General features: G+C 35.3%; 1 protein-coding gene across 7 annotated transcripts; it reads right to left on the bottom strand.

Annotated features, from left to right (window-relative positions):
• Positions 1-29,997: 29,997 nt before the first annotated feature.
• LOC131047874 (uncharacterized) lies at positions 29,998-70,607 on the bottom strand. 7 transcript variants are annotated; one of them, XM_057981672.2, is made up of 11 exons: positions 70,433-70,604; positions 69,560-70,332; positions 68,823-69,394; positions 68,562-68,654; positions 68,160-68,264; positions 67,809-68,006; positions 67,595-67,693; positions 67,279-67,407; positions 32,561-32,740; positions 30,660-30,776; positions 29,998-30,409 (listed from the first exon to the last, which is right to left on the bottom strand). In XM_057981672.2, the coding sequence occupies exons 2-11, from the start codon at positions 69,615-69,617 to the stop codon at positions 30,245-30,247; spliced, it is 1,716 nt and encodes a 571-aa protein (XP_057837655.1). In that variant the 5' UTR covers positions 69,618-70,332; positions 70,433-70,604; the 3' UTR covers positions 29,998-30,244. The 7 variants fall into 7 exon arrangements, with proteins under 7 accessions (XP_057837655.1, XP_057837656.1, XP_057837654.1 ...); XM_057981673.2 differs by having other exon boundaries at positions 69,560-70,137; XM_057981671.2 differs by having other exon boundaries at positions 69,560-70,052.
• Positions 70,608-72,089: the final 1,482 nt, after the last annotated feature.

The following is a 72,089-nucleotide window of genomic DNA, read 5'->3' as shown; positions in this document are numbered from 1 at the left end:
ATGGGTCCTAATTGAGAGGACTGGAGCATTGGGTGCCTAGGTCCTAACAATCAGGACTCAGACTTAGAGGGGAGGCAAGGAAGAAGGTGAAAATGCAAGATTGTAGGTGGTGTGAGTAGCATCAAAACATGCATTGGGCATTGAAAGTCAAAGCACCAAGTGAGGTCTAGGCGAGGATGAAATTGTATGCGGATACAATTTACAATGCTACATTTAGCCCCCACTTTAGTGGGAGTATGCAACTAAGCATACTGGTGGTAAAGTACAAAGTCGCATTGAAAAAACTTCATCAAGATATCAAAGAGACAAGATGCACTGAGCCCCTAGGGACTTTAGGATCTTAATACTCTAATATCAAGATAAAAGGGACAACACATGAAAGGGAAAGTGAGATCAATCATGATTATACTGGCCTAGTAATATTTGCTTACTATAAGTCATGAAAAAGAAAAATACCAAATTACAGAGAAAAAGGCTTAGTTTGCAAAGTAACTTGAGTATCAAAACATGTCATGGTGTGTGCGTAAAGTGTAACATTGAGCAGAGTGTATGCCCCCCACATTAAAGCAATTGCATACGCCTTATCGGGAGCAATTTCTTTAAGGTACCATGCATCCAAAAGACAAGTACATTACCACAATGAGATGCCCACAAGAAAGGACAAATCAAAGGATAATGCTCACAAAAAATATTAAAAAAATCACATAAGGGATATAAAAACTCCGGGGTCAGTATGCTCTTATGATAAATAATTTATATCAAGAATTTTTTATTGAATTGACCTCATCCCCCAAAGGTAGTGGAACTATGAACAAAATGGACGAAGAGAACAAGAGATAATAAACAAGTGCCTTTTTGAGTCAATGCAGAAGAGACCAAAAAGATATCTCAAAAGTTTGCATCGTCCCCAAGTAGACAACACAAGGTACATTTACGAACAATATCACATGCATCACATAACATAAATACGACATATAGAAGTAATGAGATACAAATAGAAGTATGCCACAACGAATTCGACCTCTTGATTACCCTACACCAACAGAGTAACAAGGGTCATCCAAAGAGAACCAAACATAACACAAAAACATGTCAAGCAACACATCACAGGGGGAGCACATTACAAACAACCAAACACATAAAATAGAATCTATGGCACAAATGAAGCTAGTCAAGAAAATCATCTGCTTCCCAATATTTCTTAACATCATCTAAGGATTGTTGACAAGATGCAAGAGGAGCCACTTTGAGCACATTAGATGGAGCTACTACAAGTTCCAAACAAGGACCATGCTCTAAAGATGAATCACTTTGTTTGTCAATAGGAGTTAGGGTTAATGCTTTTGAAAAATGTGAAGGTAACTCATGATAAATTTGAACAAGTTCATATATATCATAAAAATCATTAGAATCATCATTGTTAGCATGAACAACATTATCATCATTCATATCATCATCTAGATTAATAAAAATAGGATCTTTAACACGAAAAGAAGGCAAACCATCATTTTTCTTAAGCATTTTCAATTTAGGTGATTTGAGTTGAACTTCCTCCCTAGGGTTAGGCAAAGGTTGGACAAATGGGACCAAGTCAAAATTTGGTGTCTTCGGGGAGGAAATGGTTTGGGAAACAAGGTCGTGAGCCTTAACACAATGTCTTTGTTGGTGTTCTCTCACACAACGATAGTTTTTAGTTTTAGTGAAGACTCAAAGGTTAAGGATCAATCAGCATAGGATTATTTTCTTCCCTTATAGGGGGGAAGAATGGAAGAAACCCCAATAGGTTGAGAGAGACTTGATGCCAAGCACTTTCCTTTGTAGGACGTAGGAGGCGAGAAAGAGGCATATATAGGAGGAATAGAAGGAGTAGGAAGAATACCAGGTCCATTATGAGGAGGACGAATATCCATGGGTGTAGAGTCTCTAGGTTTACTCAAGTCCATTATAATCTCGTTTTTCCATTTTTGATAAGATAAGACAAGGATTCCATTTCAAGGCTTAAGAGGTTCAGGTTGTTTAGGCAAAAAGTAATCAAGACTAAAATTTCTACACTTCGCAGTGGGTTGGTAAAGGCTATGATTAATTTCTATAATAGTTCCATTATGAGGGAATTTCAAACATTTATGAATTGTAGAAGGGATAACTTTCATGGAAGAGAGCCAAGGGTGTCCCAACTTCACACAAAATTGATCTAATGTAGGAATAATTAAAAAGGTGACATCTAAGCACTTAGTACCAACCTTGACGGGAAGGGTGATAGAGCCAATAGTAGGGAAAGAGAAACCATCATACACCTTAACCATTACATAAAATTTATAATATCTTATTTGACGCAATTGTTGAATATAAAGATGTTCTTCAATAATCACACCATACACACTGGATCAATGAGAACCCCTCGTGAGTGTTTTTCTTTGATCTTTGTAGTGATATATAATGGGCCATTAGGTGCAACAATAGTCTTAGTAGGATCAAAAGTAATACATAAGTCTTTTGAAGGTGTAGGTTTGTCAACAAGGTTCACAACATTATTAGATTCCATGTCAAGGTCATTAGGAAAAAAATCAAGAGACTCAGACTCAACAACATTGGTAGAATGAGAAGGCAACAGATTGGTAAAAATTTGGAGGTTTTGATTAGGAGGAGCTACGGATTTATTCTCTTTGTCATTGAAAACAACTACAGATATAGTATTGTTATCAATATAGTATTGGATCTTATTTCTCAACTTGTAACACTTCTCAGTATCATGGCCAGGTTGATGGTGATATTGACAAAAAGATTTAGGATCATGGTAAGCTGACAATGGTTTATAATTATTAGTTGGTTTGATGGGAGGATGTTGCAACACATTATCATTCATCAACCTCAACATTATACTATGCAAAGACTCAAAAAGAGGAGTTAATTATGTTCTAAAGTATTTGGATAAAGGGGCCACACCTAATGTTGTGACTACCACTTGAGTATTGATGTTGTCATTTATCTTCATAAAACCTTCGTTGGGTTTGAACTTCATAAACAATTTTTAAATACTCATTCTTATCAACCGGGGCCATTGAAGTGGCCATTGTAAATTGACTCACTTGAAGTTGATAATTATGAAGCACTACACAATTGCAGAAAAAAAGTAAACTAAAAAAATAGAAGCTTATCTCTAATGTCTTTTTGTAAATTAGTAATAAAAATTCTTTTTACATCATGATCAGACACACGATAAGCAATTTGTGAATACAAATGTTTATATCTACCAATAAAATCAGTCACTTTTTCTTTAACTCCTTACTTACAATGAATCAAATCAGTCAAATTAATCTTAGGACCAATATTATTTTGAAATTGTTGAATGAAAAAATTGGCCAATTGTGGAAAAGAAGTAATAGAATAAAGAGGCAAAGAACAATACCATTGCAAGGCTTTACTTCTAAAGGTTCTAGTAAACAATTTAGCCATAAGTCTTTGGTGATGAGAAAAATAACTACACAATTTAAAATGTCTTCACATGAGTCAAGGCGTCACCTTTTCCATTGTACAACTCCAATTAAGGAACTTCCATATGCCTAGGGGGAACCACATAGACAATGTCAACAGATAGTGGGCTTGCTACATCAAATGTGGGAACATTCAACTTGGATTGAGTTATGGAAGCCAATTGATGTTGTAAATGTAATAGTTTGGGCTAGGTTCTTAATGGTTGCTTCAAATTGGAATATCGGATTGGGATGAAGGAGTAACATTGTTGTAAGTAGGTGGAGGTTGAGAATAAGTAGGGGGAACATTGTGGTATGCTTGTATGGAAGATGGTTGTGACACAAATGGAAGACTCATGGAAAGTGGTACGCGAGAATATTGATTAATAGGATTGCTCCCATGACTAACATGTGTAGGTTTAACATTTTGTGTGGAAGTAGTCATGATAGAATATGTAAATGTAGGCACATCAGGCAAGGATGTAGGCATGAGAATGGAATGGTTAACTTGGCTATTGGGTTGAAACTAACCAAGGAATTTGACACAACTTTTGATTGGCATAATATTATTATCAACAATATGAGAAAGACAACACAACAAATGCACACCTATTTTATCATTTTGCACCATTATTTTTAATCCTTCAATCAAGGGGATTGCCTCACTGTACATGTATTGTCGACTCATGCATTGTCGAAGATTATCAAATTAATTATCAATCTTCTCCAATTGGTCAATATTAACCTTAGTCGGTGATTCATCCACATTATGAGAACTATGAGGAGAATGAGGATAAGTGATGTCATTTGTTGGATTAGAGGAAGCACCAACATTCACATGGAATAAGTTATCCAATTGAGGCTCCATATCCTTAGTATTTATACCTTGGGAAGCCTTAATTATACAACTTCTTCTCACTATAATATTGTATGTAGGACCAATGGTAACAAAAATCATGCACAAAGGAAGGAAAATTGGATGCTAAAATTGGAAACTATGATTAATCAATGCAATTCTTTGTAAAAATTATTGATTAATCAATTAAATATACAATGTGAATTATGATATTGGATATTAGATGCATCTAAATTTAAACATAGAATATCATTATAATCAGATATGTAAACACAACTGAAAAATTATGCAACCCACAAGTCAATTTTAGAATAATAAATTAGGGTTTTTATGAAATTAACCACTAAATTTATGTAATTCAATTGCAAATTATATTTATGAGTGCAAAATTTAATGATAAAGTGCATACAAATCAGATCCGAGACAATAAACCAGAACAAGCATGAAAGAAGTTGGGTTCACCAAAATGTATTGTTTGGAAAATTAGATCAGGGTTTCACAAGTTATGCTTTGTAAACAAGGAAATAACCTAAATTTCACCTTCATTACATTAAAAGGAGGATAAATACATTAGATCCAACCTCAATTCTATTAGGAAGAGTGTTGAATGTTGATTGTAGTCCTTATTCTCCTTTTGTTTGAGTTGAAAAGGTAATTGGAATTAAAGCAAACTGATGAAAATTAATTGAATTACTGTAGTAGGCCAACATGGGATCAAATTTTCTCAAACAAAAGGAGAATAAGGACTCAAACATGGGATCGAATTTCTCGCTTACCTGAGATCATCAGATATTGCTTAGGTTTCAAATGAGAGGGGTAGACCTCCTTTTATACTCCACTTCCCCAAAATTAATTGAATTTCCGGAGTAGGCCAACATGGGATCAAATTTATCACTTATCTGAGATGATTGTTATGAGGACCAAAAATGGGTCTCAATTGAGAGGACCAGGGTGTCAAGCACCCTAGTCCTAGCAACTAGGACTCAGACTTGAAGGGAAGGTGGAGAAGAAGGTGGAAATGCAAGATTGCAGGTGGTGTGAGAAACATAAAAATAGACATTGGGCATCGAAAGATGATTTACCAAGGTGAGGTCTAGGCAAGGAAAAAATTATATGTGGATACAATTTTCAATGCTACAATACCCAAGTACAGTTTTCTATGCATGGGAAAAGTTATGTTGATTCCTTGCTACATGATTAAGCCTTTTCAAGAAATTCTATGGTGTAGTCAAATCCAATCTATGATTTATTGATATGGTTTAAACTTTTGGAAATCAAATGATCTTTAATGGTACGTATCCTAAAACGATAGAGACGTTGAACGACTAAAGTCAGTTCATAATGCACAATGGTGTAACATATGACCTAATTGTTATATCGTGCTAACCATACATGTGATTAATGTTTCATTTGGTTGATATCTTATAATTATTATGGTCTCTTCAAGTTAGTCTAATGATGGAGAATATGTATTCTTGAAAGAGATCACAAGTTCAAATATTCAATTGCTCTAATGGGGAATTGACTATGCAGTCATATCAATCCCCATCCTTATGGGGAACTGGTTATACAACCATATAAGAGGCGCATACCCCAGTGCGTTTATTTATAGATGTATGACTGACGATTTATATGGTTGCATAGCCACTTCCATCTAATTACGGAGAGCTTATATTCTTGAAAGAGAGGTCACTAATTCAAATTTTGTAGGGGGTAGGGTATGTATATCTCAAATTTGAAGCACATCTAAGTATGTCTTGCATTCTAAGAGTAAGTCTCATATACTATAATTCATATAGAGACCCAAAATATATCATCTATTATCATCATATACTATAAGCCATATGTAGACCCAAAAAAATATCATCAGATATTGTGTACTATAAAACAAAATTAATTAATTATGTCTATTTCTTGATACTTTAATTGTTTTCTTTAGTATTGTTTACTAAATAGTAGAATAAAATAACTTTTAATCTCTATGAGGTTAAAAACATCTTATGTGACAATGATCCCTATCATATTTGATTTTTGCCTTTTATTTCTTCTCTTGTTCATAGTGATAACGAGTTTTCCTATTATCTCAAGTATTCCCTCATAAATAAACTCTAGTAGTGCTCTTTGTAGTCATCAGATTGTTTTTTTTTTAATTCCACTTCCTAAGTTGTGCAAAAGTTACGTATTCTTTCTTCCCATGCCTCTTTTGGCCCTTTTCACCTTCTAGTTTTACACCAAAGTTAATGTAAATTAACTCAAGTAGTTGTGCAATTAAAATCTTTTTGTTGACGATTACATGTGGAGTTAAATTACTTAAGCTAATTTTTCTTCTTACTCCTCAAAATTTTTCCCCACATATCATTGCAAGATTTATCTACAACAAATTTGTCTTGATTTCTTTGTTGTCACTAGGGCAATCATTCAATTAAATATTTTACTTGTTCGTCCATGACTTCTTTCTTTCGCTTAGGACCTTAATGAAGACAACCTTAGACCATTTGCTTGCTCCTATTTGATCAATTATTTTGAGATATCTTATGAAACATACCATTACAATAAATTCAATAAGAACAACCCTAGTTTCAACAACCAAAATTTCATGTGGGGATACTACTAAGCATGTGCTTTTGAACTATCTCTATTTGCTTCCACTTTTTTTCTAACACGCTCCTAGCTCAAAGCTCACACCCATAAAGCACCACCAAAATTACTAATAGCCTAGGAAGAGTTTGAGTAATTTTCAATCTCATAACTTTGCCTCTTTGTGCTTTTTTTGGAGAGTATACAATGCTTTCCAACCTCTCAAAGTTCTCGTCTTTCTACAAGTCTCCCAACTAAAGTTGTTAAAGTCAATCCTGAAATATTTGTACTCATTTACCCCTTCAAGAGTACTTCCCTCAAAGTAGACCTTATGCTAGATCTTTTAACTTTAATTGGAGAAAATCAAAATTTTGGTCTTGTCAATATTGAATTGCATAACAATTGCTCTACAAATCTACTCAAGGTCATATAAGTGCTCTTGTTGAATATTTTCACAATGAGAATTCCAACCCCTCATATAAGCTATTTTGCTTGAAGTTTGACTCAGTCCTTTGCTTTACTTGCACCCAATTTCTTAATACAACCTTTACTTATTGCAAGGTGAAAATCTTCATTATTGTCTTGATCAAGGAAGGAGGCTTAATCTTTGTTTCTTTCTCATATGACTACTTTACATAATTAAACTTTTGAGTAGCTATGATGTTATTTTCTATCTATCTTTTTTCTTGGTTGAAGATCCCTCTGAAATAATTTTGGGTTAATTTTTCCTAGGTATATTAGCTCTTCATGCCTTACGTTCATGAACTTGACATTTTTTTTTTCTTTTATGATCTCCCTGTACCATTTATTGCTCATCTTCTCTTTTCTTTTCTCTTTTAAATTTCTCCTTGCAATTTGTCGATCGTTGTCAAACCAAACATTTATTGGGAAAATTTTCTTCTAATTTTTTTAATTTTTCACCTTTTTCTCTTCTCAAGTATTCCTTGAATTATATTGGTTTGCTCATGATGGTTGAGGCCTTGTGAATTAGATTTCCCTTTCTTAATTAGTTTCTCTAAAGCTTCCTTGAAGATATCAAAATTTCTTAGATTAAAAGAATTTTTCCTTTTGAACTTGGTTGTCCATGGTTATTCTTTTATTGTTTGCTATCTTTTTTCCAGTCATGTTTTCCTTAAGTAGATTGGCTATGGTCCAATTTTAAATCCTAGAGATGGTCCCCAATCACAACCTCTTCTATCTTTTCAATCAAGATTTTGGAGTAAATTGTATAATCAACAACACTTGACTCATTATAAGTGTTACATTTATGATTTCTAGTTTTCTTCCATATATCTATACCATTATATATGATTAAAACAAAGGTGCCACAAAGAGAAGATAGTGTTGTCCCATAATGATTAGCATGAACCCATTATCTTTTGAACATCTCGACCATGATGGTTCTCTTATTTGGTGACTTGAATAGGGTTATTATGTCCCTTAATAAATAAAACACTAGCTTGAACATCTATTGTCTAGCATTGAGATCTCCTAGTAGAAGAGCTTCTCCTTATTGAGAACAAATGGAAAATAATTTTTTATAGCTATAAATGGGGCCTTACTACCCAATCCACCTCTTTTTTAAGTTTTTTCAGATCTAGGGAGAAAAATAACATGTTGTAATTCTAATGATACTCCTTTTTTATATTTGACTTGAGTGTAAATTATTTATTTGTGTATTCTTTTTCCAATCAAATTGTGTGCTTTCCACCTCTTTTACTTAGACTTTTATTCTACCATATCCTTGTCATTGCCCATTGCTCTATTTCAAACCACAAACTTCATGTAATGTTTAAAGATAGGGATCTTTCTCCCTTCTTATTCATGAGTTTTTATGAGAAAAATTATGTTTCTTCTTTTAGTAATAGACCCTAACCTAGATCCCCTCCTCTAATGGTATCCTTTAAAATTACAACTTACTAAATTTATATTCACCTATGGGGCCCTAATTGTTATTTATTTTGTTGTAGAAGATTCAAAGTTGAGTCCTCAATCTTGTTTATACCCAATCATTGTACTATATTGCAAGTGCTAGCTTTACCATTATACAACCATGCCCTTTTACTATCAGCCCTTGTTGTCATTATTTTAGCCTTTATTCCCTTGTTTCCTCTAGTTGTTTTAATATTAAATTATTGTTTATTGTAGACACCTAAAACTGGCACAACTAATTAAATGGATTTTATTCATTTAATCGTCATTAAATCGCCTATTAATTAAATTAAGATTTAATTAATATCCATATTCTTCTGATTGACCTTTTTAATTAAATTATGATTTAATTAATATACCCTTCTTCTATCTAAGCCATTTAATTAAATTCACATTTAATTAAATACCCCCATTCTAGCCATTTTAATTAAATTCATATTTAATTAAAAATATCAATTTATTCCCTTTCCCATTTTAATTAAATCTACATTTTATTAAAATTCCCTTTGCATCTAAATAAATCAAAATTTATTTGTAAATCCCCCCCACTTGCAAAATCCTACAAATGCAAGTTGCATCCCTTTTGGCTAAATTAAATTATTTTAATTTAACTAAAAATTATATTTTCCCTCACCCACTTGCAAAATCCTACATATCCTACTTGCCTCCTAATCATCCTTCTAGAACCTATCTAATCCCTCCATTATCCTAATTAATCCATTTTGTTTCTTCCTAGGTTACTCGATCACACATGTGTGAGCACATATCCCCTTCTCCCAAGGTGGGACCACATTGACTTTTCATCACACTCCCCTTTGTGACACTTGTCACAAGGCTAAGCTTACAAATTTGGGACCACATTGAACCTCACCCTCTCCACTTTGTGACATTTTTCACAAGGCTAAGCCTTTCAACTTGGGACCACATTCCTCCTTCAATCTTGACCCTTGATTGATAATCAATCTTGGTCATCCATTCCTAAGCCTTCAACTCTATAAAATGAGCCCTTGTCTCATATCAAAGGGTCCATGATTATTGATCCAAAATCCACTTTGTATGCATCCTTATTATAGTTGTTTTGCAGGTTATCAAGGAGTTCTCATTGTGCCTCTCTCAAGCTTTAGGCCATCTTAATTGCATCATATCTAGATTCTATCATATGCTAGATTAATCATTTAGATTAATTGCACATCATTTCATAACATTATCATCTTCATCTTAGCTTTAATTAGATCACTTACTTCTTCAATTTGGAAACACAACTCCATCTTTCATGTCATTTTCATATCAATAGTTCATATCATTTGATTATCTCACTAAGATCTTAGTTGCATTCCATTTAGATCTTATAATCATACATATCTCTCCTTCTTTAGGTAGTCATCATAGAGATCAAATGCTCTTCCAAGTTGAGAGCCACCTTGATTTGAAGGATCCTTGGAGATAGAGGAACATGAGACGCACTTGGGGTTTTTTATTTTGAAGCTAGTTTAGTTTCTATTTTAGATTTCTAACTCTAACATAATGTTTCATGTGTGTGCTTGTTGGTTGTTTTCTCCTCTTGCAGGTTAATACCACATTTTAGGCATACATTTTAAATAAGCAAGATCCCCTCAAAATCCTTTTTTTTTTTTTTAAGAGTTGATGCTTTTCTTCCCTACTTACCTTGATCACTTTAACAAGTCTATAATTTTCTTCACATACCTTTTCAAACCTCCTTGTTTAGCATGTGTTTCCTTTCTATTGCAACTCTCTCTCAAGAAATCACTTGCAATATTGAAAGTGCTTTCATTTTTTTTGTAATCTCTTTCTGCTATGATGATAACTTTGTTCACCCTTTCATGTATTTCTTGCATGCTAGAGGTAATTGTATTTTCCTCCTCTTCCATACCTACTAATCCTGTAACCTCTTGTTTCCATGTTTTGATCCTATTTGATATGTATTCCTAATTGATTTCATTTATCTTATGTCTTTGAATGTTTTCCTATTTATATGCTTGTGTTTTGGTTCATGTTGTTTTTTCTATGTCTTTAATTTTATGCTAAGTTGACTTTATATTGTGTCACTCATGGTTCCCTATTTTTAGCATTTCTTTTAATATTGTCACCTGTTCCATTAATTATTTTTTTTCCTTTTGCTAAAGATCAATTTAGTTAAGTAACCTCATTGAGCTCGAGTTCCTATCTTGCTCCCTAGTCTCCATATCCACTATCCTAGTTTGGCATTCAATTCACACACAAAGAAATTTGATGATCAGGTGAGAGGAATGGATGTGGGGATATAATTTTATGTTTCTTCCCCCCCACTACTACATCTAGTGTATCTTAGGCCAGATTCTTATGATACTTTCTTGTTTAACTACACTTTTGACCTTTGCTTTTGTGTGCAAATTTTCTTTTCTTTTTAGGACTATTTTCACCTTGCTCTACATTTCAAGATTTACCAAAAAAAAATTCAATTTACGCATATCCATGTCTTTCTTTTACTAGTTGATGCAATTTTTACTTGCCTTGAATGGTTTGTTTCAACAATATCAATAGCTTCAACTCCATCTTCCATGTTTATGGACTATATTTAACAACAATTGATAATTAGAAGTTTTGAAAGATCAAAGAATAGGCTCATAGAATGTGGGTATTATATTTGACCCCTTAGGGTTCCACCTCTAGTATTTTGACTACTTTAATTAGACCGACAAAGACCTTTTGAGGATGTAGAAAAAACCAATGAAAAATTTGAAACAAAGTATTTGTTCCTCACACTTGTTCCATGGCCCATTGGTATTAATTGTTCATATATTTTTTTGTAGTATGTTCTAGATTGAAAATGTATGAACAACTAGTGAGAATGAAAAAAAGAATATACAAGAACCAAGGAGTTGATCTATTTGGAAAACATGAAAAGTATATATATGTCACTGGTAAGAATACACAAAAAAATTCTATGAATGTGAAAAAAAAAGCACTCCTTACAATCATTGCCAATGAAGAGTTCTTGATAAAAGATATCATATACATGATTTTTAAAAATGTATTAAATGAAGCTTGTGACCTAGACAACCTTCAAGTAGGGAGCTAAATTATTAGTACCTCAAATAAATTGAAAAATTAAATGAGGTCATTCAAAATGGTTTCTTGATACAATGGGCAACTAGTTTAACCATACATTTGTTCAAAAGTGGTGATGTAAAAAATTGCTCAAATTTTGAAACTATTATGGTTAACCCTCTCTCTGCAAAGATTTTTATGAGTATGGTAGAGAACATAATTGACTTTTGGGTATAGAAGAAAAAAAAAGAGAAAATAGGTAAGGAGGTTATAGAGCCAAACCTCAACCATAGATCATTGTGTCACACTAAAAAATTTAGTTGAAAATGTTCGAGATATAGAAGAAGATACATATGTTATTACTTAGTGGACTTTAAAAAACCTTTTGAAAAAATTCCTAGGAGCAAATTACTGAGTAGAATGAAGGATCTAGGAGTGAAAAATATTATAGAGTTGTAATTCATAGATCAAGTATGAGCATGTTAAAGTTAAAACCAAAATGCTAGTGGGGTTTTTCAAAATTTTGGGAATGATATATGTGTCAAACAATGTTTCCTTGTACCTTATAGTTTATTTGAGCTACACAATGATAAGTTAGAAGATTGGATTGTAATACCCCTCTAATCCTCACACGATAAGGCAAGTATTATGATACTAAACCTACTCTTAATAGAGATGAAGCAAAAAATTAAATGGGAATGAATGTAGATTAGATGGAAAGGGATGATATCACATCATTGGAGAATGCATGTGATGTTAAAATCCCCCTCCAATGAGTTTAATATTTGGTTGCCTAATGTATATGAGGTTGCCTAATGCATAAACATCTTGATTGTGCTAATTACAAGGTGGCTCGTTATGATACTCTTTTAATGTTATAATGAGTAGTTGACAAGTAGATCTTCTAATCATGTTTTCTTTGTGATCTCTTTTGGGAAATGTAATATGTTCTATAGTAACCCCTTCAATGTTCGTTCTTCCCTATGATCTTTTGGAGTCATGTTGAATTTAGTTGCATGTTGTCTATTAGGGGTGGACATACTCAGTTGATTTAATGGTGGTTGCTTATGTATAATGTATCTATGTTTTAGGACATGACTATGGGGTGACGATTTATAGGATCTTTTGGCAGTATTAGGGTATGATGCTTTTGGTCACTTGAAGATTAGATGTGAGATGAAGTATTATAGTGATGATGTTTTATGCTCATGAGAAGTTATGATGATTTAAGGGTTTTATGTTATAACCCCTTAATGACTATATGTTAGATAATTTTTGATATCTAATGATGATGATATTACTATAATGTGTTGCAATATGTTAACCCATGTTTTAGGTGCTGATATAGGAGAAGGATAATGAGTACTAATGTTATTTGATGTTATTAGATTATATTATTGTTATCAGGTTTATCCATCTGTTTAGGTGTGAAAGGGATGATATTGCATCACTCATTCATGAGTATCTATGATGTCTTGATTCCCCTTCACCGTTTATATGTATATGTATGTGGTACACCTAAATTGTATTGTGTAGGATGTAGGTACCATACATCGACTCCACTTGATTTCAAAGCTCTAAGTGTGCCTACCAATCCCCGATGGTGGTAATGGAGATAGCATAAAGACCCAAATTGACGAAGCTCTAACCATTGACCCATATTAGGGCAATCATCCTTGGTCATGTATTTTCCTATTCAAATAGCCATAAGGCAATATTTGAATCCCTATGTTATCAGACCTGAGTATGTGATGTATGGTGTTTTCTAGGTTATGTCTTGTGTTTTCTTGTGTGGTATTTTATTTATGTTTTGAGTTGATAGTATTATTTAATGAGAGTTCTTATTTTTATTAATATTGTTATTAAAATCACCATATAACTATATGCTATAATTCACTTATGTTACTATTAAAAATGAGATTATTGTTATGTGAGTTTTATATGATAATGGTTAAATAAATATATGTGTTGCTTTATTTATGTTATCTCTTTCGTATGGAGATGGTATTTATATTTTGATTATGATATTTTATTGCGTATTATTTGGTGGAAATTTGCTTATCCATTTTATGCAACCTTTTTTAATTATAAGCTATTTTAATGTGTTTATTTTGTTCTGATGGTTGGCCTTTCATTTGATGGATTTTAAGAGGGAAGTCTATTGGTTTATTTTGCTTTTTTAGAAGATGTTGGCTTTTCATTTTGGGGATTGAATGGCATCTTTGTGAGAAGGTTTTTTGGGAAAAGGAATTGTGGATTGTTTTTGCAAATTGTAAGGAGATTGTTTTAGAGAATGTTTGGGATGTGTGGTTGAGGATTTTTCTGGACTTTGAATGATATTTATACCTTGATAGCTGATTGAAAATCTTGTTGGAAAATTTGGGGGTTTTTCGAGAAGATTGGTGGGAGAAATCTTGATCGAATTGTGTAGAGATTTTGAGTTCAATTTGAAGAGAAATTTTGGTATCGATTCGGCTTTGATTTCAAGAGAATTTTTTTCATGGATTATTGTGGTTTTCGCTACTGTTAAAGTGGATTTTGGTTGGAGGTTCCATTTCAATTTTCTTTTCCTTCTTCTTCTTTCATTGTTCTTCATATTCGAGGTAAGGTTTCTTCGTCATACTTTTGTTTTTGTTTTTCTTCGTGTTGTTTTCAAACATAGTGTGCGGATTTATTGTTGTGTTGGGTCTTATTAATATGTTTCAGATTTATGTTGTTTTTCTTATGGTTTTAATTATATTTATATGCTATTATTTCCATTTGTAATTCAAACAAAATCAATTTGTGGTGTTTTAGGTGAATTGGGTGGTGTAGTTTTATCACAGTTTTGTGGGTTTTTAGTAGAGATTTTGGAAATAAAAGTTATATCATTTTTTACTGTGGTAAATTAGGTTTAAGACCTGATATTTGTTTTTTGAATATTAGAAATTACATTTCCATGGTGTTTTATAAGTTTGCATTCAATTTGGTGTTTCTTTGTGCAAGACTAGTTGTCTAGTTTTGATGTTTTACTATAGATTTGACAAGTTTATTTGTGAATTCATTTTCAGATCTGAAATAAATCATTAATATAATGTTGAGGGAATAATAAGATCATAAATAAATCCTTAATATTCTTTTGGGGATATTTTAGTTTGCGATCGTACTTGTTGTTAGTCCAATTGACTCCTAGTCAGTTACCAGAGGCTTGTCATGTGATTGTTCTTTGTTGTCTCAGTTTTGGGGGTCTTTTGGGTTTGATTTGTGTTGGTTCCATGATTTCTCATTATTTTTTTATGATTCACTGAGTGGATGTTCATTTCTTTTTCTTATTGAAGGACTTTCATGGATGTATATGATTGGAAGGATAAGATGGTCTTTAGTATGATTTTGTTTCAGTTTCACACTTTGGATACATGGAAGGTCTAGTTGGAATTTTTTATTTTTGGATGGTTATTATTCCATTGTTATGTGTTACTTTGATAGGGTTTCTAAGTGCAAGTTAGGGGGAGTGGCTCTCAATGGGGGTTGAGGCCCAAAGTGGCTGCCAGGGTAAATCATTGAGAGTTTGGTAATCAAGTGATAACACTAAATAAAATTAATTCAAGGGGAAGGGTAGATTCTCACATTAAAAAGATAATTATAGTGCCCAACTCATGGCCTAAATTTCTTTTACAGACTCGGGATGAGATTAGGAAGGCTTGGATGGCATGATCAAACTTCCTTGTCTTCACAAAAGGATTTGCTTGATTTTGCATGAGTCCTCAATGGGGGCTAGGGTCTAGAGTCCATAGAGGGGTCAGACTGCTAGGGTAACTCATGTGAGGTTGTGTGATGACACTCCTCTCTAATTATACCTTAGAACTCTAGTCTTGTGAATCCTTTGGTATTTATTGTCGTGTCCCTTTATGGCAACTCTTGTGATGTGTCTGTATGTGTAAGTGGTCCTTTGTGTCTCCTTGGATGTTGTCCTTGCTAGCCTTGTTTTCTTGTGTGGTGTGGTGCCTTGTGTCTATCTCCTAGCATGGGGGGTGGGCCTTTGGGTTCCACATGGTCGGGTGGTTGTTGCATTACCTTCATTGGGGACTCTTTTTCGTGAGCATTAGTGGATCTTGTATCTGCTTTCCAAATTCTCTCATTCCTTGTTGTAGATAATTCAATGATGTTTGGCAGATGTTATGTAACTTGGATATCATTGTAATTGTAACATTATCATTTTATATTGGATACTCCTTAGAGATATTGATTTAATAATAGTTAATGTATTGGAAAGTTATGTAACCTTGAATGTTGTTTAAGTAATGTGATGTTGGTATTGACTAGTCTCTCATAGATGAATGCTTGTTCATATTCTATGTCAAAGTTTATCATAGGAACACTTCATTTCGTGTTTTAAAATGAACCTAGTAGTAGATGTGAATGTGTTCTTACTTTTCATAATTTTATCATTAATGTAATATGGTTTTGTTTCATGCTTGAAATCATAAATGTTGAAATAGGAAATAAGGACAATCACATAATCCTTAACTATTAAAGCAAATTCAAACATAAATCAATGAAATAAGATGCATGAATGAAAGAATTAAACAATTAACATAATTGAAAACCCCCTCAATGGCATTGTAGCTTCCATTGCTCTTCTCCATAATTGTGTGGTTGATTGGCTCACAGGTGTTGCACTGGGATTCCTGCATAGATTAGACACAACAATTTTGAAGATTGTAATTATTAAAATTGAGAAATTGATCTTGTATTTATAGATTTTCAGATGAGATGGGGGGATAAATTGAACTGAAGTGTTGATTCATAGTTCAACTGATTTTGATTGATCAATTAAGTGAGTTGATTGATCTATTAATAGGATAGATTGATTTGTTAACAAGGTTGATTGGATAGTTGACCTAATTGATTGACTAGATGACTGAATTGATTAGGAAGATTATTTAATTGATTAGCCAATTGACTAGATTGATTGAGGAGAAGACTGAATTGATGGATTAGTTAGAAAAGGTGATTTGGAGTAAAAAGGGGGGATTGGAGAGTTAACTGAGTTAACTAATTAGTTATCTAATTTGATGAACCAATCCTGATTTTCAACATGTGTAGTAGGAGATTAATTTGAAATTCATTTTCATTTTGATTTGAATTTGAATTTGGATTTTCGAATGCCGAAATTCAAATGAGATTTACTGAAATTCATTAAAATTCATATTTGATGAAATGTGAATTTGATGAAATGAAATTAGTTGAAATTATTTGAAATCTGAATTTGGGGAATTGGAGGAATAGATTAATTACTTAAATAATTTAAATGAAATTATTCAATCATTTGAAATAAGATTAATTAAATAATAAAGATTATTTAATCAAGGGAATTTATCGTAATTAATTAAATAATTAATATTTTCCAAAGGGGTTTGATGAAGAATTGATTAAAGGATATAAATTGATTAATTAATAATGTAGAAAGTGGTGATTTGAATTAGTGCATAAGAATAATTAGCTTAATTAAATAATTAAAGAATTACTTAACTAAATAGGACGAATAATTAGTGTGTGATTAATGAGACATTTTTAGTTGTCTAGATTGACCCCTCTTTGAGACAATGTCGAAACGACGTTGTTTCAAAGAAAAGAAAAGAAATTCTCCCCCAATATGCCCCAGTGACACTTAGGGTATAATGCCCCTCTGAGATATTGTTTGTGCATATGAATAATCTCTCGATAGAAGAAGAATGTTAGATGAAAGATGGAAGAATAGCTAGTTGATGACATGAATGGGTTTGATTAGAGAAAATAAATTGTTGGAGTGATTTGTAGAGAAGATTGAATGATAAGATTGATTTGATTGATAGGATCGATTTGATTGATAGGATTGATATGATTTATTTGATTGATAAGATAAAGATCAAGTATGGTTTCAGGAAGGAGACAACCTCTATAAGACAAAGATTATCAAAACGTTTGGTTTCAGGAAGGATACATCCTGTATAAGACAAAGATAGATGATCACAACGTCTTTTTTCAGGAAGGATACATCTCGTATAAGACAAATGATTGATGAAAGTTGGATGAGAGATAAAATATGATGAAAGTGAAGAGTGGTTAGTAAGAAGTGAAGAATGTTAGGGAATAGAATTGATTTATGGATAGAATATTTAATGTGAGGAAATAATTTGAGATAGAATTAGAAAGATGTGAGAAGAAATTGAAATGAAATGATTGAAAGTAAAATATATTAGATGAGAAAATGATCTTTGAGATAGAATCAACATGATGAGATGAGAAAATGAAATGATAGGATTGATGATTAATGATCTTTTGTGTCTTTATTCATAGTGAAACACATATTCATCGCTGAGCCTTATTATGTAACAATGAAGCTACGCACATCAGGGTATAAGGAACCAAGATGTAAAGATATATCATTGCAAAGAACAAACACGTAGAAGACAAGGAGTGAACCCTCCATTCTGGGAATAGAACCAGGGGTCGGGGTATGTATGGCGTTTACAAGTTGAACGCTCTTATCACAGACACCCATTGGAACTATTGCCCCAAAACTTCATCCGTATATACCACAAACAAAAAACAAAGAAAAGGATCATGCCCATCACAGTTGCTCTATTCACTTGTGGACATCCTTGAGTAGCATAGAAACATGATTTTCGTCAATTGATAAAAGATAAAAACCGAATTAGACAAAACTCAACAACAAAACTGATTGTGCCTTTGCTTTGATTTGTTTGATGTGATGGTTGATAATGTCTGGTTTCAAAAAGTTGCAGGCCTCGTTTAAGACTGACCTGTTCGGTTTTGAGTGTATCCTCTTTTGTTTAAGACAAGATAATGATCACTTTGATATGGATGATTTGACGATTGATAAGACTTGCCCAGCTTGGTTGCAGATGTTTGATAAGATAGTTATATCCTTTGTTTAACTTCATGTAAAGTGTTTGTTGGATATCTGCTAGGGTGTTTGTTTCTTGCGAGACATTTTATTGCAAGTTTTTTATGTTGTTTTTTATTTTTAGTTTGTTTTTTAGTTTTGCGATGTTTTGGGGTTTTTTAATGATCGTATATGAATGTTTTTGGTTGAGTTTTGGATTTTTCGATTTTTTTTTGGGGTATTTGTTCAGGATCTTTTTATGTTTTTTAGGATATTTTGCTTTTTGAATTTTTAGGATTTTTGTGCTTTATACGATTTTTAAGATATTTTTCAAGATCATTTTCTAATTTTTAGGATTTTTTTAGGATCATTTTTTATTTTAAGGATTTTTTCAACTATGCCCCCAGCATGCAGACCTATGATGACATGATGATCTGTAGCATGTACATGGAGGCAATGAATTCTTGGCATGACCTATAGTAATGCAATATGCAAGATGAAGATGTGGTTCCTATTTGAACAAGGATGATTGTGTCTTTCATTCCGAAATGCACTAATTAAATTAAAGATGTGAAACATTTAAGAAATAGGAGTTCAATTCGTTCTCATAAAACCTTAGACCATCCAATTTAACACACTATGTAACCAAGATTAACTATTACAAGAATAATTTTTGGTAGTGTATGTTAATCTCAAATTTTTTGCTTTAGATAAGGATTATCATAAGGTAATTAAAGTATTTCATAAATCAACAAACCATGTCAAAACATGATTTTTGTGGAGAAACTTGAAGAATATTCTACTTAATAAAGACATGAAAAGTATATGTTAATCTTCAAATATGAGGCGCATCCATATACTAACACTCTTTTCAATTTAAGAACACTCCAATAACACCTCTGTACCTATAAAAGAATCTCATAAAACTACTATCTCATGTCTCCAATTTACAGAGAAATAGGAAAGGAATACCACAAACAATTTTATAAAATAATCTACCATCAAACCATGGTAAAATACGAAAAAATCCCATGTATAAAATGAAAAGGATCTTCTAGTAATAATTGTGAGAGGAAAAGTTAGTTATTTAATAAAATCCATAAATCCCACATTAATGAAGGTACAAAAATAAAGCATAAACAAGGAAATAAGATAAGCAAACGCAGACCATCCTTCATATGCTCAAAATGATCCCCTCAATTAACCTTCTTTCTTCTCTAATCAAATGGTATGTGGCTCTCAAACTCCAAATTGCAGAAAGAAAAGGCAAGAAGATTTGAAGATTTGAAGTTAATTTGGCAACATATAGTTACTCCAAATGTGGATGAAAATCATTGATAAAGGAGCTCAATTTATAGAAAATTGACCATCAAAATGGCATGAGAGAATCAAGGAAATTGAAAAATGTTAATTGATTCAAAAATGGAAAATTGAATGACATAATTTATGACAAATTGAAGAGAGATTTATGCTTCATGATTTATGACAAATTGAGCACAAAAATAGCTTATTGATTTGAGCAAAAGGTGGAGACAAATTAGTGGAGAAATTGTGGGAGAAATTATAGGAAATGGGAAGCATGAAATTAGGGATGACAAATTATGACAAAATTAGGAGAAAATTAAGTGAGAGAAATGTGGGAATAAGTAATAATTTTTTATTTATTAATTAGCCCACAAAAGGGGAATTAACCAATTAAATAAAATATTTAATTATGACACAATACATAGGGTAAATGAATAAAATTCATTTATCCTAAGGAGGATGTTGGAAAGGATTAATAATTAAAGAATTATTAAACCCTAGAAAAGAGAAAAGGAATGAAGTAGGTCAAAACAATGTCATGACGCAATTAATTTAATAAATGAATGATGACGATCATGATCAAGAAGATAATTGACAAAGACCAAAATTTTATTAAATTAGTAATGATATAGACCAATGACAAATTGATCAAAATTGACAAGAATGATTTGATAAAGGATGATTGATAAATGATTGGTGACAAATTGATCGTGATTGACAAGGATTGATGATAAATCGATAAAGATTGATAAAAATTGATAATGATTCAAAATGATAAATGATGTCTAATCAACATTAAAAGTCGACCATGATCATGAAACGATAATTGACAACGACATTGATAAGACCTAAATTGAAACAACTGAATAAGATCGAATAGGAAGAGAAAGCATAAGAATGACACAATATTGACAAATGATAAAGACCAAATGTGCAACATAGAGGAAGTATTAGTAAAATGTGAAAACCTAAAAGAAGGTAACACATACATGTTAAAGTATGACACCGCAAGCATTGACCATTTTTTGGTGCCTACATTTTTCCCCTCTTTGAGACAATGCGATTTTGAGCGTTGTTTCAAATAATAGTAAAGAAAAATCACATAAAACATTGCCCTAATGGTGGGCTACAAGGGTGCCCCCTCGAGAAATTGGTGAAAAATTTAGAAAAGACCTGCCAATTTATCGAAAAATATTGCCAAGATTATACCAAGATGATTTCAAGGACTCACAGAAGGAATGTTAGTAAGAAGCAGAAATTAGACAAAGAAAAGATGAAGAAAGGTTGCTTTCACAAATGCACAATGTAGGTGAGAGCCTTTATTTGATATGGAAAAATGGATACGGTGCACCATGGAAATGAAGGCAAACGCGATAATGCAATCCCTTTGCGTAAAACACACACGTTGCAGACAAGGAATGGTTCAACCATCCTAAGACATTACGTATGTCAAAGGTTGAGGTATGTGTGACAACCACAATATGGATGTGCCAACACAGACACCCAAGACAGACTTGCCCTAGAATGTTACGAAACACTTCGCAAACAAAAACCAAAAAATGAAAGAGACCATGAACCATCCCGACCACTCTAAATCACTTAGTGACATCATCGAGTAGCATAGGAACATGATCAAAGATAAAGAAATGAAAGATAAGATGCACAAATCCAAACAAGTCAAACATCCATTCTGATCTTCATTGTCAAAAGTGGTAATGTTGGAATAATAGGACAATCACATTGTCTAGTTTCAAGGGCCTCGTCTAAGATAGGACACAGTCTGGTTTCGAGTATACTATACCCTATATAAGACCCATGGCATTGTTGACAAAGGACCGACAATGTTGTTGTTGATTGATTGATAAGACAAGTGGATCAATTTGAAAGCTTGGTTGATTGAACAGTTCATTTGTTGATGCATGATTTCGTTAAGCACAATGTTTTTATTGTGTTATCTATCTGACGTCTGCTCAAATATATGTCTATGTACACAGGGGACAATTTATTGGCAAAGTGAAGCAAAAGAAATTGTTTTTTGGATTTTTGATGTTTTCCAATTTTTAGGGTTTTTGAATTTTTTAATGTTTTTTTACTTTTTTTAGGACTTTTTACCAAAAAAAAAGGATTATTTCAAGACGTTTTTCGATGTTTTGGACTATTTTAGGACTTTTTTTTATTTTTTAGTGCTTTTTTCAACATCATATTCAATTTTTAGTGATTTTTTTCAGGACTTTATTTGATTTTTATGGATTTTTTTAGGACTTAATTTGATTTTAATGGATTTTTTCAGGACTTTATTTGATTTTTAGGGATTTTTTCAAGACTTTATTTGATTTTTAGGGATTTTTTCAGGACTTTAACATTATTTACATGTCGTAGCTTCTGAGTTGTTCACTATGATAACTCCGTTAATTGATCATGACAAGGGATTTGTCCCCAGTGTCTAGCAAGGCAAGGAATATGACGAATGGATAAGTAAGCTTGCTAAAATGTTGGTGGATAGAAGGAAGACAAAGGCCATTTATTATGGAGACAAAGTGGATTCAATTTTCAAAGGCTATCATGCGATGGGATATGGGACTGAATATGACAATGTAAATCAATGGAATGGACATGTCAAGAGGTTTTTGAAACCATGTTTTACATTTTACGTCCTTATGTTGGATCAAGATCAAGGGACAGTGATATGGTAAGCAAGGTCAAAAATGGATAAGGGATATGAATAGATTAAAGGAGAGTGACATAAGGTTGCAATGAGCCAAAGAATATGGATGAAAGGTTGTAATATGCCAATGGATAAAGTCCAAAAGCTATGATAGACTGAAAGTTGCGAACAGGATGCACGACATTCATGATAATCCTCAGCCTTGTCAAGATCAAAGGTGGAAAAGGGAATATGGACATGAGGGACAATAGGATAATGGAGGGTATGATAAGGGTATGATAGGATAATGAAGGGCAATAGGATATGATAGGATAGCATAAATGGAACCTGCCCCCAGGTATGATATACAAAAAGTACATAGATTATACATGACGTCTGTTTGCCAGGTTTTCATCATGGTACTTTCCCAAGGTGCCTGTTTTCCAGGTTCTAACCAGTGGACGAATTATTTTTCTTTACTTTTTTCATTCTTTTTTCAATTTTATTTTTTTGCATTTTTTGGACTTTTTGATTTTGTTTTTTTTGTTTTTTTGCTTTTTAGCAAAAAATGGACACATGATAAGGGATGGAAGAAGGAATCAAGCATCTTGTTGTCTAGATATTAGTTTTAAAAAAATGGACCATGACTATTAAAAGTATGCTCAAAGACGTTGGTAGGATAATGACATGGAAATGAGAAGGGACTAAGGTGACAATTTATGCAAAGGATTGGAACAAAGGGATAGAAGGGCAGAAAATATGCATTGGATAATGGATAGGGTATTGGAAAAATTGTTCTTGGGCGGATGCAAATGTTGGCAAGATCAACATTGGCACACACCTTGAGAGGTGGTGGATTAATGGAGGAAAAGTGGATCTTAGATTTCGGGACTTGGATGGAGGAAAGGATGGTGATTTTGGGACATAAGGACCCAAAATGGATGAAGGAGGGGATGGAGGAATAAATTTGAAAGGTTTGGATTGTGGAATAGCAATTTTGGATGCCAATTTTGATGCTTATTTATGTGCTTCTATGAGTCGCTTGGGAATCCACATGGTTTTTTATTTTTCATTCTTTTGCATTGCTTGCACAAGTGCCTTAGGAACCCATATAGATTTTGACTTTTCTTTTTGAGCAATGGACCTTTGTGGCCTTTTGGATTTTTCTTTTTTCTTTTTGGATCATATTTTGCTTTGTTTTGACATGTCGATTAGATTGGACATGTTGATCCTTGAATACATGTAGATTTTGGGACATGAATTTTATTCTTGGCATCCAAATTTCTTGGAGAGGGAAAGGCATGTATGGATGGATAGGAATGAAATGGAGGTTGTTTGGATTGATGGAAGGTGTTCAAAGATGAGTGCCTTTTCTGATCCTGCATAGGGAATAGAGGGATATAAGGACCTAAAATGGATGAAAGGGATGAAGAGGAAGGCGTATATTTGGATTTAAGTTTGGTAGGGATACAAACGTCTTGAGAAATACTAGCAAGCTTTCCCTGGCAGACACCTATCTTTTTATCAATATCATTAGTGAACTTAGGCAAAATGAGGCAAGATTTATACAATTTATCGGCTTCTGACAATGTGTCGGAAATAGTCTGCAATCTCTTATTTAGTGTTACTCTATCATCTTTAATCATTTTCAGGAATGTTTGTTTTCTAACTTCCTTAAACCTGTCCAAAACTTTCTGAGTAGCCATCTTCTCCAAAGAATCAAAATTGATATTTACATTGTTAATCAATTGTAATAAATTACCAGAGGGGTTGTTATTTGAATCTAACTGTACATTGGAAACCACCTTCTGCAAAACATCTATAGACATCAAAATTAGCTTTTTGTCTTCATTCTCTGATTTCACCATATCTTGATTGGCTCGAGCTTGCACTGCAACAACAAGCATAAGCTTCTCAACAAGAGACATCTTTCCAAGATCAACTGAACCATCAAGATTGATCAAAATCTGAGGCGGGATCCTTGTAACCGAAGGAGTGGCAATTGTCAGATCAACTATGCATTTACCTTTGTCCACTTTAGTTACCTCATCTTCTCCTGACACAACATCCTTTTTCTCTCCCTTGTCCCCAATATCAGTTTGTTGAATCACAGGGGTTGCAGAGTTATCTATCACCGGAGGATCGTCACCAGTCTCAGCATCAATTGTGGTATTACCTTGGTCTTTCGGTTGATATTCAGACTGAGTCTCAACCTTCTGACTTCCGGAATCACCTTGCTTATCTTCCGGCTGAGATGGTCTAAATGCATCTTTGTATAGAGGGTCATTCTGAATAATCTTTTTCCATATTTCCTTTGTCTCTTTCCTCACGTCCTCTACATTCTCAATCATTAATCTGTTGACTTTGTTCTTACTTTTGAATTCCTTTTTGTTTGCCTCTTCAATTAGCCTCTTTGCTTCATCCTGAGTAATACAAGTACATCTATTTACTAGCTCTCTCTCCTTCATTTCTTTGTCAATTTTGCTTGCATTCATTCTTCTAGCATCTATTAAACTGTACAATTCCTTTGGAATGGACTTTTCTAATTCAATTAATGTCTTACTAAAATTATGTAAGTATAATACTATTGCTTCCTCAACTTTCCTTTAGTCACCATCATCAAAATGCTCAAAATTTACTTCAAGATTCTTCAAATTACCATCCACTAATATTTCATCTATCAATTGATCTGCTGATAGTGGAGGAATGATTGTGTACTTACCTTGTATGTTGCCAGACTCAAGGTCTTTGTCGAGTTGACTTTTGACCTGTCTACCTCTTTGGGATCTTCCAGTAGGAGCAGGATCTGACTTTGTCTTTTTGCTTTACTGTGCTCCGTTGGATTGAGGTTTTCTCACTAGTCTAACAAACTCTCCCTTTTTCTTAGCTCTTCCTACCTCTTCGTTAGATTCAATTTCTGAGGCCACCACAGATACTGCAACATAGGTTCTTTTGGGTTTTTCTTTCTACTTTAGCACACCTTTTTTGGATGGGCTAGGTTTTGCAAGTTGTGCCACCGGAGCAGGAGCAGACCTAGTTACCTTAGGTTTTTCCCAAAAGGGAACCAGATCAACCTTGGGTTTCTTGGTTTCCTCTTTGGCCTCCTTTTGAGCATATTTTTCTCTTGCTTTCTTCACCTCCTCCTTGGTGAAACCCATTTGAGCAGCTACTTCTTCTGCCATCTTAGTGACTTTTCTCTTCTGGGCAGGAGCAGTGAACTGCATATGTAAACTAAGGTCCTTTTCCTTGAATGTTCCAAATCTCCCTTCCTTGGGATCCACCGGTTGACTCAGAAGTTGTTGTGCATATGCCTCAAGTGTACTAGAGTCAACTTCATACCCCATGGGCATGATCCAAACTATCTGGGGCTCCACTGCTTCCATTAGACATTGATCCTTATCGACCATGAAGCAAATGGTTTGCTCATATTTCTCAACTACCTCCTTCAGAATCCTCTCCCTGTTCTTCATTGTGGCTTGGAAGGTTTTAAAATATCCCCAAAGGGCAGATATCCTCATGGTTGCATCACCAACTCCCCATAAACCCTCCTTGATCTACATGGCCATTGGTCTATCATGGGCCCATTGGACCTTACCATTGATACCGAGTATCTCATTCAAGAAGTACAACGCCAGGCAAATAACGAGTGTACCATATTTGTAAGTATGCTTTTTATCCTGGTTAATTTTCTTCAGATTGTTCAATAATCCATTCAAAAGTGTAGTGCACAGATCATACCTTTTATCTTCCTTGAGCATTTGGTACACAGAGTAGATAGTAGTACGGGAGACAGAGTTGTACCAGTTGGACTGGTAAACCTTGTATCCAACTACCATTGAAGCAAACTTCACATCATTCTCCAAAATGTCATTCACAGCCATGCCTCTGCTGTCAAATTTGGATCCAGTGGTAGCTATGACGTTGTCATTTGATACTTTTCTTAAACTGGGCACATCATCGATTTCAGCTAAACCAGTTACAGCATGGATTGCTTGCTTGGTGATTTTGTGAGGCCTATCAAGCCATATAAACTTATCATGCATGCAGCTAAGGATGTAGTGGATCCATTCTGCCTCATCAAAGAACGAAAAATGCACGAACTGTGAGAAACCCTTATCTTGCAGCACCTTATCTTCGGGTTTGAGATTTCCCAAACCGTCAGTCAAATGCTTGTCGTATAGGTCCAACATGTCTGCATTCCCAAGCTCTTCAAGGTCACAGTGAATGTAGGCCCCGATATCTTCATTGTACAACACGTTGTAGGGCGTGGATGAGAATGCACCTTCCGGATCATCCTCGACCGATTTAAATGGATGTTTCTTAAAGACTGGACGAGCCCTATCCTTAATTTCAACCACCAGAGGAGTCGCAATAACAGAAATTGAAGCCATTTTGAATCCTAGGGTTTGTGAAAAACTAAAAATCTGAACAGATAGATACCTTGCTTCACAACTGAGTGCTAAAATTCACTCAGAAGTTGTTGAAATTGCTGTTGAGATTGCCAAGTTGCTTTGCTCTCTCCTTTGCTCTTACTCGCTTGATCGCATTGTGACAAATGAAGTCTTGAGACACTCTGATACCAATTGTTAGAATTAGAGATCACTGAGAGGGGAGTGAATCAGTGATCTGCCAGAAATTAAATCCTCAAACTTATTCTTTATCGACCGGTTAGCAATGCATAACAGAAAAGAACATAAACATGCGACAAAGAATACACAAATACACAACATCGGAATTTTTACGTGGAAACCCAGAAAGGGAAAAACCACAGTGGGGATGGAACCCATAATATTCATATACTATGGCCAAGAGTACATAAATATTACATAGATGGGGAATGCTCTTGCATTCAAGCTCACTGCTCAAATATAGTTGCCCGGAAGGCTACAACCTTTTGAGAAGTCTCACTGACTTAAAATAATGTATCACTACCTTCACCCCCTTACCAACTATGTATATACAAGTAATGACTCGAAAATATAATGGTAATTTGTTTCATGATAATTCGCGGGTGTGTCTAAATGATCACTAATATTCTCCAACTAAGTGTCCAAAATTAGGTCATAGTTAACCTCGAAATGCTCCCCATCATAAGACTATCATGGCTAAAACTCCAATAAATATCAAACTAGTAGATGACCACAAGCTTTAACCTAATTGACATCAAAGCAGTTAGTAGACTATCACTACTACTATATAGGTGACCGGTGCTAGGAGCTACTATAGTATCTTATGAATTATTTAGCTATCAGTAATAGCTTGAGGTGTCTAATTTCAAATGCTACCCATGTTGTGAAGGGGTTAGATGACAATATCACCAAAATCATGTGGTGTTATAGACTACTACTACCACCTTCTTGGGTGGCAAAACTTATCATCAATGACTTAGGGGAAATAGACATCAAAATTCACCAACTTGGAAAGGTTCATCACATTGTAGAATTTTACTTTCAAGTTGTATGGCAATTTCGAGATTGAGGATGGACCCCTGATGTGGTATGAGATGCACCATAATCCTCCTCTCGATTATCCAATTAGGTTGCACAACCCTTTTGAGATTGAGGATGGACCCTCAATGTAGTGTGGGATGCATCATAGTCCTCTTCCCAATCATTTGTTTTAAGAACTTAGAATCTACCTTCTCCTATATGCCCTCAACCTTGACACTATTACTCTGGTATTGTTCTCCTAACTAGCTTACTAAGTCCACTTGGTTGGGGTGGATGGGACCATATAGACACTTGTGTGGTTTAGGCTTAAATTCATAAATATTGCTTGAAAGGTGTGTATTAAATCCATAACATTATATCCAAGAGGCAAGTTCTAATAAAAATTTATCACCATGAACAAATCATCCTTTGGAACATTTTTTCTCAAGCTCTCACAAAGAGTGAGATTTAATTGTTTCTCCATTAAGATGTCATTAAACATCATATTTTTTTAACCCATAAGTTATATTTTTCAAACAAGGCGCATTTTTCAAACACTTTTCTTGTTTGAGGGGGATTCCAATTCCTATAGAGGTGACAAATACTAAGAAAAACAATGCTATATTTTTTAAAGAATATTGTCAAGATGATCAAAATAATATTGTAAAACAACTATCCAGAAGCACCTTACTTAAGCACTCATGTTCGTATGGGGTTTAGACTAAAATTCGTAAATCTTACCCGAAGGATGTACTGAAATTTATAACTTCGTATCTAAAAATCAGGTTCTAATAGAACTTTGCCACCATGAGAACATCGTCATTCTAAAACACCCCTCAAAGGGTTTTTCTCCAGCGCTCTCAAGAAGCGGGATTTAATTGTCTCCATTAAAATATCATTGAATATTACCTTTTTAAACCCAACAGTTGTATTTTTGCAACAAGGTACATTATCAGTGGTGACGAGTACTAAGAAAATTCCAAAACCTTTAGAGAACATGCCAATACAATCACCGGATTCAATGGTCTTTAGGCCATCACGATCAACCTGTAGGAGAATGGAGAATAACTTCCAGTCTTGAGTTCACTACTAGCTCAAAGATTGGAGTTATGTTTTAGTAGTATTTAGTTAAGAAGATGGTTGTACAATAAGGTACAATTTGACAGAAGACCAATTTTGTTGCCAGTTTTGCCTGAAGTAGTAAGGCCCAATCTAGTCTGTTTTGCGAATAAGAATCTGTTCGTATATTGAATTTTTTTTATCAACAGATGAGTTTGTCATGGTGCATACAATTTCACTGACATCATTCCCACTGATGAAGCATAGTGAGGCCATTCCATCTATTGCTTGGTGTAATTAGTTGATTATGTCCTTATTCATACCCAATATAATTTGCTGGTTTGCAGTAAACAATTGAGTGTGTTCCTATTTACTTGTGTGTGTGTAATATGTCTGGATTGCTGTGTCCCAGTTCATGCATTATGGATGTAAATATGTTAAACTATGCATGTTCTAGTTTACATACTTGTATCATTGTATGTATTCTCTCCATATCTTAGACTATGGTATAATAAGGGGAAATGTTAAGAATTAATATTATATCATAAATTAATAAATAGGTTTAAATATTAAATTCAAGGAATTAAGATTTATTGCTAGTTTGATTAATAGTTACTAGGGTGCGATTAAATAATTGGATATTGAATAAATAGTTAAATGGTTTTGTGAATAGTTACATGATTGCGTTACAACAACAATTTATGTTTGAATTATTTGTTGAACCAAGATTAGTCATCAACATTGTATTCATTTGATCAATAACAATTTGATGTGTGGGGGTGCAAATTTATATCGACAGACACAACATAAGTAGCAATCTAGAAAGCATTTTCTAAATAATAATGACAAAAAAAGGAATGTTGTAGTTATAGACAGGATGTCCAAACATATAGCACGTGATTTTCTATGATGCCAATTTTTACAATTTCTACGGGATATATTGAACTGAAGATGACAAACATTTTTTTCAGAATAATAGTGTTTAATATTCTCTGTATATTTCCAAATTGCAGAAAACAAGAGGCGATCAATTTGAAAATCTGAATACAACTTCCACTACTCTATCGATCTTGTTTTTAACTCTTCTGCTAATTTCAACAAGTGATTGGTATCCACATATGGATAATGTTGAAGTAGCTTAAGATTCGTTGTAAAATCACCAGCCAACAATCGGCGTCTTATGCAAAGCAGCATAGCACAGCATACTCGAAGCAGGATTTCCTACATACAAAGAATTGCCCAAGTACTTATGAAGGCAACAAATTAAAATATTAACAACAAAAACAAAGTGGCAAAACATAGCAGACATCTGAAAGGTATATCAAATACCTTAAATCAAACAAAAGTATACCAAAAATGACCAAAAACGTCATATTATGAAATAAAAAATGGAGCAATAAACATTCATCATATTTTGAAAGTAATGCCCTGATTTTCATTAATTAGGAACAAACGTATAATAAAAACATACCAGAGGGCCATCGGGATTGCTTAGAAGAGAATCCCAGATGCGTAAGGAATCAGGGAAATTGAACTCCTGAGTCAGAAGTAGAGTTATCCATCTAAATGCATAAAACTGAGGATTCACCTGTATATTACAATTCAATTTTTATAAGCGAGTAATTACTTTCATCTTCCAGAAGACATGAAGAGCTAAATGCAACTTAATAAATCTAAAAATTTATGTACTTATATTCCCTGTTTTCTCCTTATCTAATATATGTCGATGTATAACACCAAAAGTACCATGCCATAAGGACATCAGGAAAATGAAATAACTATGAGAGATCCAATTGTCACTTCCTTCGAATAAAAGCCAAAAAGCAGATCAGAATATCAAACATAACAAAAGAAGATCAGAAAATAAAGACAAACAGAAGGATGCAACAGGGACAAAGATCTGTCAATGGGATTGTGCTCTAAAGGCAAGGCCATAAGGTTCTCAAGATAAAGATCCATGTTTGAATCGCCAAAGTGACATCTAGTGTTGGAATTCAAATGGTGGCTCTTGGACTTCCATTGTGGCTTCTAAGTGAAAAATAAATTGAATGAATGATTCAATAATCAGATGATTATATTGAACGATATACACACGTATATATAGAGGTTACAAGACGATGTTCTATAATTAGAACATAATGTTAAAGTAAAAGATAAATGAGCGAAACGCTAAATTAAGCGTGAAAGCTAAATTAAGCTTAAAAGCTAATTAACTAAAACGAAAAAGCTAAATGCTAAATAAAGCTTAAAAGCTAATTACATAATAAAAAGCTAACTTAACAAGCTAAATAAGATGACCACTAAAAATAGAAGATGACCATTATAGAAGATATTAATATTATTTTAACACTAAGTTGATATGAGTTGAATAAGTGGCTTGTTAGTTGATTGGGGAGGAGGTCCTCCTTGTGACCTGCCCTGGACTCGGGCCAGGCTAAAAATCTTGAAGCTTACCGATCAAAAAAAAACAAAAAACAGGGACAAATATTTTGCTGGTTGAATCAGTGTTCCATGGGGATGTGTCCCCTGAGAAAAGTGGCATTTCTGGAGTCAAGGACATCCTAATAGCCTAAGTATTCATTTCATCTTTTCTCATTGAATAGTAACTGGGCTAAATAACTAAACTAACCTTTCATCCTTCATAAGCAATCGATCTCGAAGCCTAAGAATTCAATACCTTCAATAAAGGTTCTATTACATTACAATCAATTTAGACCACCTTAAGTTTCAGACAAAAACTGCATTCTGTTAAAATTGTCCTTTTTGACCATGTGAAAAGAGTCCCTTGTAAATAGTTCATTATTCTTCCTCTTGGTAGAAAGAAAATTGTACACACCACGCAAACAAAACCATTTGACAACATACTCAAATCTAGATATGTTCTCAAATAAGGACATCTTTCTCCCTTAATTCCTATTCTGTGATTCATTGGATGATGCGAAGCACTAGATTCCACGACTTAATTTAGTTCCCTTGGCCTGTTTTATGCCAAGAGAATTTCTACAGTCAGTGCCACAGGAAGGGAGAAAGCTGTAACGGTGTCATTCCATAAGATGGATAAGCATTTACTGCAAATAAAGGAGCTGATATTAGAAGCAGAACAAAATAAAAAGTGTCATTTAGACCATATTCGTACACAGAAGAAAAAACAAATAACTTCAAACTACATTCACACATCTTATAGTCAGTAATTAGATAATTATGCAAGCAAAGCAAGACAAAAGTTGAATAGTTGAGTTTCAAACCACTCTTTTGACTATCTCCATAAATGTCAAAAATAAAAAAATTACCCAAATAAAATCACCTTAAGTTTGATAGATCTTGGCATTTCACAGGAATCTGTATTTGAGATATATAAGCTAATGTTATTACCTTGGTAGTAACCTCAAGGTGACGCCATAACTCTTCATCATGTCTCTTAAGGAGTGTAGTCAAATTTGCAATTGTAGAACGTATGCCCACAACGCTGTTATCCAATTGTTGACAAAAGTGATCCCGAAAGTCACTTAGCAACTCAACAAAGCAGAAAAATGTGTCAGCCTCTGCATTTATCTGCATAGAAATAAGCCAAAGGGTAATAATTAATAAGTTAATTATAACGTCATCCAAATTCCCCATGGCTTTAATATTCCTGAAAATATAAGAGACAATAATCAAGTTTTAAATATAAGAGAAAATTTATAATTGCTTTTTGGACTCCTGTATCTTTTCTAACAAGTAGAGGAAAATCAGACCAGTTCAGCGCTCTGCAACTGCTTTTATGATTTTCTCATGGCATTTGTGGAAATAAAGAAATAAATGGATATTCGGGAAGAAATCTCAAGAAGTGGAAAGAATATCTCCAGGATATGAGATGCCATCTCTAAGGTTCTATGTTCAGGACCTCCAAAGATGGAGAAATGTCCCCAAAACATTCTTCCAAGGAATTACAATCAGTTTGTGTCCAACAACATTGCTAAAGGACATTGGGAGTAAGTCTACAAAATTTACCTAAATAGACATCCACACTTCAAAGGAAACTTCCAAAGGATTTTGGTGGGGCTATCCAATTCATACTTGATGCAATCAGTTTGTTTTAGTTTTATCAGTTATTTCATGGTTTGTATGACCATTGATGTATTCAAACATGTGCACACTCACACTCAAGATGATTAGGCAGAAAGAACAAATGTACAGATTGTACAACTGCAAGGAAATGATCAGGATGGTCTGGAGAAAAGGTGACCCTGTGGGTGGTTTGGATCCAAGGGGACCTTTCCAGGTTTGAGAAACAGGTTTAAGAAAAGACATCAGTTGCTCGCCAAATTGGTGTACCCAAAGTAAATGGCATAAAAATTCGCTTGCATAAGATCTTGCTTTGCACAAATTTCACAAGCTATCCAAATAGGAGAAGCAAAGAACTCAACCACCTAGAACAGAAGCCATAGCATTCTAACTTTGGACTATCGAGAGGGAAAAGTGTTTCATATCATCTGGCATTATTTTGGTGATCATGTAGAAGCTTAAATATCAAATGAGCTCATTTAAAACAATCTAGCATATAGAATGGTTGTACAGCCAAGCATACAAGTGATGTAAGTTGTTTTGAGGGCGTCCAAGAACAGCAGAAGGTTGTGTGAGCATTGAAAAAAATGCTATAATGGTTCTGCAATGTTCTTGAAGGCTCCATAAGATCAACTGATGTATACTTGTTGCTGGTTTTAGTTGAGATTGGAAGTACAGCACGAAGCTGCTGGAATTTTCTAGCATTGAGTTTCTCCAAGGTAAATTTTGTGTCTTCTTTTTGAATGCTGCAAAGGAGACCTACACATCTTTAATCTGTCCTTCGAGGACTTATTTAGTCTCTATCAACATTTCCCGAAGGTTTTGTAGGGAGAGACCAAGGGCATTAGCAACTTTTGCCAGCAGGACATTGTCAAAGACTCCAGAATCTATAATAAAATTGCTCAACCTAAGACCAGCTACGTAGAAAGATATATAGAATGGATTGGGTTTTCCATCTGGCTTCACACAGGTGTGATATATATATTGTTGGAAGATGAGTTAGAAGAGGGTTCTTCACACACTTTGGGCTTAGTTATTTGACCAAAAGAATTTGCAATGATGGGAAGAGAGGAAGAAGAATCTTTTTTAACAAATTGTACAAGTTCTCCCAACTCACTAGGGTTCATCCACAAATATTCATCTTGTGAAATTTGAATTTTTGTTTTTACTTTTTTTACAATGATCAACTACATCAAAAAAATCACGTCTTATTTACATTATTGGAATTAGGAGTAGTTATATGTGCACCTACTGATCTATGAAGTGATGTTGATGGTATTGCAGCAAGATATTTAGAATTATAGTTTTTCCTGTATCTGGGACTGTTAGAAACATCATGTGGCTGATATTGTTTGATTTCCAGTATCCTTGGCTGCCAGTGCTTGCTAGTTTCTAGTAGATACAATGACAATTGACCAATTTATGCCAGTAAGAATATTGTTGCCTCATTCTGAATCAGACTCTTATTCAAGGAAATTTATAGTAGAGTCGCCATTGTAATCAGCACTCTCCTCCCAAATGGCTTCAACTTCAATGGCTTCTTTCATAGTAGTCATTTAAATAAACCAATTTATTTCAGGACATGTGGTACCATCATGATCAATGGTCAAATGAAAAGTGCACATCACATTATTGCTGCATCCAATTGTAGCAGGTGCCTCTAGAGCACACCTTTGTGCCAAGAGGTGGTAAACCAAAGCTTTATTATTGTTATCGGGCTGTGCAACACCTTTCCTTGGAACATCTTGGTATAGAGGTTGCTATTGTATACGTGGAATCTGCTTCATTAAAGCAATTAAATCATTTGTCAATTTTTGCACCATGGGATCAGTAGAAGATATGGCTGGACATTTACCAGTTTGCAACTCTTTCTTCCTCTTCCTAGTCGTAAGCAAAACACTTTCAACTTCTATGACCATAGTTTGGGTAGCCTCTCAATTGGCAACTCTTGCCTTTCTCAAATGGAAGTTGATGTCAGGAGGCTATGCATTTATGAAGAAAAACGTTTGCTTTTTTGTTGTAGGCCTCTTTGCCTGCTCAATTATATTAATGATCTTGTTATACTTGGCTAAAAATTCTTACATTAGTTCAAACTTCATGCAATTGATTTTATTTGTGTTACTTGTGCTAGCAAGGAGTGTTCATCTTCTACAGTCTTGAATCATTCTTCAAACTTTCTTTTCAATACCTCCCAAGAAAGTATAGAACCTAGCTGCCACTGATAGAACCATTCTATTGGAACATCAATTAGTGTTGCATCCCTCTTTTCAATATAGGTTGCTAAATGATAATGCAATTGTATTCATTATGTCATTACTTGCATATGAGGATGCATAATCTTAAATTGAGTTGTACTATGGATTTGAAATGATTGATTCTGACAATGTTATTTATATAATTGTGAATATTATTAAGGTAAAAATGATCTAACCATTTTTATGTTACCAAGTGGATGCAAGATTAACAATGCCTTCGAAGGGAGGGGGAGTATCATCAAGGAGAGGTGTGTAGACAACAGATTGATCAAACTTGCCATCGAACCATGAACTTGGTGTCAAGTAATTAAGAAGTTAGTTGTCACCTTGGTAGATAGGGTGGTTATCTCACCCTGTCAATTGGTAGTTGGTCTTTTAACATCTTGGGTAGATGTGTGTGTGTTGTTGATCTTTGGGTTAATAATTTAATAAAGATATAAAATGAATCCTAGCTTACCGGGTTCGCCTCCACACCCCCCTGGTTCGGGTCCGGTATGGTCTGGGTCCCTGGTTCAGGTCCGGTCCAACCTTGGTTCGACCAGGGTTCGAATTTCCCAAAGGGGGTTCGACTTGGTTGGAACCCGGGTGAGCCAAGATCGAACCAGGTCGAACCTGAGTGGACCCAGGTCGAACTTGGATGGCTGGGCGGACCAAAACGGTTTTTTTTATGCAAACTTTAAATTTTTTTTGAAATCCGCCATGTAAAAAGTCAATTTTATACCCTAAAAGTGACATCTAAAACATAATCTTGGCTCATTTCTCCTCATTTGTGTTGCAAACAAAATTTTTTTGACAGCAGGTTGAAGAAACGGTGAACAAAGTTTGGCTTCCAAGATCAAACAGGAGGAGTTGAAGACTGATTTTTGAAGCTTCAACAAGTGTTGCAGCATCATTTCCATACATTTGCAAGCTCCCATTGGCTACAAGAGGTAGGTTTTTTAACATTTTTTTCCAACTATTTTTGTTTCACAAATTGTCAAACATGAAACATTAATTGTTTTTCATTATTTTGTTTTTGTTTTTGAATATGTTTATGTTATTTCTTGCCATAGGAACTAGAATGGCATCTACCTCTTCCTCCATTGGCAATGAACAAACAATTACAAAACAAAGAAATGATCCGAATTCTCCCTTATGGAAGTATGTTCACATTTTAAACCCACTTCCAGGAGGTGGGAGATTCCATTGGAGATGCCAAGGATGTTGAATTGAACGTAATAGTTCATATTATCGGGTGGTAGGCCATTTGTGTGGAATAAAAGGAAGAGGCATCAAAAAATGCCCTAAAAGATGGTAAACCTATACCAGATGAGACAGTGATGAAATATTTTAAGCAGCATGAGGAGGCAGAAGAGAGAGAAGCCCGTAGATTGAATCAAACCGTAGCAAAGAAAATAAGGGGAATGCAAGCCCCATCTAATCCCGATGTTGTAGTACAAGACCACCCCTTCTTTTCCACAAATGAACCTGAAAATGAACCACCCTTGACACGCAAAAGAACAAAGGGACCTTTGGAAACCGCATTTCAAAATGAGAGTAGAGACATTGCTGACCAATATATAGAAAAGTGCATTTGTGCAAATGGGTTGGCTTTCAATGTTGTTTGCTCCCCATATTGGAAGCAAATGATAAAAAATGTTAATGAAGCTCCAAGAGCGTATAAGGGCCCAGGTTATGAGAAGGTACGTGGAACATTATTGGACAAAGAGGTGAAGAGGGTTGAAGATGCATTGAAACCCATAAGGGATTCATGGGCTAAGACAGGTGTAACAATTGTTTCAAATGGGTGGAAAGATGCTATAAATCGTCCCTTGATCAATGTCATAGCGGTGTCCCCTAAAGGGGCATTGTTTTTGAAAGCTATGGATTGTGAGGGCCAAGTAAAAGATGGCCAATTTATTGCAGAAATTCTCATCTCCGCCATTGAGTAAGTGGGACCCCGCAATGTTGTCCAAGTCATAATGGACAATGCAATAAATTGTAGAGCTGCTGGTTTGTTGGTTGAGGAACGCTATGATCACATCTTTTGGACACCTTGTGCAGTCCATTCACTCAATCTTATGCTACAAAGGATTGGGACTAAAATAAAATGGATCAAAGATGTGTATGCAGAGGCTGAGGACATCCAAATGTTCATCACAAACCACCACATGTCTCAAGGGATTTTTAGATCCTTTTCGAATTTGGAGCTATTGAAGGTAAGTGAAATAGTAATTTAATTTTACATTTTCTGATTTTTTTAATTTCAATGTTCATAATATCATTGTGTAAGCTATATTGTGTATTCTTCTTTAAAGTTTGGCTTTATTTTTTAATCATTTTGGCATTAATTTGTGTTATAGGCTGCTAAGACCCATTTTGCATCAAACACAATCGTCTTAAGACAACTTGTGAAAGTTAGAGTGGCACTATGCAATATGGTGATCAACAACAATTGGACTGTATGGAAGCAGAGTAGCAGTGAGAGGGCAGAAAAAATTAGGGAGAGAATATTGAATGAGAAATGGTGGGAACTTGTTACATATCTCCTAAGTATCACTGAGCCCATTATGAGTATGATTCGCTATACCGACATGGATAGGCCTTGCATTGGTGAGATTTATGATGGCATTGACTCAATGCTTGAAAAAATAAAGTTCACTATAAATGCAAAAGAGAATGACCCCGAGGAGAAATTCTTCAAAGAAGTGAAAGCAATTATTGTAGAAAGGTGGAATAAGATGACCACTCCTTTGCATCTTCTTGCCTATGCCTTGACACCAAAGTACTATAGCAATCAGTTTCTTGATAAACCAGGAAGGATTCCACCATGGAGAGGTCTAGAAGTATCTGATGGGTACAAGGCAGCATTTCTTAGACTATATCCTGATGATGATTTGCGAGATATTGTTACAAATGAGTTTATATAATTCGCAAATGGGAATGGTCTAAGTGTTGAGGCACTTTGTCATAGATCCAAGAAGGATGCTCATAGTTGGTGGTACTTCCATGGTGCATGCTTCCAACACCTACAACCCTTCGCTGTAAAAGTTTTATCACAAGTTTAATTAATTAAAATTTATCACAAGTGTATTTATAGTTTACTTTGTCTTCATAGGTTGCTAGTAATTTTTAATTTTAATTTTATTAATGTATAACTTTAATTGTTTACTTTGTCTTCATAGGTTGCTAGTTCATCTGCTTCAAAAAGAAATTGGAGCACATACTCTTTCATCCACTTAGTAAAGTGCAATAGGTTGCTATCAAAAAGAGCGGAGAATTTAGTATATGTGCATTCCAACCTACGTCTTCTTTCACACAAACAACGTGACTACACACAAGGGGAAACGAAGATGTGGGATATAGAGCCAGAGAATACTGATTTGGATGCTCCCGCTTCTCAGCTTCTTGCATTGACACTTGATGACTTGGAGGGCGAGCAAACTTATAGTGCAAGTGCAAGTGGCGTTGGCTCATCTAATGTCAATGTCAATGATGATGATGATGAGGAGGAGGAGGAGGAGGAGGATGAATTAGCTGATCCATTTGATGATTGAACTTTATATTGTTGAAAGTTGAAACAATGATACTTGAATATTTTGTCATTTTGATATTAAACTTGATGTATATGATGCTATTATGGTATGATCATGATGCTATGATTACAAGTTTATGTTTGTTTTGTTGTTTATATGATGCTATGTGGCATGCTAATCTTAATTCATGCTTACAGGCTGCACAAATATTAAAATATATATATATATATAAAATTTACATGTTTTTGTACTAACGAACCCAAACCCCTTTTCAAAATTTTGCTGTACCAGTGTACCGGTTCTTCGATCCCGAACCGGTGCCCGAACCCGAACTGGCAAGCTAGAATGAATCAAATTATTTTCAAACAAATAAACTTATCAATTAGTGTATTGATGCATGCTTAGTTATGAGTACATATAGCATATGTACATGTAAATACATATATGTACATGTATGCGTGCATCCAATTATGGAAGATGTACGAATATACATACGTACATGCATATGGATATATGTATGATATATGGCTCCTAATGATGGTATAATAATAATATCATTATAATGGAGATAATAATAATATGTATGATACATATATATATATATATCGAGGTAGATAATAATAATATCTATATAATGGATTAATTTCTTAATCGGCAATGTTAATCAATGCCTTGCTTTGACTTAATCTTTTGTGAGGCCTTGCATTCGATATATTCTTTTGTGAGAGGCGTATTCACCTTGCCGCCACCTCTGGGATTGCGGTTTCTTGCCTCTACCATTTCAAATGGGCGTAACATACATTTCTTGTGAGTGTTAAACTTGCATCGGTTCCTTTTAAAAAGAAAGGCCTATTGCCTTCAGGAGGGCTCTTAATTTATCATCATCTCTCAGACAGTAAGAAAAGATTTGCGTATCCATAGCAGAAGAACCCGCATTCATAATACTATTTCCTAACTTTTTATTCAACACTTGATAAGTCGGGATAGGAAGAAACAAGGACTATTCCAGATTTTCTTCTATCATGGTCTGGCATTGCAATCATAGGGCATATCCTTCCTCACTTCATCTCACCATCAGGCATGTCATATTCTTTAGACTGATTTGAAATGGATGCATCAATTGCTGTTGTGATTTGCTAAAAGATAGAAGTTGAATGTGTTTAAATGTTGATTGGTGCATTGCTGATAATTATATTTTACTGTTAAATAACAACAATTACAGAGGGAAATGTTGTCTGCTTGCCCTGCTAATGGCACGATAGAGCAGGATCCATTATGGAAAACTTCTTATTATATTTCTTGTATTACCCTGCAGATCATGAATGCATCTAGATCATATCCGATTGAAAAGCAGAGATTAATCATGCATTACTCTTGATAAGTGAAGATATTACAAGAAAAGAGGAAAAATCGAAAGAATCATGCTCTATAAGTTGTGAACATACTATCATGCATAACTGTGATTACTCTGTCTTGCATAGCTGTGTACATTTTGTCTTGAGTAGCTGATGTATAGTTGTTGCATGATCATGATCTTTCTTGTAAAGATAAATTGCCAAGTGAAAATTATTACTCATTCAAAATCAAACATTGAACTTAAGGAAGATAAATCTATTCTCAATTCTGAATCATGAAGATATACTGTTGCATCTCATCGAATACAGTGTCTTTCCTTAATCATAAGAAAACTGAATACTGCATTCATATCTTGCTTATAGTATGGTTGAGTTGCAACCTCAGAGCACTCACTATAGAATATAATTGCTAGTCCCCAAGGGCATACTAGCCAAGTATGGCAGCCATTCTTTATTTATTTGTTTTCCACTCTCAATTCATAGTCGAACCGAATACAGTTCATCTTGGAATCAATGCACATTGGTTATAATCAGATTATAACCAATCTCCATGGTCACAAGACCTGAAGAAGGATTCTTATCATCAATTAGATGCATACTTTTGGAATATACAAAGACATAAATAATTTGATCCGAAAAGATATCAGAACCGTATTTTCTGTTGAGTCATTATATGAAGTCTCAGTTCAGCTGAATAAGGGAACCAAGTTGTATTAGGATCAAATCCATGATGACGGTTGAAGTCTGTTAGAGACAGGCGATTTATAGCAGTTAACTTGTCAGATTATGTCACAATCCCATGAAGGTCCTTGTAGACCGTTAATGTCAGTTAACATGAGATTGTTAGGTAACTAATGATTAGGGTCAGTTGAACCTAAAAGTTTTGTAACCAATGAGTCAACTGGCTCGAGTGTATGTTTTTATCCTATGATGGTCGTTCATGACCATTATTGTCAGCAGACATTAAGCAGATGGCTTGTTTAGAAGGTTGGTAACCAATGAGTCTGTTGAGATCAAGAATTGAATGTACAAGTCGAGCAAGGGTGGTGAATACTGACAGTGTGTTGAATGTGCTTGCAATGTTAAAACCTTGGCCAAGGTGGTGCTGCTTTATGCAAGTGACCATCAGTTCACATAAACCAAATACACCTACTAGTCAGCTGGTCCTACTTGTTAAGGAGTACCTATAGTGTGTGACTGACTAGCTGCATGTAGGTTCTAAACACCAGGCTCAGATGGCAAAATGGCAACAAGATCCAGTCCTTAGTCTACACCCTCGTGAAGGGTCAGATCACTTCCAATTTGAAGGGGCGCGGGAGACTGCCAAGTCTGTGGTTGGGTGGAAAAGCCCTTGATGACACTCTTCCTCTTCCAGACTATGCTGAGGCTTGTTACAGAAAGTTCTGGTTGGAAAGCTAAATGATTTGTAATCTCTGAACTTTTATCTCTTCCTTTGAAAAAGAAAGTTATCATATTGATTTCTTTTTCATATTGAGTAGCATAATGATATATGTTCCAAGTTATTGTTCAATAAAAGATTAACTTCCTTCCAGATGAATTTATTAGATTCTATTTATGCTGAAGAGCAGTTAGTTTTCCATTTCAGCTAAAGTAGTTATGTTTTATTTTGAAATGCTTAAGTTTTATCTAAATATAGATAGTAATCTATTTTCTTTTAAGCATAGAATTAGTGGCATGTTACAATTAGAGACTCCATAAATAGCCTAAAAACTACATCTTTATGTTGCACACCTAATACTACAAATGTAGTGAAGATGCCATTGTTGTGCTCATCTATGGTAACCTTTCCATTGCCTTTAAACAATGAAAGATTCTTTCTAGAACCATGATGTAGATCATGGAGTTGGCTACTAGTGCAAGAGGTCCAATGCCAGCACTCCTAGGGACCAATGTTTGTTGTGCCATGATTTGCAATGATATATGCTGGAAATTAACAAGAGGTAGAACCATACCATGCAAAGTAAGTGCTTGGCAAGTGTAATAAACTAAAGTGTTTTCATTGGGGAATATGGCCTACTTATCAATAATTTTCTGTTTGCAAGTGTAGGAAACACAGAAAAATCAGTTCTTTCTAAGGGGTCAAAAAATGCATCTTGCGCACCTTTCTTGTCAGCTTCTCTCGTGTATCTTTTGAAGTTGAATTCTTTTCATAGCCAATGTGTTGAGTTATTACTGGTTATCTTGGGCTGCTTGCACAAGGTTAAATCAATTCTGTTTTGGCAAAGCCACAATCCTTTCTACAACAAGCCATGCCACAAACAAATTTTTGTGTGCTTGTCTCCTAGTTTCTTCTCCAGCATCTTCCTCATCATCCAATACCTGATTAACTTTATTTCTCTGGGCAAGGGTATGCAAGTAAGTAATAACGTCTTCTTGTTCTATTTCCAGCCAATAAATGTTTGGTTGTAACGCATGCCCCGCACTATAATGGATCGTCATATGTGCATAAATTGACTTTCTTCTAGAGAAATATTTGACAGCTTACTGATAAAATTTAGCCAATTTTTATCCCTCGTAGAGTCACCAAAAATTTGTTAGTAAACAAGATTTGTTGCTACGATTTTCACTAATTTGAAGCTTGACTCACTCAATGAGCAGCAACAACTATCCATAACAGTTGGGAAAATTGCTATGGAACTATCAATTTTCCTCTGCCTTTGAGAGGGGAGGCTCCTATGTATGATAGGTCCTATGTTTTCTGGGGTATGCTTTTAACCACAAAGCAGGAAAGGTATAAAAGAAACTAAACTGAAACAAAAGGAGAAATCCTAAAGCTTTTGGAATGTAAACTTAGCATTAACTTTTTTGTTTTAAAGAGGGATTTTCAAGTCATTTTGTTACATTGGAAAAGCCTAAAGCAGAACTTTTTCATAGCACTACCACTACAAAATGACACCAACTTTCATTGATCACTTCTACACGTGAGTCACTAAGGGTTTGCCACCTTGTTGGCAGGGATTTTGTAGTAGCATTGCTATCTTATTTGAGTGCCACTCTTTGATAGTAGGAACATCTGAAACCTTGGCACAAGTTAGCATTTTAATTTACACCTTTCAATATGACACAAAATAAAATAGATGTGTTGTACAACCACCCTTTGAATTTGAAGGGCAAGCTCCCGGTAAATTAAAAACTAACCTAATCTAGACAATATGTACTTGCTTATTTACAATGTTTTCTAGGGTCATTTACATTCATGCTAGACGAAATTAATTATCTTTAGAGATTCACCTAGAGTAAATGACTGAGATGCTCTTCAACTCAAGGCAAATGTTTTTATACTTTTTGACTAAAAATATATCTATGATTACATGCTTGCATCCTAAATGCAAAGACTAAAAAATGCAAGCACACAGGGATTAAGTAGGATTAAACACATACAACAAACATTATAATAGCTGCATTCAAAGCTACAAGAGACCAACCAAACACCTACTGCAATACAAAGATTTCAATAATTGGTAAGTTGCAAAATAAATGTACTAAATACTTTTGAATGAATAGCAATCACGAAGACTTGGTGTACAGAAATTTCTATCACAAGCAAACGTGAGAATTCCATTGAAAATCTATGTGCATATGGGACTTATTTATAATGTTTTCAAAGCTATTGCATGAAAGTAAATAAAAATTAATTGCTACTTACACTCTAGGAACAGCCACTTGCGTAACATGCAAGCTTTATTATCAAATCCTCTCCACTAAAACTAATAAGAAAACCATATGGGTACCAATTAAACTAACAGCACAAATTATTACAAACCCCACTTAGAACACACTTCTCTCACATGAAAAAGGATTTAAAGATAGATGATCTAACAATAGCTGACTTTGAGCTAAAAATAGAGAATACTAAGTATAGCCGAAAACTAAAAATAGCACTAGTTATAAATAGCTCCAGCTAAAAATGTCATGTTTTTAAAACATATTACCCTTGAAAATGGTGACGGCTAAAAATAGCATGCTATTTTAAATTTTTAACACAAGTCAAAAATAGACTTCTCCAACAGCTCCTAATAATTCAGATGAAGTTCTCTTCTGTTAATATCATGCAAGAATTCTAAAAACACTATGAAACTCAAAAACCTTCTCCTAATACCTTGAATCTGAAAGCTCTTTCTTTTGTCTCAGTTCATTAATATAGACAAAAAGAGCATCCTAAACATAGAATGCTCTGTTTTGATAAGAGGGTTTGGTACTCCAGAAAATCCTCATGCAATTCCATGGTCAACAAATCAGTTTTCTTTTGTCATCCCAGAACTTGAAATACGAAAACCAGAACAAGTACACTGCTGGGAAGGAAAATTCAATCTTTGAAGTCAAAGAATTTGAAATGGCAAGTGAGCTATTATCAACTCAAATCCTAACTCTTTTTTATCACCAAATTCCCAATGTAAGTGAGGTGAGAGCATACAAAGACTACAATGAGGACAGTGAAAATAACCAACAAGACATTGGCAGTTAACTGACCAGATTACATTAATATAAAATCCATAAAATCGATTAATGCCAAAATGGCAGATAATGAAGGGGGGATGACCCTGCAGCGCAATGGCAGTTGCGAGGCCCTATGGTTGGGCTGTCCCAGGTTCGATTCCCTACAGGTCGTTCGTCCCCGCGTTTCAGCTGCCATCGACCAGTGGTTTAGTGCATAGTTCTAAAACTCGTGGGACTCGCCACGGACTCAACAAGACTCACGAGTCCATTGGCAGGTCAAGTCAACTCGCCCGAGGACTTGCGAGCCGAGTCCTAGCGAGTCCTCTCGCGAGTTTTTTGAGTGGACTCGCGCAAGTCTTTCACTGGGACTTGCGAGTCTTTCACTTGGACTCGCGCCATTCACTGAACACACCCAGCCACGATTTTAAGTGATTTTTTTTTACTTTTTTCACTCATTTGGCATTGTTGCTTGCTGAAAACAAGTTTGTAGGGTTTGAAGGAGGAGAGGAAACAAGAATAAAACAACCTCATTCTCTTCATCAGAATATATATACATGAAATATAGAATTTAAGTATGTCATATTGAAATGTGACTTATACTTTAAGTTATATTTCATGTACATATTGGCAGGGTGTTTGAGAGTGGTTTCAGATCTCTAAGAGTTATAATGCAAATTCTAGGTTTTAGAAGATCTTTTAAATTTTCAGACTTAGTCAAATTTCAGTAATCAATAGGCTCCTATTAGCATTCTCTCACTCTCTCTATCTCACTCACTTTATCTGCCCCGAATTTTAGACATATCCATCTCCCTATCACTCTTCCTCTAACCCCTCCCTCTACCACTCTCTATCTTACTCTCTCATCTCTCCCCCAAGATCTAGACCTATCTCTCTACCCCTCTCTCTCTCACCCTCAGACCCCAGTAAGTGGTGCTACGCTCAACCTAATTTTGGCGAGTTTGAGAACCCACATCTGACTCCTAGAGCTAGACCCTCTAGTTCTATCTCTCCCTTGGTTTTCACTAGAGCTGGAAAGAGGAAGATGTAGTCTTCTCTTTAGTTCATTGTTCTTTTTCACATTTGAACATATCATTATATGTAATTTTGTAAACATTTATAAACTTGTGTTGCTATTATAAATTTTAAAGTTTGAAACTAGGAGTATCAATGATAAAATTTCAAATATTGAGTGTTTGTAGATCATATGACATGTGTAATGTTTCAATTATGGCTCTTATGTTCTCTAAATGCATTAATTTCTTCTTTTTTTTTGTAAAACTACGGTTGTTTTTTTTTTGCCGAGTCTTTCACGAGTCCGAGTCCAATTTTTTGGTTTGCCGAGTCCGTGGCGAGTCCGAGTTTTAAAACTTTGGTTTGGTGAGTGCGCTGGACAAGGAATGCAGTTGGGGGTGTTAATGCCCCTTCCCATGGATGCACCATACCATCGTGTTGGCCTATCCCTGCCACGTGATGTGATGACTTGACCATTGATGGTTCTGCGAGGTGTTAAGGCCTCTCCCTTGGTGGTGGGCTAATAGAGTTAGCGGAGGGATAAGGTGAGAAGTATGGAGAGATAAGGAGACTGGCCCGATGCAGTGGAGAGATACGGAGAAATGGAGAGATAAGGAGTCGCACAGACATGGAGATAGAACAAATGCATAGAGACAAAAAGCATGGAGGTGTTAATACCTCAGAAGGAAAATGTAACCATGGGGAGGGGGTCCCCCAAATGTGACCCTCACTGGTTAGTAACTCCAGTCCAAAAAAGTCATTGCTGATCCAAAAAAAGAAAATGGCAGATAATGATATGAAAGTTCCAATCATGCCGAATTGGCAAATAACAAGCACAAATGCACCAAGGGCAGATTATATCATTCGATTCCAATACACACCAAATTGGCAAATAATGATATGCAAATTCCAATCATGCCAAACTGGCAAATAACAAGAAAAGATGCTTCAATGGCAGACTATATCATTCGATTTCGATACACACCAAATTGGCAAATAATGATATGAAAATAAAATGGATCCAGCAGATAAACCAACATAAATCTTCAATGATAGCATGGATCTGGTGGTGAATTGTCCAAGGCCTTATATCAATAAAAATAAAGTAACCAGCAGTAGACCATCCAATGACTAAAATATTGGATTCTAAAATGATGTAGTACCAATAATCGTATAGTGAACTTGAAAAGTCAAAACCCAAACAAAATAATCAGCAGCAATGTAATGATATAGTTGTAAAATATGGATGCAAACATATTAATGATGTTTTTGATGAAACCCATGAGTGGTGCAGCTAGCTAAATGGATCAAATTACCATAGAATATGCATGCAGCTGCAAAAGATGGACTAACTATTATCAACTGCCTCCAAATGGTACAGACAAGTCTGGAAAGAAATATGAATGCACCAGACTCATCAAAATCTGAGTTTTCCAACTATTACAGACTCCACAAGAGCTGTAGTCAAAAATAAGGAAGCATTCAAACAGCATTTACCCATCAAAAAGGTACAGCTAGTGACTGAAAGAGTACAACCTAGTTTTGAAAATGTACATCCTATTTTGGAGAAGTATGAACAGCAATAAATGATAAATTTCCACTCAGAACTTGTACTCAAATCACTTCGACTTGTACAGACCCTGAGAATTCAACAATGTGTTGCAAACAATTCAACAATGTGTCCTTTTTAACACTCATCTTTTAGACCTTGCACCTAGCAACACTTTATAATCCACTTATAACAAAGTTTTTAAATAATTAAATGTAAGCCATCTTATAAAATTATAATATAAAGTTACTTCTCGATAACTTAAATTTAATTATTCACCACCCCATTAGCCTACTGTTAAAATTGAGAAAAATAGGCTAAGGGTCTTCATTCATTTTACATCAAAGAAGGGAGCATGAGAATGGAAATTTGGAAAATTCTTTCTTGAGTCTGATAGAAAATCACGGCAAGCTACAAGTGCCAAGGGAGCAATGATAGACACCCACGACATGGAACTGGTGGAGGATGATTGTTATGGGGGTTATCACCCATTGTCTGAAATAGTTTTTCATCTTGATCTTGATTTCTTGCAAAAATATTATTGAGTTCACAAATTGTTGGTGAAAATGAATCTTTGCTTAAATGTGCTTGAGTGATGCATCTAAAAAGCAGAATCAAGAAGCCCTACTTTCCTTCATGATCTGATGTATACCTTATTAGCCAAGATGAAATGATTTTAATTCAAGGGAATACAATTATTTGCTTGCAAACTTGACTTGTTGTATCTTGTTCCCCAACAAATGCATTTTAATTTGTCCCTTATGAGACAAAACAAAATGAAGCAGTGCATACAATAGGGCCATTCTTCAAGTTATAAGGGGAATCTCCCTAAGATCTACCTAAATCTACCTAAAGTTAATGACAGAATTTACAAGTATGCGTCCTATACATGATTACAATGGAGGGTTTGGCAAAAATGTAAAATTACTAATTAACTATGTTATTGCCCTAGATGCATACATTGGAGCATCAACAATCAAGACACGCAGCGAGATTTTTACATTTAATGGAGAGTAAACTATCAAGCATAAATGATCAACTGAAATCCATGTTGACTTAAGCAAAGACAAATATTTCATTATAAGCAAAGAGTTGAAGGAATAACAAAAACAAATGTAGACTATTGGCTGAATCAAAAAACAATGAATCTACATCAACAAGAGATGATTGAACAAATGAAATCACATGATTACAGAAAATAAATTGTTAAGCAGTATATAAAGACACTACTTAAAGAATAACAAACACCAATTCAAGGTTTCAAAAATTAACTCAATTCTATTTACCTTATTAAATCAAAAAATACATTAAAAGAATAGCTTCTATAGCATAAGCTTAGCATCAGCTTTTCACCTTTATGGTGGAATTTTCAAGTCATTCAAAGGATAAGTTACGGCAAGTTAGGACCTAACCCCAACATAAACACAAGTTCTGCTACAAGGTACATATTCACCCATAGAAGCAGAAATTGCAATTAATTGTAGAAATCGTGAATTGCTGAGTTTCACAAGGTATACATAATCCAGTTGTATTCAACAAGTGTCGGTATCTCAAAGGGACCTATCAAGGATTTTCCACTCTAACAAAAAGTTGTAATAATCAGGGTCATACCTATTGATCCCAATCATTGAACATTGACAGACCTTGACAGGTCTGAATATCTTGGGAGAAAGCTCTAATGAGAAGATAAAAATGTGCTACTCATGTAGGTCCTGCTACAACCCCTTGAAGGCAGATGCTGCAATACAAATGTTCAAGAGAGGGAAAGGCTTAGTAAATGTGGGTGCAAAAGGACTCCTGAGAGATTTCACAGCTGAAAACCTGTAAGAAGAATTTGCACAGAGTATTCACGACCAGATCAGGTGTCAGAGAGTGAGAAACTGGCTGAAAAAGTGTCCTAAAGTAAGTACAAGGAATAATGTAATATCCTGTTTAAATTTAGCATTTACCGTGTAGCACTTTTAGCAAACTTCTTCCTCACAATCTACCTCATCATGCAACCATTGTCAAGATGAAATTCTTATTAGAGTGATGGCAGACTGTAAGCAAAGACGCACCCTTAAATTTCTGATGAACATCCAATGATCTGTGTTCCCAAGACTTCCACTTAGAGTCACACCCTATCTATTGATTCATTTGGAAGACTACGATTACTACTGGTACAACTATTCATGAACCTCAAAAATGGCATCCCAAAACTGGCAACTATCACTGAAATACACCTGCTGTATGGCCTTCGCAATACAACCTATTGCATGGTCTAAGATATATGAATTCCTGTGCCTTTTATCGGCTGATGTTGATTGTGGAAATATCACATCCAGCAGTGATTCTTAGGACATCAATTCTTCGCAGCCTCTCTATCTTTAAATCTTTTCCTTTCTTATGTGTTTGATAAAATATTCAAGTAATCTGAACAATCAATTGAAATCAGAATATATTACAATTGATATAACTGAATCTTCTTGAAGTGAGAATGACCGTTCCAACTCCAAGTGCTCAAGATACAGACGAGTATTGATAACCCTTGATGATAACAGATATTGAGAATATAATATATGATGTTGCCTTTTGGTGATAATATGATTGAGTTATGTGGCTATTTTATTCCATTTACTGTGTTAACAACTGACTTTATAATTCTTGCCAAATTATTACATGTTAATTGTTATAGTTACATTGGTTATTTACATCTAATTTAATAGCATTACATCTTATAAATCATCTTAACTTTAACATTTAATCTATTAAAAAAAATGCTAATAATTAATTAACTCTAAAAGTGTCATTACAATGATCCAGTCCAATCCGCCTACAAACACAGGCAGGATGCGGCAGAATGGGGTTTGGTTCATCTAGGATGAAGTCAAGAAAGATCTGGGGGAACCCAAGTTGAATCCATCCATTTTTCTACATTTTATTTATTTTTCCACATTTGACTTTGCCTTTTAAAAAATTATGAAAATGGTGTGCACGATAAGGGTCATTGTGGTTTTGAAGGTCTTCATTTAGGCTTGGTGGTGAGGGCACTGTTCCTTAACCTTTCTCTATATCATGACAAGGAACGTGCTAAGGGCATTGCCCTCAAACCCTGCTGCCCCTTGACCTTACTAGGGGTGCTGCCTCCAAAACCCCATGAGGGGGTGCTGTGCCTCAACCCCACTGGCAGCATTGCCCCCAGAGCCCTACAAAGTTGTGGATATGGAGCTAGAGCAAACTAAGCTAGATGCTTCTACTTTCCAACATGTTGCATCTAAGGAGTCCAAAAGCAAGCACACTTTTAGTGATAGTGGCAATGGCACTGCTTGTGGTTCTTCAATTGTTCCCATATCATCTGATGTCAATGATGATGATGATGTTGATTACTTAGAAAATTCGTGACACTAAAAATTGACTGTTGAACTTGATATTATTATTTTAATACTGAACATGAAAATTGAACAATGAATATTTTATAATATTTATCATTATGTTTTAAATGACATTAGAGTTTATGGTGGTTTTGTTGATTATATTACGCTAGGTGTTATTCTAAACTTAATCTCTGCTTTTACTGCAGTGTTCCACAGGGACGCGTCCCCCAAAAAAAACCCGCATCCCCTATAGGGGGACATTTCTGAGACTAGGGGGAAACATCCCCCCACAGCACCACCACTTCCGCCACCTCTAGTGGGGACGCCACTGGGTCACTTGCTATATGTCACATGCCATTACATACAGATTGCAACCTTTAACTTCATGAAAACTTGTTGACCTTTCATGGGGCACTCACAAAGATGTTTATTGCAGATTTTGTCTTGAAGATTTCAATTCACCTCTATTTTTATATCAGCACTGTCTCCCCACCATCACTTCGCCGTCATCCCCCCACTGTCCCCTTGCCGTCCCCAAATTTAGGCCCTCGGACCCCCCGTCTCCTAGTTAGGAAACTCCATGGAACACTAGCTTTATATATATATATATATATGAACCCAACCCAAAAAAAAATTGCCAAATCAACAAACTGGAACCAGGATCCATACCAGAACCAGTAACTTAGTCCATATCTCCGCAAGATCAAATTGTTTTAGCTTTGATTTTCATTTACTTACCTTTTCCAATTCAATCTATAAGTCAGCATTTTCTTAGATTGCTTTAACTTTTTTTCTGTGAAATTGGACATGTGACACATTTTGATCAGCATGGTGTTAATCATTTCTGATAGGAATTTGATTCTTGCTTACCATGGGGAGAATTATTTACATTTTTCACCCTTGGCACCTACAAGTGCAATTGCTAGTATATTCTCATGACCTCGTGACACATAAGACTTACTAAACTTGCAACATATGCAATATCCCTGATATAGGCTGGGTCAGCCAGCCAACTCATAGGCGGTGCTGATTAACACCCCTTTCTTTTGCAAGCTATTTATTTTAAATAAATAATAAATAAATTATTAATTGTTGATAAAAAAAAATTATTAGATAAATGTCAATTATTGAATAATTTTCTCCTTTGGTTACCTTGGGCTGACGTCTTCATCGCCCAGGCCAACATGAGGATGGGTGTGTATTAATACTACGGCACTCTCAAAGGAGAACATTGAAGTTTTTATTCACAAGTGCATTCAACGAAAGCAGGGGCTTCTGAGACACAACCCTTGGAAGGTCTTATTGTAGGTAGGACAATGCCCCTACCTATAAATTCTTAACAATCTGATACTGCATTTCTCTGCCAATCTAAATAGCGACTTCGCATATCTCTGGCATACTATTCTCAAAAAGTAGTTGTACATTATGGAAGCAGCATAAACATGTCCAAGAGTTAGTCTATCAATTTGAGTAATCATATAATGTGGTGCTCTTCACTCCACTGTTCACAACCACGCCTGTGAAACTTCACAAATTCTCTATCATCATCATTGATTGTTGGATCAATTCAATCAGTCTCAAAGTATTTTTCAAGTGCTTCCATCTCTGTACCATCACAGGCCGTGACTACCCTCATTCCACGAGCAATAGCTATCATTTCTAAGTCGTTTACACTCTGCATCACTTTATTTTTCTTCTGAATTAATCCCTAGTCAATTTGTGATTGCATGGGTATGTTAACCTTTTCAATGTATGATTCCATTGTGTGTTCATCATAACTATGGCTTACACTTTTCATCAAGGGTATTTGTAATTTGTCATTGTTATCTTCCATGCCTGGGGCTACAACCTGAAATCCTTTGATGAAGAAATGCAGACCTTAAATCAGACCTCTCATTCCTTTATCTGGAATAATTTTGATGTACAGCTGTCTGCATTCCAAAAATTCTGTTCTACACTCTTGTTTTGTGAAAAAACTTTCAATGCCAGTGTGAGATCTAGCTTGGGGTCAAAAGTAGTGGCAATTCCAACTTCCTCGTTAGATCTCGGATTTCTGCCACTGTCACTTTTATCGGTCTATTATTCTCCCTCGGGTCAACTAAATCCTTCTCAAAACCAACTTCATCTGCTGCTCGAAGCACTTCTTGAGATGTTTTTTTAAAGTGCTTGATTGTTGAAACTTGAAAGAACCTTCTCGATCTGACCATTTCTAAAACAGCAATTCATCAACATATTATAAGGACATGCAATTGTAAAAAATTTCAAGTCTGAAAATATAAGCATCAGCAATATAAAATTGATACAACAATCATCAATCAGCACTATGCATGATTTGGAAGTTCGGTATAACTGATCAGTTGCAGAAAATCCACACACAAAGAACTGCATACTCCTGGAACCTTTCAAAATCAGCAACCTTGTGACAGAAAACACTTGTTCATATGCTAACAATGAATTGTAGTAGCTAGGATTATATAAAGCAGATATAAAATCTGAAACCATTTCTGCAGTAGCCAATGGTTCATGCATCTTGCAGCCCACACACATCCCTGACATATTTAGTTGGTGACCTTAAACAAGAAATTCCCATTTTGCAAATATCTCATTTGGGAGAGTGACATTGAGTACATCTAAGACAAACCCAACATTATCAAATCAAGCATTATCATAATGAAGCATCTTTCCTAAGGATAACCTCTTGGTCTCCATAATTAACTCTTCAATGGGATGTAGCCATTGCAAACCCAAAATTGTTTTGATTCTCTCTAAATCCATGATATAAAAAACAATGTGGTTAGAATGAACAACACACCCTAAGTGATTCCTCGCAAACTTCAATTCATTTTGGACACGAGATGGAGGATTCAAAAGTAACACCACTGCCTCTCTATCCTCTTTGACCCGCAAGAGATTACTTGGATAAAAGCAATGTGGAATTTGCAGCAAATAGTCCACATACCCTATACTACTAGTTGTGTCATCCTCTTTCGCATGCTTTCCATGGTGACAAAAAATTTGCAGTAGCATAGGAAGCAACAAATTGTCATAGTTTAGGCTGTGAAGCACATGCTCAACCGCTTTCACTAAAAGAGAATTTGTAGGGATGTCCTCAACGAGGGCTAACCAAGGGGTTCTTCTCAACCACATATCCATCCTCCTTGCTCTTCTATAAATCAATCAATGACTCATCGTGTGGAAATTCAAAACATGGTACATAGTTGGGTGCATCTTCTTCCATCTAGACCTCTTCACATCCAACAAGTGATGACTTTTCCTCCTTGATTTCCTCACTAAGTTGCTGACACATGCAATCATTTAAAGTCAATAAAACATCCTCCCCCATCGAAAATTCTTTACCCTCAACTTGCTCTTGTTGTTCCTCCATGGTATCTTCTAGCTTCCTTTTATCTTCCTGCTATGTTATCACCTCCTCTGGTGATACTAGCTTCAATGTATTCTTCACTATTTCATGTTCCATCATCTTGGGCTTTTCATTATAAAATGGCTCTTGCTCTCTGCACCTTCTCCTCCACCCAATTCTTATTTTCATATTGTAGTACTGCTCAAAAGACATGCCATGATGGATGGCAGGATCCAGGACAATATATTCAGCATAGTATCTTGTCACTTCATCCTCTTGTCGTGGGTGCATCCATTGTTCTCCCTCAAAGAAGCCTACCTCTTCTCTTTGTAAAAATTTGGCTTTTAATGTCTTCTTGAGTGGATTAATTGAAACCCTACAATTAGCTGAGCTACTTCCTTCTGCAAAAAGCTGATTGGATCTACCAACATTCCATTGTTGATTCATCTCTTAGGATGCAAGTGAAAGATCCCTGATGGATCTCTTTTACCAAGTAATTTTATTTATTTAAATTGATTTTTCCTGCTTATTAATATTTTCTTTCAGAAATAGACAGAAGTTGCAGAAGGGTTGAATTCTTTTTGTATTTTGATGATTTTTCAACAAGTAAATAATGAAGTACAAGTACATGAACAAAGTACTGAAAATGAAGTTCATATACAGCCAGAACAAATTCGATTCAACGCAGATTTCTGAATATAAAATCAAATATTTGACCAGATGAAGATTTCCAATAATTTCAGGAAGATTACAATCAGGAATAATTCCAACCTGGATGCTGAAAGAGTAACATAACCAGGAATGAAGCTGTGGCAAGATTCCAGCCCTCCAAGTGTTGCACGTGGGAAGGAAAGTGGCTGCCAGGTACAGCCGTACGGCTGCCAAGTACACCCAACTGGTTAGAAACCCCAAACCCCACGCTAAACTCTGTCAGAATCGTTGAACCTCCAGAAAGAATGCCGTACAATCTCCAAGATGCTAATAGCTGCAAACAAATCCAAACCACTGTATTGTGGGCTACGTCCCAAACAGGCAAGGCATTGGGGTTGGCATCCCAGATGCTGAAAAGCTCTTCCAGAGCCAAATCTCAAATCCAAGATGTAAAATGTGTAAAAGATGCTTGATAATTAGGTTACCATCTCCTTATAACTCCTTCCCTCTAGCTCGATGTAATATCCCTTGGCTAATCTGACCCTGTTTCGCTTATTTGAACCCCAAGGAATATTGTCAAACACTTGGCATACAATGTTTGAAGCCGCTGTAGTGAATTCTTTATTTGTCTTCTTTGGGTTTGTAGGCTGCAAATGAAGTTATGGAAAGCTTCTAACAATGCAAAGTTGTTATAGAAATGATATACTAGCTGTTTTAGACCTTTCCACACATATGTAATGACTGAAATTAACTAGTACAGCTAGTTGACATTAAGACAAACACTTGTCATGCATCCCAATGTATACCTACAGCCATTAGGCATTTAAGCAAACAATTGGCATGAAAGCTAAGTGGCTGATCAATGTTGAATGTTACCATGAATGTGGAATATGCAAATTATATCTCCATTAAACATATGCAACCTCCAAGTACTTCATGATATAATCATAATAGAAAATGATGCAATGAAGTAATGATTTTCTAATACAATGACCATAGATAGAAAACCTGGAATTTCAATGGCTGCCTTGATATATTGGTTTGATTCTCCTCATATGCAAATCCCTTGTCAAATATATATAGCTGTTCAACCTTTCTAAATCCCCTTCTATAGAACTCAAACTACTGTAGCACACTGTTCACGGCACTGTTCATGGCACTGTAGCACACTATTCATGCGCACTGTTCACGGCAATGTAGTCTCTTTCAATCTGCAAACAAACTCTGAAATAAACCCTCCAATCAGCTCAATATTGACTTCTGAATGAAGCCAACTCTCACAAGCATAATCAGATGATATTGCACACCCTCTATATGTTGTTACAATGAAGAAGCCACACTCTCCAATGCCGACAAGCCTTGAATCTTGCAGAAACCCTTGGTATTCTACACTTCAATGCTCCAGAGAAACTTCAATCAAAAACTCCAATCACATAATCAATCCCCCTTCTCTTCTTTTCAAAAGCATTATATATATTTCCCATGAAGGTTCGATTTTCTCCAATAAGGCATTAAATCAATTAATGATATTAAATGACATTTAATGATATAATATTTTCACTTTGTCATTTAATATTTCACCTTGGTAAAAGAGCCACAATTAATTAATTAAATGGTCCCCTTTAATGATACTTGGACTCTTACTTAAGTTATAATATAAAATTATATTATAACTTAATAATATAAAATTATATTATAAATTAATAATATAAGCTCAAAACATTAATGTTTATTTAAACTAAATAAACATTAATATCTCCATTAATATTCAACATTTTTGAACGCCGTCTGAACTGGGAGCTGACATGATGAAGCTGCATATGACCATACCCCCTTTACTAAAAATAGCAGGGGTCCATCTCTAACATCCCAAGACTTACTAAAAATAGGAAATAGAGCAAATGATGTCCGAATGATGCCAAACGAAGACCAAACTGAAGCACTCTGAACACTGGAGATGATACCAATCCTCAAAAGACCCTCTATCCAACACATTAGCCTACGAGGGTCAGGATAATAGGCTAATCTCACAAAATCCAAGTCTGCTAAAATGGGGACATTACACTCGAACCCTAAAAGTGTATGAAAAGTGCGCTTAGGCTTATAAAGTCTTATTTCTCATTTTTTAGTCGCCAAGTATAGAAAAAACGCCACTTTTTTAATATAAAAGAATTTCGTTCATCAAAAGGGTCCCTAACAAATGGGAAAAATTTAGAAAAGTTCAAGACCTTTCCAACGAGCTACAACACATGGGCATATGCATCCAGATGAAGCCAAAACCCCCTTATTACTCCAAAATGTCTATAAACATAGCCTTATTTAATTAATTAAACGCTAACTTAGGAAATATTTAAATATATTAAAAATATAACCCAAATAGCTGTAGAAGGCTCAAATGACTCCAAAAGCCTGAAACGGAACCTGCCACCTGTCTGTGACTGAAGTCGGAAATCATGGATCCATTGGCAGTCTTATCCCTAAAATCTAGGGATGATCCTAGAAACTAACAAACATACTCAAATCTTTTGAAACTAAATCCAAGGAATAGTCTCATGGAAACCCAACCCCGGATATTGTCATAAATAGTAGGAATAGCCTCCACAAATGTAGGAACTGCCTCCTAAAATTAAGGAACTGCTCCAAACTGGTCTATTACTGCCAGAACACCATATCCCAAACACTAAATATCCTCACTGAGTCTCTATCCACCACTGTCAGCTCCAATATAGAAACTGCCACAACCTCCTAAAAAGTAGGGAATCTCCCTAAAAAGTAGGAAGCTCTCTCCAAACACCTGTAACTGCTCAAATGGATCCTGCTCTACTCCTTGGTCCCCCAGGTGGTCATTCAGTCAACTGCCAGTTCTCCCTAAAAAATAGGAGACCTCGTCTGAAGGTCCGAAACGGCTCACAGAACCCCTACAAAGCTCCGTGACCCTCAAAATGAGTCATGTCGTTGACCTACGGGAACTCGAATGGTAGGTCAACCCCTGCTCATCTCATGTCACCTAAAAAAGGGGGCATTACAGCAAGCCATCTCTACCATAGAATCTCTCATAGAGGATTGAAATTCTCTGTTTTCCCTGATAACTCCTTACAAATTTTCCTTCATTACTCTCCATGAATCTGTATTATAGCAGTTCCCACAGGCTGGCAAGAACAATGGCCCTGATACCAATGTAATAACCCTTACACAATATGCAATTTTTCCTTCAATACTCATTCAATCATATTATTTTCAAACTTCTGAAAATGTTCCAAAATCTTATGGTATATTCGAATGCTTATGGTGCATAGGGTTTTATTACAAATGTCATTGCCAAATATATTGAAATTAAATCATATCTATGTCACAGTGCTGCTTTCTAAAGATTATTGTAGAAATATTCTGAAATGGAAAATGAAAATCAGCAAACCCTGATCTGTGAGTGAAATATATTGAAGAAAATACACAAGGATTTCTGTCTAGCTCACAGCAACCTTAGAATAACATCATACTTAATTTGTTTCAGAATTTCTTCAGCTCCACATAACTGGAAAATACCAAATTGATGCCCTTTGAATGCCTCTGCTCCTCAGCGCTTTATAACAGACCTGGACAGAGTTTTAGTTGCGACTTAAATCTCACTTGTCCCTGTTGTGCAGGGTCTGTCCAACCTTTAACCCTTCCAATCTGCCTCCTATCTCATTTGCCGATATTCATATGACACTCAGAAAAATAAATTGCCATTCCTATGAAGATGTCCAGGTCTGATGTAATATTCCCATGCCTAGTAATTGCTCCAGCAACCAAAATTAATAATAACCTATCCAAATTCATGCCCAGCAGCTTTATAACGGAAGTCTTCATATTACCACTTGTAAACCCACAACTAGGACTTAGGATATATCATAAACATTGATGAATATTCATTCCAATAAGTCCTAATTCGCCCAAAACCTACAATGCAAGTCACTCAGCTAGAAAGAATGGCCATGGTGTCCAAATCTTCAGATTTAATGCCCAACAAACATTGTAGAAGCGGTACAGACTACTGTAGCACGGTCCCATATCTTATATCTAAGGCTAAAACATTATGTATTCTTGCTAAAAAGAGGTGCCATTGTTTCTTTGTACATGTTCATCCTATGTTATTGAGTCTTCTTTTACACAGTTATCAATGTTGCATTTATTCAGTGAATTTCAAACCTTATTTATTAATTTTGATTAAAAAATTAGGTTAACTATGCTTACAAACAAACACAATGAAAGGAAATAGTGAATTCCAAAACAATTTAAATAACCAATTTTTAATTTGTAAATTTAAGAGCTTTATTAGTAACTCCAGCAGCACACCCTAGACACCTACAAGTGCAGTTGCTAGTATATCCTCATGACCCTGTGACACATAAGACTCACTTGTTAAGTTTATTCAAATTCTGTGATCAAGAGGATAGAAGAGATGAATATATAATCTGAAATCAAATTTGAACCGCTGTAGTGTAACTGGAAGGATGCACAACACTTATCGATTTCGGTATTGTGTTCCTCCTCATTGTATGCGCGTTATATATATGTGAATGAGGGGGTACGTAGTGAAGAGATATGTCTTCCCATGTGGGAAGACACATCTCTCCCCTACGTACCACTCATGATAACCCAGCACGTTAACACCATTATGATCATCGCTGATCGTGAGGAACACGATTATGAATCGCTTAATCATAGCCTGTTAACATGAAAGGGTGTGACCGGTGGCAAACACCATAATTCGATTTAGATTTTATTTATTATTTATTGTTAGCGTATATACTGATAGTTTATCTATTAACATATTTGTTAACATGTAATCAATCCATGCATCGGAATTATGAAATTTTACGACCGACGTTACAAGAATTAACACTCCCTCTTAGCTAGGGAGGACACATTTCATGTTAGAGAAAACATCACAATTCATCCATTGATTGTGAAGAGAAAAGATATCACACCATAGTGATATTCAGAGATATGGTTCAACAATGAATATCAAGTCTCAAGTCTCATGATACTCACCATAACTCATAGTTATCAAGTAAGGTATGTGCACTGGCATCAAGTCACATGATGCCTACCATACTGATAATGATTCATGGCATGTCCACGAATATTATGTCCATAATATTCACCATGAAGATCTCTATCATAATTATGGTTTATTTAATGATACCAACCAACTGATATCTACCATAATGTCTCAGAGATATATACTATCATGACATGTCCACAGATATCAAGTCACATGATATCCATCAAGATAGATAAATTGATAATTTTAAAATCGTCACCTTACAATATCAATTTGAAACAAGTGTTCATTATTGAAAAGTCGTCACCCTTCAATAATGCTCACAGGGGGCCCATGAAGTCATGGAGTTACACACATGACAAAAGAGTTTACACATTAAACATCTTAAATATATTAGTATATCAGAATAAATGAGACTCTATCTCAAAATTAAATAACATTTTCAACCATACCAAGTTTATCTCTAAAGATTTCAATCTTGATCCTGGAGAGAGGCTTGGTAAGAATGTCTGCAATCTGATCACCTATACTAATATAATTCGGTTGGATCACATTCCTTTCCACCATATCTCAAACATAGTGATAAGGAATCTCAATGTGCTTAAACCTGTCATGAAATACTGGATTCATTGAGAGCTTGATGCAACTCTGATTGTCACAATAGATGACAGTAGGATTTTAAGGGCTGACCAAACAATCCTACAAGCAATTTCTGGAGCCATACTGCTTCTCTTGCTCCCATGGAGGCTGCAATGTATTCAGCTTATGTAGAACTCTAAGCAACTGAAGACTGTTTTCTACATATCCATGAGATCATTCCTGATCCTAAACTAAAGCAACATCCTGATGTGCTTTTCTTGTCAACTATGCTTCCAGCTCAACCAGAATCAGTGAATCCATGTAGGTCAAGGTCTACATGTTTATATTTTAGACCAAAACCAATAGTTCCTCGAAGATATCTCAGAATATGCTTTGCAGCAACAAGATGTATTTCCCTAGGTTCACACATGAACTGACTTAGTGTATTAACAGCATAACATATATCAGGTGTCTTATATCAGGTCTTGTGTTTACCAAATACATCAGAGATCCAATAATTTGTCTGTAGAGGGTAGGATCTGCAAACTCTGATTCTGCAACTGCTTCCTTTAGCTTGTGTAGATTTGTCTCCATAGGTGTGGTCATGGATCTACAATCCATCATTCCAAATCTCTTGAGTATATCAATGGTGTATTTTACTTGATTAAGGATTATACCATCTGCCTGCTGCCAAACTTCCAATCCAAGGAAGTAGTGAAGAATTCCTAAATCCTTCATATCAAACTCAGAGGCTAATTCTTTCTTACACCGAGAAATACGATTATCCTCTCCTGTGATTAGTAGATCATCAACATAAAGAATGAGAATTAATAATTCACCATTGATTACCTTGTAGTAGAGATTTTGATCTGCTTCATTCTTGGAAAATCCTAATTCGAAGAGATAGTGATCAATTATTTCATACCATGCTCTGGGGGCCTGTTTCAGTCCATATAGGGCTTTCTTTAATCTGCAAACATGTGATTCAACCTTATGAATCACAAAACCTTCAGGTTGCTCCAAATAAACTTCTTCTTCAATCTTACCATTCAGAAAAGCAGTCTTAACATCCATTTGATGGACTTTCCATCCTTTAGATGCTGCAATAGCCGAAACTGCTCGGACAGAAGTGTATCTGGCAATAGGAGCAAATGTCTCTTCATAGTCAATACCTTCTTTCTGTGAGAAACCTCTAGCAACAAACCTTGCTTTGTGCTTCTCAATGCTGCCATCTACTGCATGTTTGATTTTGAAGAGCCATTTAGAAGATACCACATATTTGCCTTTAGGCCTAGGCACAATATCCCAGACATCATTTTTCAGAATTGACTGATACTCTTCTGACATAGCATCTTTCCAAACTTGATGCTTGAGGGCATCTCCAACATAGGAAGGCTCTGCATCAATGGTCTCACTCATCAAGGCAGTATAACTGGAAAATAGGTTAGGTCTCTTACTTTCTCTGAAGGTCCCCTTTGGAGCAGCATAATTTTCAGCTTCTTGAAGCATCTTTTTAGCCCAAAGTGGTCTCTTCCTAGTTTTGGGATAATGTTCTTCTAAACGTAAGTCTTGAACTTCATCCTCAGCATTTTCAGGGGTCTCCCTATGAATCTCGGGGGTGAGATCCTCATCCATGCTTGTAGGGGGATCTTGGTGTTCTAATTCATTAGAGCTTTTGGACCTCCTGAATGCTATGTCTTCTTCAAAGATGACATCTCTGCTTAGTTCAATTTGCCTTTGTCCAGGTATGTATACTTTGTAAGCCTTAGAGGTTTCACTATACCCAACAAATACCCCTTTCTTTCCAGAAGGTTCTAACTTTGATCTCTTTTCTTTGGGAACATGAACATAGACTGGACACCCAAAGATCTGAAGATGACTTATGTCAGGTTTGTTACCAGTAAAGGCTTCTTCAGGGGTTTTATTATCAAGAAGAGAATGAGAACATCTATTTTGAATGTACACAATTGTCCTAGATGCTTCAGCCCAAAATGAGGTTTCTATATTTTGGTCAAACAACATAGCCCTAGCAGCGTCTACTATAGTCCTATTCTTTCTTTCAGCTACCCCATTTTGTTGTGGATTATAAGGTACAGTTAACTCCCTCTTAATCCCAGCATTTATACAATAATCTTTAAACATATCAGAAGTGTATTCCCCCCAATTGTCTGTTCTTAGGGTTATGATTTTCTTACCTGTCATGTTTTCTGCAAGAGCTTTGAATTCCTTAAATTTAGAAAGGGTTTCTTCAGACTCTTTGTACCTCAGAAAATATATCCAGGTCTTCCTAGAATAGTCATCTACAAATATTACATAATATAAAAATTCCCCTAAGGAGGGTACAGACATGGGTCCAGACTCCACATAAATCAAAATGAACTAATTCTAATACATTTTTGGATTTACTGTTGCTAGAATTGAAAGACCCTTTCGTATTCTTTCCCAAGGCACACCCCTTGCAGGCTCCTTCAGAACAATGACTTAGCTTGGGTAAGCCAATCACCATCTTCTCTATCTTAGGTAGGGCAAGGAAATGAAGGTGCCCTAATCTTTTGTGCCAAAGTTCATTCGAATCTGGAGTCTCATGAATCAAGGCTTGAGGTGGAGTGGTGCAAAGTCTGTAGAGGCTCCCTTGTCTTACTCCAATGGTGTGGGCTTTCTTGATGGTGGAGCTATTTGGCCAAGCAAGTACCTTTCCTTCCATAAAGGTTAATCTATAACCCTTATCTTCAAGTGTAGAAACTAAGACAAGGTTTCTCTTTATACCAGGTACAAATAGAACTCCAGTCAGCTATAGGGATATGCCTGACTTTAGGTTGATATTGCAGGTTCCTATTCCCATAACTGGATAATTTGAGTCATCACCAATCGTCACTTCTTCATTTGAATTTTCAACAAGTGTATCTAGGTGCTCACGAAATCCAGTAATGTGTCGAGATGCTCCGTTGTCAATCACCCATGTGTTGGAACTGGAGGTGACTTGACTAGAGAGGGCTGAGTAGAAGACTAGTTTCTCGGAATCACTCCCTTTCTTAACTTCTACCATTGAAGCCTGTTGCTTGATCCTGTCTGGACACTTCATTGCATAGTGCCCATATTGGTCACATCTGAAACATTGTACTTCAGAAATGTCTCTCTTTTTCTTTGAAGACCCCTTTCCATTTGAGTCGTTGTCCCTCTTTCTCTTAAAGTTCTTCTTCTTTCCTTTCTTGTGAGAATTAGAGTTTAGAACTTGAATGTCCTCATTACCATTGTTTTGTTTTATTCCTCTTGTGACAAGCCGAGATTCCTCTTGAATGCAATCGGTTTCAATCTATAAAACTTAGGAAATTTAGAACGAGCACTAATTCCTTGAATGAACGATTCCCATGAGGTAGGAAGTCCATTTAGGGCCATCATAGCAAGTTCTTTGTTGTCTACTAGATGTCCAATAGTGGATAGTTGATCCCTAAGCTCAGTGATCCTCAAGAAATAGGATGTAATTGTCTCTCCTTTATTCATCTTTATATGGTGTAGTTGATTCTTCAAGGTGAGAACGCTACTAGTGTTGTTGATTTCATAAATGTCAGCTAGGGCTTTGAACATCTGAAAAGCCGTCTCATATTTAGAAATAACTGGCACAATGTGGTCTCTCACTGAATCCACAATTATCTTAAGAGCCTTCTCACTGTCCTTGCTCCACTGAATTTTCTCCGTATCATCTGAGGGTTCAGAAATTTCACTTTTGACATGGGAGTCAAATTCATTTTCCTTCAAAACAAGCATGATCCTGAATTTCCAAGATACAAAATTTGACGCTCCATCTAGTCGATCTTCAAACCTAACTCCGATTGCTATTAGGATTATAGGAATGTGATCTACTAAGAGCCGGGTGAAAGTCTATATGATCGTTACAGAATTTAATTTGATCTTCCTTAACTTGGCTCTTATACCATGTTAAGTTTATTCAAATTTTGTGATCAAGAGGGTAGAATAGATGAATATATAATCTGAAATCAAATTTGAACTGTTGTAGTGTAACTGGAAGGATGCACAACACTTATCGATTTCGGTATTGTGTTCCTCCTCATTGTATGCGTGTTATATATATGTGAATGAGGGGGTACGTAGTGAAGAGATATGTCTTCCCACGTGGGAAGACACATCTCTCCCCTACGTACCACTCATGACAACCCAGCATGTTAACACCATTAAGATCATCGCTGATCGTGAGGAACACGATTATGAATCGCTTAATCATAGCCCGTTAACATGAAAGGGTGTGACCGGTGGCAAACACCATAATTTGATTTAGATTTTATTTATTATTTATTGTTAGTGTATATACTAATAGTTTATCTATTAACATATATGTTAACATGTAATTAATCCATGCATCGGAATTATGAAATTGTATGACCGACGTTACAAGAATTAACATTACTAAACTTGAAACATACAAGACCAGATCAACTTTTCAATCAACTTTTCTGCAACTCAAAACATTTAAACTGCATCACTTATTATGAGACTAGTCATGAAGAACCATGGTTGTCAGTATGAAGAACAGCCATAGTCACATGGTTCTACTCTTAATTCCAAGTCAAAGTCAATTTTTCTGAGTCTGACCAAATAGCTGTCAGAAATACTCTTGGGATAGCCTGGCCTGCAAGAGCTCCAATCTCAAAGGACTATTTGAGGAGAAAGAAATCCCATGAAGGCGTTTATTCCTCCTTTTTATACTATGCGACAAGTTTTAAAGGGACAAAGGGTGGAGGAACGTTGGAGAACACCTTTTATTGCACCTCAATTCTTAGTTTTGTACCAATTCTTGAGACCTCTCATCATGAAAAAAAAAATGTTCTTGTGCTAACAACTCTATTTTCTGAGAACATTTGCAATGTCCCTTTTGGGGATATTCTATATTTTGCTCTAAAACCACAATTCCAACTAAAAATAAGAAATGTAATACATTTAAGAGTATAAATTTACCAATTGAAATGCCCTTTAACAAGATAAATCCTAGTTTAGGTTCTGCACACAAATATTAATCACCAAGATAATATCTATTTTTGACTAAACATTAGTAATATAGTATAAATCATGAAATCATATACACATTCTAATATTAAAATCTAATTAAGGCGTTATCCATTCCACTGTGGATTCCCATAATAACCTCATTAGAAATTCATTGAAACATTAGAAATTCACAGTATCAAGGTTGGTCGCCCTTGTACTGTGACAGCATGGAAGGTGGACCGCCCTTCCATCCCTCAATTTACCTTGGAGACTGGCTGCCCTCCTTGTTCAAGCCCAAGAGCATGGAAGGCTGGTCTTCCGTTCCACCTCTAGGCCCACGAGCATGGAAGGCTGGCCGTGCATTCCATCCAGGAGTGGCGTACTTAATGGGAGCTTAAGCCCAAGGGCACTCAACACCCCCTGGCCCACGAGCATAACATTCATCTTGGGGTGGCATGCTTGGGTCTTGTGAACTCGGAAGGCTGGCCGTCCTTCCTATTTGCAATCCGAATTCAAAATAAATTATTAAACGAATCCCTATCACATATAATGAAGAGAATTAGATTACTTACAAAGATCATTAATTTCTGCAAATATTACTATGGCATGAACACATATATACATGCCTATAATTTAACTTAATTCATAGAATTTATCTTTAATCTATTTGCTGCTATAGGAAATTTACTTCTTCTCTTAGCTCAGATCTGATTTCTTATTTTCTTATCTATTTCGCTTGATCATTCCATGCCCTCTGCAAAAAAAGTGTCTCCCCTTTTATATCTTTGATTGTGGGAAAGATTTCATCTTTTCACTAGCATCATATCCTTTGGGAGGGATGCATCTCCTCAAGCGCTGCCCTTGAGTACATTTAAATAATAGTTGGTAATCATATTTTCTTTAAACTAGTTGCTGCCTTTGAATAGACTCAAAGGGCCTTCTTTCAAATAATTAAATTTCTCCCTAATACTAGTCAGCCCTCTTTCAAATAATTAGTTTTTCCCTAACACTAGTCGGTCCTCCTCCATTTGTTTGCTGCCACCCAGGTTTAATTGTTATGTAAGGCCGTGTTTATTTTTGTGAAGGTTGCGATTTCGGTGGGGGGCATGACAACATATCTCAGAAGTATTTTTAGACAGTCTGCATCCAGAGTACAGGATTTAGTTCTTAGGGTATATTTGAGGTATTCCATTCATGGATCCATGTAGAGAATGCCTATTTAGGCTAGATATGTAGGCTGGGCATATATCTTATGGATTGGACTATTTACTGAGGTTAATTTATATGTATTTTGATGACTATAAAGTTGATCATTCATGGCATGGGAAAATTTTAAAACTCCAAATATTGTGCAATAGCTATGCATTATTTTATTCATTGAGTTAATGACTCAACTTTTGATGTTTGCTTCATGTTTGTTCCTTTGCTTATTACTTTGATATGCATGTGTGTGTGTTTGACCTCTATGATGTTATTTTCTGTTGAAATGAAAATCCCTTTCTAAAAATATTAAATCTATTTGCACTTTTAATTTGTTGAATCCCTCAGCAAGTCTTTGTTTTAGGTATTGTTGAGTCTGGAAGGGAGTATTGAAGTTGAGCCTTGTCGATTCCTGAGTGAATGTTGCTGAATTCAAACCAAATTTAGGTACTAAAACATGGGTAGATTTTGAAAGAATTAAGTGACCAATGACTGGTTTTCACTCTCTCTAACAAAAAACAGCTTGCATATAAGGGAGATTTATTTTTCTCTACAACAATGAACTTCAAAATGATAAAAAGAAATAAAATCTGGGAAATATCATCCTGTATTAGAAGCAACGCATTACACTAAATGGAATTCATGAATACATCAAGAAGATCTTTCTAATATTAGATGTAATATGCATAACAGAACAGATATGTTGCTTACTGAATTGGATTCATCTGGATCTGTTTTGAACACATAGAACAATGGAGCAACAACTTCATTCATCCCTTGCACATATCTGATTCCCGGGTTTAATTTTGCAAAAATAAGTAGTATATGTTTCAATGATTCCTGTCCAGAAGGCCAATCAAACACTTCAGGGAAAAACATGAGTTTCAAAACCCTTACAGCAGAGCTACAACTGCTTAATTAGTACTAGCAAAGAAAAATTCATTAGATTTAAATTTTTTGACCTTGGAAGCATAACTATTGTTTTCGATCCAGAAGAAGTGCAAGTCAATCCACTAGCAGCACAAACCTGATTTGAAATTGCTGATTCAGAATCTCCAGAGAAAAAATGCATATCTGGATGTGTACGTTTAACATCACGCTCAATTTGCTCTGTTGTCTCTGTATCCTGACAAACATTTGAATGAATTTCAATCAGAATATTTATAACAAGCTTTTAAAAAAAATCTTAATTCAAGCTTTCAAAAATTTGCCTTGATGCCAGTTTGCAATATCCTACACACCTGGAAGAACTGATTCCATACACTGCTTTTCCCAAGACTTAGTGGATGTTCTCCATGGGTGATTTCAAGTCTTCTAAGCATTCCACTTCCATTGTCTCCATCTTTATCAATTGAATGTCCAACAGCTTCATCCATCCTTCTTGTTACTTCTGACTGGCCAGGGGCACAAGACCAGAACTTCAGTGTTATCATTTTATGCTTTAGAACAAACAGACATGGCAAATAAGTTCTCAGACACATACAAAATGTGGAAAGAAATAAAAGACGACTAGCCCTAATAAAGTTGACGTTGGTAACTTGATCTAAATTAAGAAAGCTGACTTTTCAGAGTTTAAATTAATCGGTTCTTACAGGATTAAAAAGAAGCTCTTCTTTGAATGCAGCGTACTGTGATCGTTTCTTCTGTAACTCACTCTCCCATAGATCACGGTTCCTTGGCAAGTAACCAAAGAGCAGCTAGAATCCCACAAAAAGAAGGCAGTTTAGTTAACTTATTTCATACTTATAGGCAAATATGATTAGAATTGTTATTAGTACTACCTTTAAAAAAGGAAGAACAAGAATAATTATGTTTAGTCAAATATCATAAGAATAATAATACTGCATGCAGAAGCAGAAGCCATCTGTAAATAAGTATAGACATCCTTGGTTCCAAACAGACTAACAAATAAGTACCAACAAGCTAGTGTAGTTTTGACAAATGGAATATTCAGAAATTGTGAAATAGCTATAAAGGGTAACTAAGATTTGTACCTTCCACACAGTTGCCCTAAGTCCCCCAACATCTGGTATTCCTTGAGAAGCTAGTCGTTGCAACTCGGCCAGGTTTATGACCTTTTTAGAGATCTGATAAAGATCAGATATGAAAACTCAGCCAACTTTACCCTCAGTTTGTAACAGAACTAAAAATTCTGTGATGGCAACAATAGCCAATATAAAAAAAACAGTTGTTAACCTAGACAACAAGCTGTGAATGCATTCCAGACAAAGGTTGAAAAAAAGTCACTTGCCTACCTCAGAATAAAACTGGCCCTGTCTGACATCAACCGATGAACTTCTCTTGAAATTCAAATTGGAAAATTGCGGAGGAGAAGAATGTCCAGCAATAGAAAGTAAATCAAAATCAGGAGCTGCCCAAGAGTCTGAAAGTGGATCATTGATTTGATCAGACACTGAACTATCATATTTCTCACTTGAGCTTTCATTTGATTTTAATAGTGGATCCCTAGTGCCTTCGTCACTTCTATCACATTTACTTTGAATGTTTGCCTTCTTTACCTTATCAGCCTCGCATGTTGCAATGGACTCTTGTTTATTTAAAATACCATTGGCCCCTCCTATAGGGCTCCTATCATCAAAAGTATTGCCCACATTTTCCAGTAGTGGATCCCTTGCAACAGCATTCGCACTCCCCTGAAGAACAGCTTGAGAACCATCATTTCCCCGAGGTGTGTCGCTAGCTTTGGACTTTTGATTGAAACTAGAATTAGATGGCCTTGAAGACCAAACAGAGCTATTCAGCCAATCAGGAACTACTTTCACTTTGCCAGTCTCCTTGACTTTATCAGTGGCCATTGCTTCATGCCCTGGTGGATAAATAAGTCTCGTGTTAAGTAGCTTTCCCGTAGAATGTCGCACTTGCTTTATCTTAATGAACTACAGAAGAACTCCAATTTCAAATACAGTGCCCACTAAACTACAAGCATGGCCTATTTTCTGCATGTCAAATCAAGGGCAGTATTTTCACAAACCTGTTAGTTTCACATGACATAATTCAATTTCTAGAAACAGCTTCTTCATTTTCAGCATTTAACGCACTTGTATAGAACAATGATCCTGCCAAAATCCCATTTCTGCCTTGTAGCATCTTGTTTCTACAATACCTACCTAGAAGCTTATGCCAATTCCTATACAAATTGTTCATCCGGTCCCGAATAACCTTGGACAATATTGAAATTTATGCTCCCAAGGAAACATGAACTCTTTCCCAGGGGCAGTCACTCGCCCGCCACCTCGAAATCGATAATATACATCACAATTCTTTATTTTCAGCTGGTAAGCCTCGTGGTTCAAAGAACTTACAAACACTAACTCCTGATTTCAAAGCTCAACACCAATGTCAAGCTAAAGAAAAGCATGCACATCAATCTGCTCAAAATCTTCCCAAATAATCCCAAAAGTCGGGCATATAGTTCTCTTTAAGGAACCCAAATGACATTATCATTTTCAAAGTTTATCAAAAACCTGTCAAATCAGGCCAACAATGAACTCATTTCTCCAATACCCAATCCCGAGCATTCTCCCTTAGGGTTCAAACTCATCCACCATGCTAACATAATAATATCCATTAAAACACATCTTTACAACACGATCTCTCTAAGAATTTAGAACTGTTCTTTAAAAAGATTAACTAACATCAAAGCTCAAAAGAAATAGAAATTATATTAAAATGCAGCTTCAGTGCTTACAAAACCTAATTGTGTTTTCCCTCCAGAGCTAAATTTAGTCATAGGAAGTCGTTTTCCTGCTAAATTTAAACCCCATTTATTCATCTGAAACCAGTGCAATTAAATGCATGCTAACAAATTTATGTGATAAAGAAATAAAGTGGATGAGATCCATACCCGTGAAGTACAGCTTGTTGTTCTGTGGTGAATAGGCTTGAGCTGAAAGCTGTTTGCATTATAATAATTTGTTGGCAATGAACAAAACAAATGATAAAATGAAATGGAAGAGGTCCACGAATCGATTTTTATCTTTCGCTTTTCCTCTTCCTCCTCGTGCTTTTCAAGCCTGTTTACAGTCCATCTTGTGGTCTACGTGGCTATGTGTTTTTTTCATTAAATACAAAAATTATTATTATTATTTATTATTATTATGTTATCAAATGTTTGATACATATAAATATTATTAGTTAAACATTATCTATTTATATTATAAGAATTATCATAATTAAAAGATTTTCATGATTTTTTATTTTAAAAAGTAATTTGAAAGATATTTATATTAAAGAATTATTTATGCTGGTCAAACAAGAATGTATATATTTATGTATCTCATCATTTCACAATTTCTTTTTAAGCGTTATTATTATTAGATTTTAAAATTTTGGTGGATATGATAATTTAAAAGATTTTCTTGATTTTTTATTTTAAAAAGTAATTTGAAAGATATTTATTAATATTAATAAAATAATATTAAGTAGGGGAAGGAGGAAATTCTAATGCATCTTTGTTGCATGATGTTATATCATTATGGTTGGGGGATGTGGAAGTGGAGCGTGTGTAAGAAAAAGCAAAAGTTAAGGACATCGTTATATTTGTAGATAGGTATGGGTAGGAAAATAACTATCAACTAGTATAAATATCTTGAATATATCTATCTAAAAAATACAAAGAGATATCGATTTGGAATTGTTTTATATATTAAAGTTGTTTTTATTTTTATTTTAATTTTTATATTGCATACATTAAAGAAGTGGATAGTGTTGATGAGGACACGTCTTTGGTTTAATGTGCTACTTATTTTGAATATATTGTGTCTATGGAAGAAATAGGGGTAAGTGCAAGGGCTCCGAGGGAGGTGAATGGTCACCCTCCATTTTTCCTTCTTGGAGCTTTTTCCATCATGGTTTGAGCTTAGATTAGTTCTTTTTCACTCTTGAATTCCTACATTCTCTTAGTTCCTCTTTTATGGCTTATTACCAATTGTCTCTTTTGTTTTCTCTAGTCTTATTAAATCTTCATGCTTGGTTCCTAGGGTTATCTAGCTTTCTCTGGATTTGAAGTGTTTATCACTAATATTGATATTTGCATCTTAGATTTATTATTTTGTATACAAACTTTTGAATTTGAATTTCCTTCTTGTATGTTCTTTGTTGTTTCTCTTTGTCAGTGTGTTGTTGTTTCTCTTTGTCAATGTGTTGTTGTTTCTCTCTTTTAATGCACAATTTATTTCCTTAAGTTAGATAGCCTTATGGAGGCTTCAAGTGGGGGGTTTAATTGATGTTGGGCTAGTACTTGGATATTAATGTTGTGATTAATGGTGACAATAAGGCAGTGAATGACAACGATCTTTTGTCTTTTGATAATATGAAGTCATCCTACAATGATGAATTGAAGGCAGAATTGGTAAGTGATCTACTTCCATTTGTTGAAGACTTTGAAGTCATAAATGAATCATTATTGGAGGTTCAAGTAGATCGAGTGGGTGATGGAGGCATCTTCCAAGCTGGAGATAGTCGAGTTGGAGAAAATAGTAAGGCTCTTGCTCCCACCAAAG

The sequence above is a fragment of the Cryptomeria japonica genome, chromosome 3, assembly GCF_030272615.1.
Source record: "Cryptomeria japonica chromosome 3, Sugi_1.0, whole genome shotgun sequence".
NCBI classification, from domain to species: domain Eukaryota; kingdom Viridiplantae; phylum Streptophyta; class Pinopsida; order Cupressales; family Cupressaceae; genus Cryptomeria; species Cryptomeria japonica.
Note: the sequence above shows the minus strand (reverse complement) of the source record. Positions and strands in the feature narration are given on the sequence as shown.

Bases quoted from the DNA above. Each gene is read 5' to 3' on its own strand.
- LOC131047874 (XM_057981672.2), bottom strand. From the start codon at position 69,617: ATGCTGAAAATGAAGAAGCTGTTTCTAGAAATTGAATTATGTCATGTG. The intron at 32,741-67,278 runs GTAAGCAACATA...ATTTCTATGCAG, and splicing joins ATCCAGATGAATCCAATTCA to ATAAATGCAGAGGCTGACAC. The intron at 30,777-32,560 runs GTAATAACATTA...TGTAATATACAG, and splicing joins ACCTTGAGGTTACTACCAAG to GTGAATCCTCAGTTTTATGC.